This window comes from Ixodes scapularis, unplaced genomic scaffold, assembly GCF_016920785.2.
Source record: "Ixodes scapularis isolate PalLabHiFi unplaced genomic scaffold, ASM1692078v2 PGA_scaffold13__105_contigs__length_92229423, whole genome shotgun sequence".
NCBI classification, from domain to species: Eukaryota; Metazoa; Arthropoda; class Arachnida; order Ixodida; family Ixodidae; genus Ixodes; species Ixodes scapularis.
In genome coordinates, this window is record NW_024609839.1 from 72,168,697 (window position 1) to 72,221,376 (window position 52,680).

Consider the following 52,680-nt stretch of genomic DNA (forward strand, 5'->3'; position numbering starts at 1 on the left):
TAACTTGAACATACTCGAGCACAGCTCGACTCTGATTGGCTGGCACTCGTGTCCAATCAGCGAAGAGATGAGCGCAACGTCAGCGCTCGCCTGGCAGTCGGTATTTCGTTTTCCGCTTCAGTCGTGCGAACCGGGAATGGTTACCCTTAGCGAAAACTAATACGTTTGAAATATACCACATTCTAATTTGAGTGTATTTGAAATACAATTCATAATTGTAATTACACGAAAAATATACCGAAAATATAAACTTCTTTTTTTGTTACTTAGTACTAAAATATACTTCCAAAAATCATTTTAAAATACCTTTACTTAAACTACATTTGAAGTTCCCTTCATGCGTTTTGAAATATGTAAATACTAAATTAATAGGCACAAAATACCTTTCACATATATTTCTTGAAATATTTATTTAATTCATGCAAAATATACTCCAACCCTAAAAAAAATGGAGCAATCAAGAATACGTGCAGAATACTCTTAAAATACCTGAAAATCGTAAATACTGTTGTGTTATACTCTAAGTACCTTTTGACTGCAATACTTTGGTAGTTTGGCTTAAACTACCAAAATATTTAAAAGCTCCCCTTCTGAAGTTCACTTAAAGCAGATATGGAGTACACTGAAGCGCCTAAATACATTTGATTAGTTTGGCAATTGAATTGCGCAGCATCGCACTGATAAATCAGCCCAGTTTATATTATTGTTTCCTTTTTTCTATCAAGAACACACCTGATCAGTTCCTTGCACACCAATCACAAACGGGGTTCGGGAACTACAACCACAACATCTGCTGATGCTGGAAAGCTTCAGCAGGTGCCGTGAACAGATACGTTTGGCGTGGTTTTGTTAGCACAATGTTAGTTCACTGAACGTGTATACTCACCATTGTACGTGATGTGAACAGTGACTTTAATACAGTGACATTAACTACCATATTAAATAGTCAACTACTAAAAGAAAAGGCAAAACAACTACTGTAAAATATTTATTTTTCGCGGGCTCAACATTTCGCGATTTAGGTCAAAGTTGGAGTTCTGGAATAATTCGCAAATTCTAATTTTCGCGACGCGCTGGGATCGCAATATAGATTTTAATGTTTTTACATTTTGCCGGAATTGTTCACGGGACCTATTTTTCGGAATTGTAGGCGATTCGCCAACTTTGCGAGAATTAGGTCCTCACGAAAATAAAGTCGTTTACAGTATTTTAAAGTGAAGAAACTGCCTTGATTCGCTTCGCCCTGAGTGGTGCTACGCAGAGAAGCAATAACATGTATCTTATGAGCCGTTTGTGTGGATATTGTTTTAGGGACCGTGCCGAATTGTTATTAGTTGTACCAATGCCTTTTAGTAAGAGATATCGTCCACGAACTTCAAAACACTGTTTCCCCCTTGACAGACTCCCGAGGAGAAGATCGAATACTTGTAACCTTAATAAGCGCAGAGGTGGTCACCGAAAAAATTATTACCTTCAATATGTAGGCTATATAAGGCTCTAGAGCAGTCAACGGGACTGTGAATGAGCTCTTCAGTGCGTCATGGTGTTTGTGTTTGTGTTCGTTTCTAATGTGGCTTTGTGAGATGTATTTAGTAGTGCCTTCAAATACCACCGTAACACCATTTGCTGACAAAATCGAAAATAAAAAAAAATTGTGTAACCTGTTTTTAATCTACAAATAGCATCTTGAGTGTGAAGGAATAATATTTTTGGTATATCTAAAATATTTTTTGATTCATATTTATAATGTATTTTGAATACATTACGCGCGTATTTCGAATGCGGCCAAAATAATACAGAATAAATACAAAATGAATATTCGTACTAAATATATTTCAACTTCGTTTGAAGTACGGCCTCTTTTTGCTAAGGGTAGGTACCAACCATATGACACATTCTGTGTTAGAAATTATTATAGCATGTTCTAAGCAACTCCACTGTCAGTATTTGTTGAGAGTGTGCTCTACATGCATAACCGCCAACGGTTGCAACGGCGGAATTTTTCTTTGCCAAACTGGATAGCGAACAGATTTTGTGAAATAATTTATTAACAGCTTCGCCTCTGAATGGCTGTTATTATATCTGTTAATTGAAGGCCTATAGTTTGTAGCAGAGCGTTAGGGACAGCTAAGTTGCCGTCGGTTGTATGGGCCATGTGGGGGAGCCATGCTTTAGGCTCTTACAGCCTTTCGCTGTGAGGAGCCAGCCGTGTCCAATTTTTTTACTCCCAACGTGGAATTATGTACGTTTTGGTCGTTTTTTTTTTTCGGTTCTGACAAACAACATCTAACGTGAACAATTTTGTAGCAAACATTAATTTGATTATGGCCGAACTTCGCAATCTTTCTTATATGTATAGGTTGCCTCCTCGTGTGGCTGCCTAATGTTTACTCCGTGTTTTGGCGGTTTAACACTGAACAAGCTGCGCCATGCCAGTCTACGACCGCATGCGAATTTTAAGTTGATTATCAATAAATATATTATTCCACTTAGGATGTTTTATTCCATTATAAACGATGGTTTTCTTGCGGGATAATATATGTGAGCCCATACACTGCTTCCGTTGTTTTCTAAACTAAACTATTTTTTTATTATTATTATTATTATTATACAGACGTTACTTTGCCAGGAGATTTTTTTTTTTTCCGTGGATGATATATTTTAGAATGCATATATTTTTCTAAGGCTGCTCGAAGAGCTAAAGAAATCGCTCGTCGTGTTTTAACTTTTTAATGTTTACTGTATAACAGCTCTTCCTTAAAAATTTCAAAAACTATACATCTACAAAAAAATGGCGTCCCATAGAGTGCACGTATAAAGCTCACTCACCATGATACTTCGTTACGTAAGTTCAGAAACCTGGGCATCACGAGCTAAGGTGAAACAATATATTAAAGATAATAATTAATCTTATTTTTTATTAACCTAATGGGAACCTCGAACTTAACTAAACTTTCAGGTGCGTAGAAACATTTGAAGCATATATTCTTCGTGTTTCTTATAATAGAATCTTTTCTAAAGCCTCAAACTGAAATCTCAAGTACCCCTCCAAACATTCTGAATACACATACTGCTTGACGGCTGTCTTTTGGAAGACATGAATTGTTATCTAGGCGAGACGGGTGAAGAATTCTTGATATAACGAGATATAAACTATAAAAAAATAAAGCTGGTCGTAAAAGAATTCTGAGAGGCTCTTCGACTTGTTCATATTTTTCACCCTAGAAACTTCTTTTAAACACTCCCTAACAGGGTTTTTTGTGAAAATATTTAAAGGGCCGGGTTCTTTTAAACTTCTTCTTTTATGCGGTCTTCATCACCCAGTTGCCCTTTTAACGCGCCTGATAACGATAGTGCTTGAGGTAAACCCGTTATTCACGAGCTGGAAGAGATTTTGGGGCCGTCGAAGAACCTTTCAAGAACGGAATTTTTTTAGACTGTACTCAGTGACGGCAGGGTGCATCTTTCGAACGCCCGGCCTTCAGGGCGCACTCTATGCCTTCCACCGTGCTTTGGTCGCACGCGCGCACTCGAGCTGCACGAGACGACGAAGCATTGTCGAAGGCGGAAACCTCGCTCTGGACGCGGGACAACTAATCAACTCCCCCATGCAGTTCTCGCCTTTTCAGTGACTATACAAAGCGTAAGTTCGTCTTCTTCTTGCGCAGGGGTTCCGGTGACGTCAGAATACCGAGCTCTGATTGGCTCCGATTGGAAGGATTGTGGGTAGACCTTAATGCCGCTAGCATTGAAGTCTACCCACTGTCTTTGCAATCGGAGCCAATCAGAGCTTGGCCTTCTGACGTCCCTGGAGCCCTTGCGGAAGATGCAGACGAACTTGCGTTTCGCATTCGCACCTTTCAGCGATGGTGGTACCACTGTGTCACAATCGAGATTCCTAGCTCCTGGATTAACGGCTTTCGAATTGAGGTGGCTTGCTTACTCCTTCCCTGTGTGGAGTATCAGGTACGGCTTTTATATCGCTGGTATTTCACAAAATTAAAATTACTTGCGCGTCGCAGACCCAACCTCGTACCGCTCTTCTACGACAATCATCCAGATGACATCCATTTTTATAGGAAACAGAGCGCCCCCTATAGGCCTTGAACGTTGCAAGGTGTTGAAACTCGTGAGAAAGTGCACGCAGTATTGCTGAGGAGAGTGAACTACAGGGGGCGCTCTTTCCAGTTTGTTTTCCCCGGAAGCTCGGTGCTTACCCAAAGCAAGGCCTGCGTATTTAGTTATTTCCGTAATGTAAAAAAGTTTTGATAATAAGCGTAGTGACGTTGTCGGGACGCGACAAGCCGGATCTCTCGTTGAAGCAGTGGTCAGAGGATACTTTTGTGGTAGGTGTCGCTACCATTACTTTTCTTCTCAAGTGATAAAGTAATCTATTTAAATGCTTTTTAAGCAAGAGTTATAGTAATTGTAATGAATTACTTTTTTTATTAAAGTATACAAGATGACAGGTACTGGTCCCATGCACCGTTGCATGCTGCGTTGGTCACGCAGGCTGGAGTGGCTACAAAATAGCCCGTACTGGGGCGACGTGAGAACACGAACCCCAGCCGAACACTGATGCAGTGTTGGCCTACGGCGGCCGAGCGCTGTGTCATTGCTGTTGTCCCCAACAGTGTAGTTCTAAAGTTAGCTGCTTGGGGCACAGCAGTCGAATTTCCTCCACAAACCAGAGTGTCGAACCGGAACCGAACCGAACCGAAAACCGGAACCGAACCGTTATTTTTCGCCGAACCGGAACTGAACCGAGCCGAAATCTTCGCCGCCACCTTGAAACTGAACCTGAACTGAACCGGGAAAAAATATAACGGTAAACGGTTCGAAACGGTTCACGGTAATTGTTTTGTTATTACAAAATGAGTGTTCGAGAAGTAAAATTTGGCAGCTGTACTTCTATGTAGTGATCAGATTGTCATATACTGAATTTTAATGTATAAAAACTGTAGGTTTTCGAGTTGCTTTTGTATTGGCACTGCGATTAATCATATGTAACGTAGTTACGTGACATCACGGTGTCTAGATTTGCTGTCAAATGTCACGTCACGTGGCCTTGCGACGTAGTCGTGTGACTCACCGCGTCAAGTTGACTTAAATATAGTACGTCATTATAGTTCGTTGCAGCTCAAGAAGATACGATGAGCGAAAGGAAGGCCGGGTAGGAGGAAGCAGGCGGAACGCTGGAAAGAGGAGGAGGTTTCCCCCTCCCCTCTCCAGCGTTCCGTCTACATCTTCCTCCCCGGCCTTCCTTTGCCTCGCCCTAACCTCTTGAGTTGCAACGGACTATACATGTATTAGCGTTGTTGACACCGTGACGTCACATGCCATCACGACTTCACACCGCGAGTCACGTCACATCGTGACGTACTCAATTGTCATGAGCCCGAGTCGAGTGCTCGGGTTCTTGACAATCAGCATTGCCAAGCATTCGTGTTGGCTCGTGTTCAACCAAAGATGAGAATAGCCGAACTCTAACACTGGTGGTGTACAATTAGCGTCAGATCACATCGCCACTCGTTCTAATAGCGAGTTGAGGAGGGGAAAGCTATTTCTTTCCTTCATTTTTTCTGCGTCTGCCACAGAGCGAAGAGAAAACCTTATGGGTATTTTTGCAAGCTATCAATGTCGGGAGTTAGCTCTTAGTGGTATTTACTCAAAATACCAAAATTCTTGCATGAACCATTTTACATGTACACATCATTGAGGCCGCCAAACATGTTTTCGTTGTTGCTAAACTGTCTCATGGGAGTTGTCCCCGAGAGTAGAATGATTGGAAGGACTAAATGTGGCTTACTAATCTGACGATAAGTAAAGCTACAAGCGTGTACGGCTGGGATGCCTGAAAAGAAATATTCTAGTGGCCTTAGAGGCAGCCGCTCAAATTCTCGCAGTTTTGTTTAAACTTCACAGTTTTTGGGTGCAAAAACAAAAGAAATGGAGGATTACTGTTAACAAATGACACAAATATAATTGTCGAATTGGCACCCCTAAACGGAAGAGGGAGGCCCTCAGAAATAAAAAGTATTCTCTGGCGGATCATTGTAAAATGAAAAGGGAGGGGGGGGGGGGGGGGGGGGGGGGGGTTGAAAATGCACTGTGTTGTAAAGGTTTCTCTGCCCCGCATCTTGGGCGCAGACCAGATGGCATGATCCCACAAAGCTACTTCGTTTGCAAAATTGCTCCTACGAGAAAGCGCGTTTTCGTGGTGACGCTCGTGCTGTTCCTCACGACGCTGCACCAAGCAAGAATATTTTTTTTTCTGAATACATGAGTTACACCGAGCGCGAACCTTCTGTAGCGTGCATTGTGCACCACGGGATTTGAATTTCTCAGCAGGAAGAAATTTCTGACCACTAGCGTATAGTGCGAAGGATGTCACGTGAAAACCATGTTAAACAGTTCAGTTTTCTGGTTAAATGTGATGTTCTCAACCATAGCCTCCTCTATGCTGACTAAGCCTGGCAGATCGCCACGAGACGTGGCCGCCGAAAGTGAAAAGGTAGCGCGGCAGACAATGAATGAGAGGAGAGGCATGTAAAGGGCGCCCCGCTGCGGCGAGATGCCGAAACACACTTGTCCCGAGCGATGGAGTGGCAGTCTCGCGATGATATGCGGCAGCCTAATAAAATCTTAGATCGCGCATGACTGATAAAACACAGAGTTGTACAATGAGGCCCCAAAAGAGTGCAGGTAAAATCTAATATAAATTTAGCTTCCCGAGAATGCATTCGCGAAGTTTCGAGCTCGTGCATTCCGATCTCCAAATGTGATTTAAATTAGAAATAGATTGTCTGTCCTTTGCGATCTTTATGTGTAATTAGGAACATCATTGCACGCATCTCTATCGGAGAAATACGGAGGATAACCAACCAAGTCCTGAACAGTTAGGAGTCCGACGTTTCAAAACCGGTTCGGTATTTTCATCAGGGGCAACTATTTGCACGTGGAGAACTGCACCTTTTTTCCCATCAATGGTGTGTCGTTTGCTTCCTTCACTTTTAATGCGAAAGCATTAACTGTCCCATCAACCGAACCGACGTCATCAGCTTTGAAGCCACGCCAAACGGCGCCTTTCCCCGTCCCAATGTCGCGTGTAGCAGAAATCTGATGGATAGGCTCCCATCAGCTAGCGCGTGTCATCAAGGAACGAGGCTCCCATTGGCTCTCGTGTGGCGTAGTTCCAAAAACGCCACCAGACAAGCCCTCTTTATGGCGGCGCAGCGCACGCAGCGGCCCGGCCGCCGGTAAGAGGTGCGGCGGTGCGAGCTTGGCCACACAGCCCACTCAGGCAAACTACGAGGAGGTATCCGAAGGAAGGGGGGTGCTGCCGAACACAATGAGCTTAAACACGAAATCGCAAATATATGATTGTGCTACTTTAAAAAAATACGTGGACAGGCCGAGCTCAGCGCGGCGAGGCCACTTCACGACAGCGCGCGCTCGCGCATCGGCCAACGAAACGGGGCAGTCCAGGCCACTACGCCGCTGACCAATTAAGGGAGAACGACATTCATTATTTCGCCTTCACAACTCATAAGAAATTCTTAGGTGTCCTCGGACTTTTTTGTTCTTCAAGTACCCTAGTCCGTTGACATACCCCGATGGTTAAGTGGCTGTCGACTATTGAGCCCGACCTATTGAAACGTCGGGCTCCTAAAATGTTTAGGCCTTCGTTGGTGAAGGTCTGTATTTCTCAAATTTTTGACCCGATCAGACGGAGTTCTGCCAAACGTCTTTACGTTTAAAACCTTCATTTCTATACATATATTTTTGCAGTAAGGCGTCCCTGCATGGAATTATTTAGAATAATACCATTTATTATCTCTCTGTCTGCACATTTCGTGTATTTGTTTTCAGATCTCTAATGTGAGCACACAGACCTTTCTGACGTAGTCCGCGACCAAGTGTTTCACAGTGCCGGACAGCGAACAAAGAGGCGCCTTCCGCAGACTTAACAGATGGAGTATTCTCGAGTATAATTCTCCCGTGTCGGTCTCAAGCGGTTATGTGAACTTCATACCGTCAAATTGATTGATGACAATAAAAAATTGTTATTGCTGCCTGAAGACTTGACAACATAAATAAAGGGGCGATCACCATAAATATATGGATCTTAAGTTAATGCACCACCAAATTATCTGAAATAGGCTTTGCAAATCTTTTCCGGTCCTCGATAAGCACGTGCGTCTGTACGTGCTTTGGGAGAACCTTAAACAGATGTTTTATTTTGAAGCTGCTTTAAATAGCATATGTGTTCCTGACGCATATTTAACTTCTCATACAAATAGAAGTCTGTTGCTTGTTTTATGTGATGAACAAGAATTTCATGTGTCTGTGGGCTGGACAAAAACAAAGTACACAGGGGCGCGTGGCGGAACCATGATGGCTGTAATGTCGAGCAGGGTATCAAATACTACTTTGTTCTATTTAACAAAAATATAAAAATAGAAAGGGTGATTATTTGTAAATTGAATTGACCGACATCCCGTCAAGAACAAACCTCAAACGCCAAGCTATGGAGAAAATGTTCGCTTCGGTACGCGCTATTTTAGGCCAGATCCGATCTGAGTACAAAGGTGATTATTTTCTGCGTGATTATTCGCCTGCATCACTGTGCTGAGTGTAAACAATATTGGTCAGGAAAGCAAGGGTTGTGATTGCCGCTCAGTGTTTCTATAAAAGCTAGACTGAAAGGGTTTGTCCTTTCAGTTTTGAAAATATTATTGCTTTTACCTCAGTTGCGTCCTCATTGTAAAACGTAATTCGTAAACTATATTTATGGATATATATGGCGCGGACGGGCACAATTCATGATTTTATGCACTGTATTTATTTCTTAGGTTCCAGACCACAGCAGGATTCGACTTTTAATACTGTGACGCAAAGTTGTAGCATTCACGGGTATCTTAGGCGACCTACCAAACTGATAACCTATAGACTCAGGTAAAATATATGCGACTGAGGTAAAAAAATGTAGACGTTGAGTCATATATGTTAATCTAGCTTTCTTTTATTGTTTCATCAAAATTAAATCACGCCATTTGTTTTTGTACCTGAAAATAAAAGTGGACTCTAGGATTGATAAAAAGCTATAAAGACACTCGTTTCACTGTTGAAATAGTGCCTATTGCCAAAGCAACGCAAAAAAATATATTCTCAGTCTTGAGGTTCAAACCGGTTCGAACCGGTTTGAACCGTTATTTTTTGCTCCCTGGAAATTAACCGGAACTGAACCGAAAGCAGTGAACCGGAACCGAACCGATAAAATTTTCGTTTCGACACAGCGTTTTTCACTAACAATGCTTTTGGGAAAAGATAACAAATCGACCCTTTACGAAGGAAATATGAAAATCATTTCGCCCGCGACATTTCGAATGTTCTGGCACTCTCGCGACAGCCCTGCCATCTCTGCCTAACATTGCCAACCTCGGACACGAGCGTGAAGAATTTGTGAATGTCTCCGGTAGGTGTCGACTTCTTTCGTCCGCAAGCAGCCACCCAAAACGACCTCGGGTTGCACTGACATCACATCGCATACTCTTAACCACCACGTAAGAGGAGGAGAGGGAAGCTGCTTTTGGAAGTATTTTGAATGACGGGTTAATCTTCTATAATATTCTGGGAGGAGCATAGCGACACCTGTGCAAATCCCGGAGGCACAAAAAAGGGTCCTGATAAGAAGTGAGCTCCTTCTTGCCATCGTCTCTGGTGGTCATCGGAGCACTCTTTGAATGACGTAACGTGCAACCCATGTATAGACAACTTCAGTAATCACATATAAATCCATAAACTCTGTACATTAATATTATACGTAATTTTTTTAAATGATCCCATACATGGTTTGTTGTAATATATATATATATATATCATTTTTTACTGACGCACAATCTCTTTGTTAGCTTAGTCTATACGGCACTGGCTGCATTTCTCGCCACCCTTCTTTGTAAGTATAGTGATTTCCGTGCTGACAGTGACCATACAGTACTTACACGTGAATTTTCAGATTAAAAAAAGTTTTCAGCTCATTCTGTATGTGCTTGGAACACTGTCAGCTTTTCAGTCCTCAATCTTTCGAATCCCCTGAGCCCTTCAGCCCTTTTGACGTCTACCTTTCGGTTATTAATATATAAATTCTTTGGCAGCTTAGTCAACACACCTTTTAGTCAGGAATGCGGTGAATCAGGGAAGACGGGAAGCAGTGGCATGCTGGTCTAGTCCCCAAGCAGTTAAAATGGTGTTGGGGTAACTCAAATGTTCGAACCGAGTGCATGCATGTGCCCTTGGTCTGTGGCGATAATTATCCGCCGTATCAACACTCATGTCAGACGGGAAGGCTTCTATTTCTGCGTACGTGACTGTTTCACAGAGGCTTGAGTGTTCATCGATATGGCAGATTCTACATGCGCTCATATTAAAGTACACTTGAGTGCATTGTTTTGGCACTTGGCAGGGCCCCGTTTGTGCACCACTGTCTTTGCCAGTTTACCTCTACTTGTGCATCGCGTATCGGGGTCGTTTCAAGAATTTAAATGCACAAATTGTCACATTTCGGAATATAAAAAATACTAGGCTCACATGACAATTACCTTTTTTTCTTGTTTATAAATTAGCAATAGAGGCTGTTTAATAATTAAACAGCCTCTATTGCATAACTGCTTTACGATAGTGTTCGCACACATCGTGGCGTCGAGATTTCTAACTCCGACTAAATATTACGTCTTAAAATTACCTTACCCGCCATATTGGTAATATCACTATGCTCTCGCGACAGCACCGCCGTTTCTACATGGCGATGCCAACCTCCGGGACGAGCGTGATTTCATTGTGAGGGTGTCCGGTAGGTGTCGACTTCATTCATCTGGAAAGAAGAGAGACTCTCGCTGTCGCCGGTGGTACATCAGCAAGAGAAATATTAGAAGATGTGTCAGTGGACAGGCAGAAGCGATCTTTTGACCATGTTGCCTTCTAGAGGAAGACGACCATTTGGTAGTTTCATGGCTGATTCACTTGCGATTCCGCCGTCCCAACAGCGCTTTTTCGGCAAAAATATGCGTTATGAAGGCTGCGTATTTCGCGTGCATGACCGAGAAGAAACGCATATGCGTGCGTCTAGAAGTTTCGTGTTTATTCTTACCCCGAGGGTAAAAGATAAGGAGGCCGGAATGGCCTTGCCTAGTCAGTCTCGCCCTCGCTAACTCCCGTACATTCTAGGTCAAATGTTGGAGATGACGCGTGTAGTAGAGAGGGAGCCGAGCGCGGCGTTGCGGACTCATTCACCGATTCACTCTCGCGATGGCCAGCTGTCATGCCGACTCACCGACGCTCTCTGCTGCCGCCGTCGACGCTAGAAGCTGCTTTCTTGATGTATGTCCTTCTCTTTTTCTTTTTTTGTTTCTGGCACAAGTTCGCCAACTGAACATTTATTTTCAGTTTACTATTCGTAATCTCGTCGCCTTCATCCGTGACATTTTTTTTTGAGGCGCGAGATAACCCCCATGCAGCGTACCCCGCGAGGGCCCGCAGTGCCAGCCCACTCTTTTTGCGACAAGAGACTTTTAAAAGAAGAAACCGGCACACGAGCGAGCCGCCGCGCTCAAGGCAAGTCCCCCGAGTTTGGTCCCCTGCCAGCCAAGAGCAAGACCACGCCGCCGACGAGACCACCCATGAGCACCCCATCCGTCGCCGTGTGTACGCCCGCGTCCTTCTACGATGAGCGTCTTTAAAGACGTCGAGGACTGGCTACAGCACTACGAGCAAGTGGCCCAGCACAACCGATGGACGGAAGAACAGCGCCTGCAAAATCTATACTTCGCGCTCGAAGGAAGTGCCAGGCACTGGTTTGAAAATCACGAAACCTTCTTAATCTCGTGGACCAGCTGCAAGGATGCGCTGAAAACGACGTTCACCTGCCAACATCGACGCGAGAGGGCCGAAGACTTTTCTTGAATGTGAACGCATGGCTCCAAAAAAACCGTTACGAGCTTCATTGAAAATGTCTTGAGCCTGAGCTCCCGTGCCGACCCTCAGCCAATGGACGAAACGAAACTGCAAATCCCATCGCCTCCGAAATTTTTCCCGCGATCTGTGCCTTGTCTAGTGAGCCTAGTCAGTTCTCTATACCTCCGGATTCGGTGCTTAGAACCAAACTAGAAACGGAAGCAGAATCACCTCAAATCACGTTGTCAAGTGTCAGCCTTAAGCTTACATCTTTATTGTTCCCATCATCTAAATAGAAAAAGGTAAGTGATCACTGTTAATTCGGAATTTTTATTCGCTGCTCCGATTTTAGCAGTCAAGCATTTTTCATTGCAATGTCTAGGGTCTGAGCAAAGAGCCGCATGTAGTAAGGCTTGAATGGTGTACGATACAGCTCTATCAACATATCCGCGAGATCGACCCCTCCCATATGTGCCTTGTATTCGAAGATGATACGGCGGCTTGTTATGGCTACTTTGGACTTTTCCTCTTTCGAGTATCTTTTCACCAATCCAAGAGGCTGAACGCCCACAAAGTTGCTGCACAAAGTTACAACTTTGTTATCAACACACTTTATCATGGTCACTCCAGAGTTCTTGTCAGTCTGCTGGTCTGGAGTCCCACGTCCTTTCTTGATTACTGTTTTGTCATCATCCTCGAGGAGGCCTTTTCGAGTTCTCGCGTTCCGTATAGTGCCTAATGACTTTATCTGGAACTTCTGCTCAAGATCCCTTACCAGCTCTACACTCTCAAACGTAGTTGTAGAAAAAAACAACTGTGCTTTGCGGTTGATGAACACTTTTGCATAGGTCTAGCTACAACGACTTTTCCTCCAACTTCGGAAGTCTCTTCTTCGCTTGTGAAGTTAGACTTGCAGAAAGTCTACTTCCGAGCATAGGGAGATATGTCATAAACCATGCCAGATACCCCTGCCCGCAAAAAAAAAAAAAAAGTTCGAAGACCCACTTATATTGTTTTGGCTGAACATACGGGCGAAAGTTACCAGCACGGGTACCTTTGTGTGGTACCATCATCTCGTCAATGGATTCTTTCGTCTCATCCTTGACTTTAAGCAGCAAACTCATAGAAAAGCTGCCTCACTTTCAAAAATTTGTCATCTGGGTCTTCCTTTACACGAAGTGGATCGTCCTGCGGAAATTTTCGAAGCGGTTGAGGGGCATGACATCTGCAACCAAAGGGTACCAAGCTTCTCTGACCAATATTCCCTGTGGGCTGGCCTCATCACTAATCCCATGATGAGTAAAATGCCAACGGACTGCTGTGTCTCATCCACTGTTTTGTTCACAGACGCCCCAGCCTGACGCAAAGAATAGAGGTTTGTCTCGTAAACAATCATCGCCAGCAGCTTTTCATCAATGAATTCTTGAAAATATTTCATTGGGTTTTTGACATCATCAGTGGCCATAACCACGGGTTCCACAGGCTCCACGAAACACCGATCTTCCTTTCGTCACTCGAAAACTTGCGGCGGTGACTTTGGCTTCTTTCTTGACGTTGACAGAACTAGACAGGCGTGCATTCCGCCTTCAGTTTCGTTATCGCTGGGAACTTCTGTTTTTAGGCCCTTCGTCGGCAAGTACTCCTCGTCCCCGTCACTCACTTCACTATCACTAGATCCCGCATCGGACACTGTTCCACTTTCCGGAATCAAAACCGCACAGTAACAATCGCGACCCCGTGTCTGGTAGAAAGATCCCGATGGAATTTCCATCGGGGAGCAGTAAAATATGGAACCTAACAGAAAAGGGCACCACGTCAAATTCTATTAGTAAACAGGTCAACATAGGGATGTACTAAACCGCTTACAACAGGATGCTTCCTCCCGACAATTGCAGTTGATTCCTCATGCCTAGGTAAGTAAGATTCAGAGTAAACGCCCGTTCCTAAACTATCGCCCAATCTATTTACCTGGCTGAACATTTATTGGCTTAAAACTACCAGAAAATTGCCAAATCTAAGCACGGAAGTGAATACCACTGAAATAAAAGGGCTAGTATGCGACTTGTCTCTTACACGATACCTGTATCTACTGTGTACTTTTTTCCTCGACTTTCATACGTTTCAGGGTAAAATACGTCTGCGCTATGGAATACAGTACTTCTAAAATGCAAAATTAACATATTTCAGAGCAAAGTAATCCTTACCTTTCAAACAGCGAACCGAAGTGCGTAGCACGGTGAAGACGGAAACGCCTAAACGGTATTAGCGCACACATAGAGAAGAGAGAGAAGGTAGAGGAAAGAGGTGCTACTCACAACTATATTTACAGAGATGAAGAGAAGGAAGAACATAAAAAAAATTCATCACCCCCATTAAAGATTAAGAAAAAAAAGAAGAAACATGAAAAATAAATAGGGTGTTCCCTCGCGGACACACGCTTCAAACACCGGGTCATTTGTTTAAATACCAGATCCGTTGTTGTCCGTCACGTTGCCATCATGCAGGGTGTTTTGCTTCAATCTTGGCTCGGGCGGGCTCTTCATTGTCAAAAATGACGACAAGCACCTCATCCCTAATCGGCTGTCGCGTTGTCATCTCGCCTGAAGTTTCGCGGCATCCGTGGTTCATGCTGGTTCTTCATTTTCTGTGTTAAAAAGTATATTTCCTTGTTTGTTAATGCAACTGAATCAACACTGAAGCATTCCTTATCTGCAGATAGGGTGTGGTAGGCTTCCAGCACCTCCCGTGTCAGTTTGTCTTTGTGCCTCCCTAGGATGCTTCTTTCCCCGAATAACGGACTGCATTGGCACTCATTACAATGTGTCCCAAGATGTCCTCCTTCTGTGGTTCTCAGAGAGTAATCATGTTCGCGTAGTTCATCGTTGAGGCATCTGCCCGTTTGACTGACGTAGTTCTTTAAACACGAGAGTGGTATATTATAAACCACGCCTGAAGTGCTCGGAAGAAAAGGCTTGGCGTGTTTCTCAGTACACCTGTGTTTTGTGGCACCTTCAGCTAGCGAGTTTACTCGTGTGGCAAGAGCTACTTCGGTCAAATGGGCAGTACGCGAACATGATTACTCTCTGCCGCTCGGAGAGCGATGAGCGATGGTTGTGGAATCACGGCTGCCGGATTGGCGTCTATCGCCGCTTCAATGAGACAGGAACGCGTCGCACTGAAACGAGCAAACGTGCAAGCCAGCAGGTAAGAAAGGACGCACGTGTGAAATGCCCAGTTCTCGGCAGCAGGCAGCGCGCCGTCAGGGAGCGCTCCGGTGTTATCTGTGTGACGTCACTTCCGTGACCAAGTTTTCTTGACATCGGCCTCCCAACTTTGCACCTCCTTGCAAGCACGGAGAACGGTCAAACATGCTACCAAATGAAACATTTTACACCGGCCTTTGCAAATATGTTCATCGGTGGTGTGTGTCGTTTCTTTTGAGCTTTGTGTAGTTTTCGACATCTAATGTCGTGCAAAACGCCGTTCTGCTGCATCCTAAGAAATCGCATGAAAGCACTACACATGAGTTCTACACTTTTTTTTTTTACTTTAGCAGAAAAATTGATGAAGATAAGAAAAGGAAAGAGAGGGAAGTCACCAATGACCAGCAGCGGGGCTTCGTGAAGGGAGTAGGCTACTTCATTTCTTATCTCGCAACAAACCAAAGAAATCACGATACGTTCGTCCGACGCATTATGACTCACAAGACAGCTTATTCAGATTAAAATTTTACATGAAATCATTTTGAATTTAAAACGCTAGCGCGTTTTTTTTTTATTCATAAAAAAAAGTTATACATACATTTTTTTAGCTGTTCATACGGGTAGATATTAATTGAAACCACATCAGATTTCACGAATACCTGGATATCGCAACTGCTATTCTTCCAAGATTCCGACAATGCCACTGAACCCTACGGCTGCACATATTTTGTTGATATATCAAATGTCTCAATAAACAACACTGTTTTCATTTCGACTAGATGGCACTTCTGCTCGAACGCTGTTTGGTGCCTTACGCTTAATGCTGCCATTCCTTGGAATGAACCGAAGACGTTGTGACTTTGGTATGCAAAATCCTTCGGTGTCGTAGTTGAGATCGATCGTCGTGCCATCCTCCGGAAGAACCGTGAACTTTTGAAGCAACCTCGTTAGGTAGAGGAAGACCTCTAAATTGGCAAGGTTCTCTGCAGGGCACATTCTTTTTCCTAAAAAAAAAATAACGGTTAGAGTTATTTAAGTTAAAATGAAATTGCGAGACGGAGTGTGTTGCGCCTAAGTCTAGGTCACATAATTGCATTTGAGCACGATCGACTTTGTTACACACACTTGTGGCAGCCTACAATGGGAGAAAACGCTTCCGCCATCTATCGGAGAGCCCTGAAACACTTCCGATGCGCGTATATTTTACGTATCATATTTTCCTCTTGTGCCTGAAATAATATTGAAAATGCTTCGAGGGACAACATCTCATAGATAAAGTGTAGATGTAATACCGCAAATTCTGTAAAAGCCATCAGTCTTGTTATACGTAGATCGCAAAATGTTCCATGCTGCCTATAGATGGCACCACTGTGCTAGCCTCTTCTCTAGTCGTAAGCCGTTACAAGTGGATGAAACGCGGTGAATCAAACTCATACGCACATGTCTCAACCTGCCTTTAATACATTACCTATCACTGACATTGAAAAATGAAATGTTCATGAACAGGCGGCATGGGGAGTGAACAGTTTCTGCTCCTTTTGTAACGCTCTGCTTCTTTAATTACGGCACCCCGAATGCGTCTCTGACTGGTGAGTTTACCGAGTCTAAAAAAAGCGGTCCATCGATTTCCGGTTGGTGACGCTATAGAAGTGTCACGCTGGCGCCGGTCGCGATCCTGGCGGTGTCCCAGCAGCGGTGGTGGGTATGGCAGCAGCCTGTTCCGCTGGGGGTCGCTCTTCAGCTGGACAGTCCACGGAAGCTTCGACAGCCAGCAGGAGTTGAGACGCCGCGACGACAGCGACACTCGCGTTCTCTGGTGCTTTTTTTTTTTTTTGTTGTTTTCTTGCTAACTTCTACGCCCAACCGCCACGATTCCGGCATCCCACAGCACGACACGTCGACCTTTATGACGTCGTTTGTTGCCGTTTTGGGACCCATTACGATGCACGGGCGGAATAAGACACTAAACACACCAGTCGGAAACACTTTCCAAACACAGTACTTCAATGGCTGTTTCTGTTGTTAGATATCCGTAAATGTCTGGCCGAAGCAATGTCGGCCTTCTTACTTGATTTTTATACTTATCCTTGGCGATTACTCTGTCACTTCCTAAGGGAACAAACTGTTTTACTGAAAAGTTCGCTATTTCCGCCATGAGTCCTGACGTGTATATGTGTGGTTAGAATATTGTTGTGGTACACTAAGAAACAATTTTATTTTACAACTGATAAACGTTTCGACATGTCTAGTCTCCCTTCTAAGCCGCGCGAGACATGCGCAGTTCTGCCATGATTCGTATGTATTCAGAAGACCCTTATTTTGATGTCCATACCGGCATCGCGTTCCATCGTGGACAAACTGCGGAACTAGAAATATATTTAAGTTTATTGTTAAAATATTTTAAGAACACTCGCAAAGGTAAATCAACAACGCCGAGCAATGAAAAGATTTGCAGTATTCTGCGAAACGACGCTGGCTGACCTTTTTGAAGCCGCCGTAATGAGTTGAAACCAATCTAAATAGTTGATTGATGGATGCACTGTATATACATGCATGTACGTATATTCTTGTGACAAATCGTTCAACCTTGCCGTGAGCGATGCTTAGTCCGGCTAGTTATTTCTCAATTATTTTAATGCTGGTGGCCATGATTTAGATTTTTTTCTTTACTCTGTCAGTTGCCGCAGTTTACAACGCCTTGCATAGTCGAGATACGTACCCACTGAAAAGGGCACCAGCCAGTCTGGTTTGTCGATGAGCTTCGATCCGTCCTTACTGAGGAACCTCTCTGGTCGAAACTTCTCGGGCGCCTCCCAGAGGTCGGGGTCCATGTGGACTGCCCAGAGATTAGCCATCACCACCGTGCCGGAAGGGATCAGGTAACCCTGGACAATGACGTCTTCATCCGCTCTGTTGTGAGAATAGTAGTATAGTCGAGAGAAAGCTAGGAACGTTGACTTGTCATTGTTAATTTATGCTTATGAATAAATATTATTTACAGCGCGCCATATCTTAGTGTTTTTTGTCCGTGCTTACATGTAGCTCAATGGAACGTGACGTCATGGTGACACGTGACCTGATAATACGCAACGTGACCCTCGTGCAAACATGACGTTACGTCACATCGCGACGTCAGGTGGCACCAGCACGTGACATCGCAACGTCAAGTCACGGGGCAACATGCGACACTAACGCCAGGTGACACGGTTCCGACACGTGACGCTGCCACGTCATGTAGCGCTGCGACTTCAGGTCACACCTTAAAGCCACGGTGTCAAGTCATGGTGTTACCTTGCGGGTCACACTAACAGGAGAGCGCCGCGACTCGAGAACGCGTGACACAAGAGCGCGTTACACGAAACCGCGCAACCAGTTAAGCGCGCATCAGGAGGAGTGCACGTGCGCTTTGTGGAAAGTTGCGAGGGTGGTATTCGCAATGCCGTGGTCACACTGCTCATACATCATGCACATGACAGTCTGCAAACACGAGTCACGGCAACATCCGTGGTTCGAATGCCGCGTGCCAGGTTTCTCTTTGAACTCGTTGCCATTTAGCATTCGAAGCAGGAATCTCGTGGTGACTCGGAATCGAATCTGCATGCAGACTGCCTTTTGTATGATATATAAGCAAAGCGACCTCGGCTCATCTATGCAGCCACCTGAAGCCGGGGTCACACTGCTTAGACATCATTGAAAAGACGGTCTGCAAACACGAGTGAACGCAATAACCGTGGTTCGAACGACGAGTGTCACGTGTTCTTGAACTCACTGCCATGCGGCATTCAAAGTACGGATCTCGCGGTGGCTCGTGTTATAAGCAATGTGACACCGGCTTAAGAGGTCCATGTTATTCAATAACAAATGCAGCATTCAGGAGGTCGTGTGCTGCCGGCTCAATGCAGTTGGTAAAACAAGTTTGTTCGTGTTTCCTTTTTCATAAACTGTTTTTAGAAACTATGAATATGAATATATCTTGTCTAATCAAAATAAAATATCGACTTATGTTTGTATCAGTCAAATTTTATTCGAGAGTATTAGTTAGCTATTGATTGCAGGCAAGAACTTGAAAATGCCTCTAAAGTAACCCAAAGTATGGCCATAACCAAATTTTGATGCTAAGTACAGGCGAATAGACCAATATGGCTATAACCCAACTGACTGACTTTGTCAGGACACGATCAAGGGGTGGCGACATAACACCTGGTCAAAATTATGCCGTACCAAGTGGTTCCAGGCAGCAAAACGCACTGAGATTAATCTTAGAGGCTGTCGTTGGATAAAGCCATCTGTCCAATGCATCCTACAATTTCGTCCTGCATGTAACTGCTGTTGCCAGTTAAAAAAAAAAGCATTGATTGGGATATTACAACTTATCCATTTGCTCCAATAGCGCTGTCGTGACTCGTGTTAAATTGGTTGAGCTCTCTTTTATGCGCGCTCTAATTGCACTCTCGCGTCGCTGCACTCTCATGTCGCGCGCTCTCGCGTCGCGCGCTCTCCCGTCGGCGATATCGCGTCGTGAGGAGAGGTAAGGTAGACTTTATTTTGTCCAAAACTGCTAAATCCCCGCGTCAAGCGAGTCTCTCTTAGAGAGAGACTCTGACGAAGCGATCCCCTCGGTCGACAGACGAGACGCGATGTTCCCGGCGGCATCCCAGGCCGGCTGGGCTAGAATCTTCTGAGTCTTGGGGTCAGGATCTTGCAGGAAGGATTCCCATGCGCCTGGTTGCCTGGCTTACTTGATAAAGTCTTGATTCTTCGAATGAAAAAACAGCTCCGGGCATGGTGGAATGTGGCGATCTCGCCCCAGTTTCTGCAAGACGGGTCGTAGGCATCTGGATACCACGAGTGTAACTGCGCCGGGTTGAGGAAGGGCTCCGTCTGGATTTGACAGAGAATGGGGGATTCTGTCTTTCTGAGAGTGTTGTGAGCCTCTGGGTAGGCTCGGCATTCTGCTCGGTAGTGGTCAAGCACCCCCTTAAAGGTGTAGGCTCCACGAGGCGAAGGTCGAGTGCTTACTTGGTGTGCTAGCCCGGTATGTAAGAGCGCGGGCTGCGCTGTGAACACTCTCGTTGCCTGGGAGTGACGCATGGGCTGAAGAACACAGTATGTGGACTGGGTGGTTGATCAGGCGGTGACCAGTGGTGACCTTGAGGGCTTTGTCAGAGATATGGCCACGCATGTACTGGCAGATGGCCACCTGGGAGTCACTGACGATCACTTTCGTGGTGCTGAGGGTGAGGGCCAAGGCAATGGTTGCTTCCTCGGCCTCCGCACTGCTGCTGGTATACCTGCTGCTAGCCGTCAAGATTTGGCCGGAGCGATTCGTAACTCCAAGGGTCATTCGACCCGTGTCAGCTGAGGCTGTGTCGACATAGGTCACCTTGAAGTCGTCGTAGCCTTGCTGTAGAGTGTTCTCCAGAGCCTCGACTCTGGCCATGGGACTGCCTGTGTCGTGCAGTGGATGCATGTGACGAGGTAGAGGCGCAATGTGTAGCTGCTCGCCTAGCCCCTTTGGAACCCAGCCTCGCGTTCTGTGTCCTGTTAGGTGGTAGTTGATGCCCAAAGATGTGAGGATGGTTCTCCACGCTGTGGTCAGAGATAGCCTTTCGTAGTGGGTTATCCTCTTCGCCTCAGTTATCTCCGAGAGGGTGTTGTGAAGCCCAAGCTTCTCGAGTCGCTTGGTCTCTGTTAAAGGTCGTAGATGAAGCGCTTTCTTGTATACGCAGCAGATGATACGATCAATGGCACCCTTCTCCGTGAGTGTCAAGTCCAGGAACGGTGCGATGTAGGCAACCTGCTTATCACGAAGGCTTTGATAAGGCGAATGACGTTCCGCTTCTTCATCCCGTATTGTTATCCAGCGATTCTTGCTATGAGTCATCCTACTTTCTATGCGTGGTTATGAAGGACTCCGATGATGTATGTGTTCTTGCCATCTTCTTGCAACCACCTACCGAGTATCCGAAGTCGCTGGACCCGAGGGATGTCTTTGCCTCCGATCCGCAGAATGATGATTGAGGGAGTTTTCACTGTGGTGCTGACCATTTGTTGCAACTCCGACTTTTCCTGAGAGCAGGCTAGTCCGCGCTCCTTAGCGTAGGCTTCCACGACGCGTACAGCTTCTTGCAGCGAGTCTTTAATGGCGCCATTGCTTCCTCCTGCTATCGACAGAGTGACATCGTTTGCGTAGATACTGTGATGAAGCTTCAGGATGCCTTGTAGTTTCGTCGGTAAATCCTTCATGGCGATATTGAAGAGCAACGGGGAGAGCACTGCTCCTTGCGGTTTGCCAACTCCGCCCAGAGTTTGCAGGCCAGATTGGAACCCGCCGATCGAGACCTGCGCCTGCCTACTTGATAGGAAGTTCTGTATGGTATTTGAAGATTTGCTCAACCACATCAATGAAGTTTAGTTTAAGGAGGATGGCTGCGTGGCTGACATTGTCGAACACTTTCGAGATGTCCAGCCCGAGTATGGCTCTGGTGTCCCTCTTGGGTGCATATTCCCGTGCCACAATATGATGATACAGTCGTAGCATCACGTCTTGAGTCTAGAGCTTAGGTCTGAACCCGATTATGGTGTCCGCGAAGACTCTGTTGGCTTCTGCGTACCTGTTAAGGCGATTGAGTACGACAAGCTCCAAGACTTTCCCGAGACACGGTGTGAGCGAAATCGGGCGCGGGGCGTCCAGTTGTAGTTCTTTCCCAGGCTTGGGTATAAACAGCATCTTCGCAGTCTTCAAGGCTTCTGGGATTTCTCCTTTTCACCAGCAGACGTTGAAGTATGATGTTAGCCGGTCAATATCTCTGTCGTCCAAGTGGCGCAGTAGCTTGATGGAGACTTCAAGTCCTGGGGCGGAGCCGGTGTTGAGCTCTCGGATCGCAGCCATGACCTCGGAGGGTCGGAACTCTTCATCTAGCGTAAGGTTTGGCTGGCACGTGTATTCCATCGGAGGTGTTGGCAGAGCTCGTCTCATATAATTGTTCTATATTGCTTGGACAAACTCTTTTCCACCTCCCTTGAAGGAGTTCAGGATGCACCCCATCTGATTTCGGACTGTGGTTCGGCTTTGTCCGGGGTCGAGGAGATGTCGAAGGATGTTGCACGTCTTTGGAGTGTTGGGAGGTTTCTCGAACTCGTTGCAGGTGTCTTTCCACTGCTGAGTTGTGAGATTGGTGGTGTGACTCTCGATGGTCTTGTACAATCTTGCGATTCGTTTGCGTAGCCGACGAGTTCCTTTCTGTCGCCTTAAGCGTGCTTCAAGGTTTGTCTTCCTTTACCATAGGTGCAGGAGCCGACTGTCCACGGCGGTCAGATTTGCTTCCTCGGGAATGTTTGTTGTGGCTGGGCTTCAACTTCTTTGATGCCTGCGGTCCATTGGTCCAGTTCCTTGATCTCTTCGTCTCGGTCCACTTCGTCCAGCTTCTTTCTGCGAGTGTCCCACTCGACTACTCGCAGAGGTCTTCCTTTGGGCTTCGTGCGGCCGCGTCTCAGGAGAATGTTGAGGAAGTAGTCGTCACTGCCCAGAGTTTTCAGAATGTTGGTCCATTCTGCGTCCAAGCAGCGACTGAGCGTGAGGTCTGGTGATCTGTCTTTGCATCCGCCCGTGTCTTTCCAAGTTGGCTGCGTCGGGTATGTGAGTAGGTCCAGTCCCAGGGTGGCAATGTCCTGCCAAAGCTTCCGATCCTTGGCACTATCTTGCGAATAGCTTCATGACATGTGTGGTGCGTTAAAGTCACCAGCGATGAGCAGAGCCTTTCCCTTGGCCGTGTCTATGGCGCCGCGCAGGAGCTGGTTAAACGAGTGGTGTGTCTTCGGAGGACTGTATACATTGAAGATGAACGTGGTGCAATGGCCCTTCTTGGCCGCCAATATCTCGATGCAGGTGTACTCAATGTCTTTAATGCCGGTTGGATGAAGTTTTGCTGGTAGGTTGCGTCGCACCAGCATGGTGACTCGTACGACCCACGATGAGTTGGTGTGATTAAAGGATTGTTATCCCGGAATGGGGATTGCCTTCCACGTTTCTTGTATGACTAAAGCGTCAGGTCTGCGTTCTGGTGGTAGGAATCGTTGGTACTCGTGAAGGTGTCCGCTTTTCGGAGGAAAGCTTCGACAGCTCCACTGCCACACAATGCAACCTTTACTTGTCTTGACCATTGTTGCGTTGTGGGAGTCTGTCCAGGATGGTCTTCAAGTAGTGCTTTACTTCGCGCATCTCGCGTTCTACCTGTTCTATGCGTGTGTCTATGTCTTGGTTGGTCGTGTCCTGTTACATGGCCACTCCTTCATCCTTCGTGGTTGCGCCCGATGGGATAGAAGTGAGCGCTGTCATGTTGCGGGGGACTGATTTCCTCTTGGGAGTTCGTCCTGCTTCGTTTCTCTGCAAGTCGAGTTGCTACTGTACAGCGTTATACCGAACTTCGGTCTCCTTCCTACGTCTTTCGGATTCTGCAGTTTGTAGTAGAATTCGTGCTACTGTTTCCTGAGAGTTCTCTACCACAACCTTGAACTCTGCTAGCTTGGTGGAAGTCTCTTCTGCAGTGCGGGAGGTTGGCTTGGTCTTGGGGTGACCGGCTACGACCTCGCTCCACTTGAGCGCTTCGAAAAAATAAAAAGTCCACAAATTGTTTTCGTACCAATAACGATGAAAAACGTATACGTCTGAGATCTCAATAAAAACTAAGGTTGCTTTAATATTCAGTGGTTTAGCTAGGAATCATATTATTAAAACGCCTGAAAATCTAGATTTTTGTGAATAGGTAAAGTATTTTAGAAATTTTACAAGCTGCTGCGTGAATATTGCGCAATTAAGCCACACCTTATGAAATTATTAAATCAATTTTGATACAGAATGACCGAACGTCATACCAGTATTTATACATGAAATCAAGTTGAAATCGAGATTTTTATGAATTCCACTAGTAGAACAACTGTGAACTTTTTGTAAGATCTAGACAAAACGATTGTACATTCGTTTTTTCGGGCAGTAGTTAGAATACCTTCTATATATAGCTGTTTAGTCGAGCACAGTAAAATTTGTATCGACAAGAGACCGGACACCTTAAACTTGCGGACCTTTTTGAGAATCTTATAGCAATACAATATATCATTTTTCTGGCGTTCGCGTCTAGTAGCTGCGGCACAGAATTTCCGAATTCGCCGTTGTTTGAGCACATACCCCGAGCACGCATTGCTTACGAGTACTTCGTCAGCGCTCGTTGAAAACTTCGATCCGTTCACCCGCCTTGTGCTAACAAACGGCAACCGGCAATGTTACTTGAAGAAAGTTTGAACGGGATACACTTAAGAATTCCCTTGTCGTAATATTTTCTTTTCAACTGGAAACTGACTTTATTATTTTGATAACATTGCAATTATGATTCTGGTTGGCCGTAAAAGAGCCTCAAACTCACTCCCTCGGAATTCCCATCAGAACGACAGTCCTCCATCGGTACATCTCCCAAACGGTGGCCGTGGTATAGGGCATGTCATGGCGGTCCGACCAAGCCACGGTCCTGCTACACCCAGTCACTCTGTCGATTTCATCCTGCACTTTTCGTTGCACAGTGTCCGCCTTGTCAGCCATGTTTAGAAGACTCCAGAGGACGGTCATGTGCGTCGTCTGAGATCCGGCAGCAAAAAGCGCGATGGCGTTCCCGATCAGGTTGGGCACTGCATCGGGTGGCGCGCAAGCGGTGTGGTAAGGAAAAAAAATCTTACTACGTTCGAGAACAGGACACTTCAAAAAGCGCCAAAGCTCGCCAAATATATCGCACCAAGTCTTCCAACTACTAAACCAACACCCATATTTTTTTTTTCTTTTTGATATTGTTAAACAAAAAGCGAGGTTCTTGGACCTGTACGAAACGAAGGAGAGAATATTATATTTTAGATATGAATGGGAATGTTGCGCTAAAAATGTATAGCCTTCCTTTTTGTCAAGTGTTATATTTGTGATGCGCCCTGCTGTAATCTGCATAAATTCAAAAAGATTGTCAGGTATTTTTATAAAAAAAAAATGTTGCGGCCACCCCAACAAATGTTTTATAAGTACAAAAATTACAAAATACATTCGGAGAACTTCGGGCGAGTCTGCTCTTCCATACAGTACACGGTAAAACTGGATCACGAAAAAAGCTCGGCATTCATTATTGTCAGCATTTGCACTATAATAATTTTGAAATAAAAATGTCCAAAATAAATTACGATTACTCATAATTAATAACGCAAGTTTTTGCACCCAATTTCTGGTAACGATGGCTGTGCAGCTTGTCGCACGAGCTATATTGAAAAAAAGAAATCAAGAAATAGAATGTTGAAACGATTTTCACTTCTTTATAAAGAATTTGTCTCATATTTGCGTTTTCTGTTTCCTCAAACGCATTTTTTAATTGCGAGTTGATTTTGAAGATTGATCATTGTTGACCTTACGGCAAATTGCTAATACGCGTTTAATGTTGTGCCTATATTTGTGTTTATTGATTACATAAAACAACGTAATGAATATTTAAAAATTATATAAATGCGAAATGATATAGTTCGCGTTGTGCCTCATAATAAGCACTATATATTTCGATGGGAAACAATATGGTGCTCAAGACTAAGACGTGAGCCCATATTTACGCGTAAAAGAGAAATACTTTAGAAAAAACTAACAGAAAACGAAGAGTTGTACAGAAGGCCATACTAAAAAAATTGCATAAATATAAATGATAAAGAAAAGATTTTTTTTATACTTGTGTTCTGTGCGATCTGAGCCGTGGGGTTGCACTCAGATGTCCCTTGAGCATATTTCTTCAAGTCAAAACTAAATTCCGAAAAGAAATGTCGGCGGAATAAAAAATGCGTGTCGCCAAATCTTACCGTTAAAGCTCGTATGTAGATCCTCCTTGTGTTCAGAAATGAGCCGCAAATACCCGTCGATGAAGTTGTTCTCTAGTAATTCTCGATGAATATCCTCTAAGGCCTGCTCGTGGCTGTTAAGAATATAATGGAAACTGTGTTAATTATTCAACATAGTTTAAAACAAGGACAGGTTCTGGTTTATTCTCAGGGTTTTAATTTCAGAAAGGTTATGATATTGTTACGCCGGAGTCACACTGCTCAGACGTCATACAAAGAATATTCTGCAATCACGAGTGACCGCAATGTCCGTGGTTCGAATGCAGCGTGCCAAGTTTTCTCCTTGAACCCATTGTCGTGTGGCATTCGAAGCACGAATCTCGCGTTGACTCGCGTTCGAATCTGTATGCAGACTGTCTCGTGTATGGTCAGTGTATCAGCAGTGTGAACTCCGGTTTTATAGGCGACAGAAAGGTTACAAAAAACGTTTTTCTAGATCGGTTCCAAAACATTGGGAAAACAAAATAAACACGATTAACGTGATGCGGGCTCAAATATGAGCTGCGCTTGCACAATCGCGTCATGTTCTTAACCGTCTTCCATATCACCTCATAGTTTACGTCTTTATGTGTTAAGTGTAACTTCGCGGCGCAGTATACCTCAGAATGTCAAACCAACTAGCCCAAATCCAAGCATTATTAGTCTTCAAGTATGAAACCTGTAACTTTCGTATTTACTACCGGCGGTGGGGCGTTTGCCAACACGCCCCTCTCAGTAATTATAACAATTGTCAGCCAATAAGAAGGAGCCAGTGGCGCTCACCACTACGGTATTTGGCTGTTCGGTGATGGTGCCTGCCTTTTCCAGTCGGGTGCTGCTGGGATACCGTAAGCTGCATCGTGACGCTGTAATTTCACGAGCTAAAAGCTATCCTTCATGTCACCTTGAATCTAGACCACAGCCGAGGTAGGGACCCTATGGAAGCAATCAAGCCACGCCAAAAGTGCGTTGAAATGGCGCTCGTATTTCTCTGGGGTTAACTATCGCCGGCAAAACTAGTAGTTCACAAAAAAAGTGCGAGGAGGCTGCGCATTCACATTGCCGGATTAGTTTTATTGATCATAGCGAACCAGAAAACACAAAGGAGCGCCGTAACAATCCACTTTCGCGCTGTTTTGTCCGGCTCAGAGATGGAAAAAATGGCATTACTCTCATGAAATTACATATATTAATTTACTTTTTGTGGTAATGAGTAATGTAGTTACGGTAATTAAATTACTTTTTGTGGCAGTGAGTAATCTAATTACGGTAATGAAATTACTTTTTGTGGTAATGTGTAATGTTAATATTTTTTCTTTTCTAGGCTGGTAATTTAGTAATGTAATCAATTGCTTTCACATAAAATTACTCATTTCGTTTGAAATTACTTTGCCCCTTATGAAAAAGCTTTTTTGCAAACTTAAAAAAAAATATTGCGTTGTGAAATGTTGAGAAAGACACAGAGTATATAAAAGACGGCCATGTGAGCGTAAAGCCTCGCACGAAGAATTCGACAGACACACAAAGGCGGCTGGAAACGGGAAGTTTTCGTGTAAAAACATCGCTGCAAGGCCACGGCTCGCGAACCCCAGGCAAGTCAGACTGAAGGCGTGAGGTCATCGCGACGATTACTATGCTTCGTTCATTCGTAAGACGTGTGACTGTTCCACCGAGCACGTCGCTTCCACTGCACTGTCAGGTTAGGGGTGAATGGCTTATACTCTACAAGGCAAAGCGCACATCGCACATGAGTTCAACACATTTTAAAACCTGAGAGGACAGGACAGACAGATCCGCAAAGGTCTTTCTTTTTCGTCAAGCAAAATCCAAACCGGTAGCTTTGACCATCATGAAAAACAAACGACAGGAATCCCCAAATGCCTTGTCTGCGCCTCAGACCATTTCGTGTGAATCCTTGGCCTTGTTAAATAAAGGTACTTTTTCTTGTCTTAAAAAACTGGAATCGAGTAAAGCAAGTGCCCCTCTCGGTATGCCTCTCTTTTTTTCCTTTGGGAATTTATTCGGGAATGAGCCCGTTTCTTGGGAAAGTACGCATTTTAAGAAGCTCGCGCCATCCCTTTCCTCCACTGGCGACGCTTCTGCCTAGCAAACATCCAGCCTAGGCGCCCGAATCCAGCCCCCTTGTGGGACAACGCGCAATAACTTGGAGTCCTCGGAGGCTTGGAAGCAATACTCCTCGAGACGAATGACCGGGAATGCCTCAGCTAGTGCACTTTGGGGAGTAGGATTAGATTGCGTCCGTGTCGGAAAGGAAACGTTTCACATGACGACTTCTTTTAAGATCGAGCTCCCATCGCCCCAGTTGACTTACTGACACGAACTGTAACTTCTTCAATATAAGGAAAACGGAAACATATTGCCCTTTACCTGATGACCTTCACAGCAAAACAGGTAAGTTGACCGTTTTTGTCACATACAAATAAGATGCTATGCATCATGTTTAAGACTTTTGCCATGTTCGCCAGCGAAACGACTGTCCAGTATGTTTCAATTTGAGGCCCATAAGGCAGTTGCGATTTAAACAGAAAGATTTGAGTTTTGGTAAGTATGTTGTAAATGAAATGAGCACAAATGACTGTCGTAATGTATCGAGAGCTTACTTTGAAGTAATATCATTACATTCCCTCTGCGGTAATTTGTATCGTGATTGCATTATATTTTTATGCAGTTTTCAGGAAAGTATGAGTAATGTAATTTAATTTCGTATCCGAGGTAATTTTACCATCTCTGGATTGGCTCCTTCGGGTCGTAGCCTCGGCTGCGGTAGGATTTATGGTGAATTCACGTGGTACGTTCAGCGCGCTCTAGAGCGCTCTTTTGAGAGCACGCCAGAATCGAGTGGTAGAAAAAGAGCGCGGCGACGTGATCGCGTGGTTCATTCCCTGGGCTTCCCTCTTTTCGAGAGCACTCCCTGGCGTTCTTGAGGCAAGGAAGCTCTCGGAATGAACCACGCGATCACGTCACCGCGCTCTATTTCCATTGCCTGGTTCTGGCGCTTTTGAAAGAGCGCACAAGAGCGCACTGAAAGCACCACGCGAATTCCCCGTTAAAGTGAAACGGAGCGTTAGGTTCACCGTGCCAGGGGATCTAATCTGTACACTCGGCGAAAACTTCGGCGAGGAATCCGGCAACCGTGATTGGCCGGCGTCGCGCTTGACCTTGGCGCTGGCCAATCATAGCCGCCGGATTTCTCGCCGACGTTTTCGCCAAGTGTCCAGATTAGAGCCCCAGATAAGAGCTCCAGATCGGTAGCTCTGAGGTAAGGCACCAGCTGAGGCAAAGCGCGTTTGAATCCCGGGCCGAGCTGTCCACAGTCTGGCGGAGGCCTATATTACGGATAAGCTGGCGTGTTACCGAGCTTTCGGTTACACATCAAGAAGATACCCACGTGGTTCAAATGAACAGTTCTTCATTAGGGCGTGTCACATACATCATTAGGCCGCGTGAACTCCCAAATTTGAAATGTCGGGAATCGTTGCCCTTGTCTTCGTGACTATGATACTAGACCCAGAGAGTCAGAACTCTTGTTTGTTTTCTTTTTGGTACATTATGTCCGCGGGAAACAAATCATCTATACGTACCATATGAACTGCTTCATCTTCCCAACAAGCTCTTTCAAGGCGCCGAATCTAGTCAAGTACAAGGTGGTAAGCGTTCTCAAGGTCCTGGGCACAAAGGCTATGAGCGCACCAGCGGCAAGACACCTCATGCTCTCTCCGAGTATGCCATCCAGCATCTTTCTCTTGGGGTCGTCGAACTCGTACCGGTGTCCGAACACTAGAGCAGAAGCGTTATTCGACACGCTGGGAAACAGGTATTGTTCGACGGGAATCGGCCGCCCGTTGGTCTCCGAAATCTTTTCGGCGAGGTACTCGATCTCCGCCTGCCAACAGGAAGGGAGGAAATTTCATTACCACAACTATGGCGGCTTTAGAGGAAAATAAACTTTCAGCCTGCGTTAAGGTCTGCTTACAGTAAACACATTTTGTGGCGTGCACGGCAAAAAAAACGAAAATCGGGCACGATTTTTTAAGAACTATGTTTTATTCGGCGAGGGCATCATCCACACTGCCGTGCGCGAAACAGCACGGCTTTTCTTCTCGCCTCCTCACTGCCTTCTCCTCCCCTCTCTTGTTTTCGGGAGGTTTTTAGACTGTCAGCAGCAGCGAAGGCCTTGACTAACAGTCAGCAGAGCGTGAGTGGCTACCTCTTGGGAATTACCTCAAGAACACTTTTCAAACACGCAAGCGAAGGGTGCCGATTCCCCCGACAAAAATGCTCCTAAAGTGGACTGGAAGTGAAGAAAAAAATTAGACGTTTACAGGTTTCTGTAACGCCCAACTAGAGCTACTGCGGCTCTTGAGGAGGAGGAGGGGAGGGTATGCCCCTCTTCATTCTCCGCCAAATTTAGCGGGGAAATTTTACCCTGATGACGTCACACGTGTCGTCATACGTGACGTCACGAGTGCAAATTTAGCAAGAATATATTTTCCGCCAAATTTAGCGGAAGATTCTCCCCGCTAGGTTTAGCGGGAACATTGGCAATGTTAGATGCGTGTGACGTCACGTCATACGTCACGTGTTGTTCTATAATGATGTCACACGTGACGTCACATGTGACGTCATTAAGGGTAACTTCACGTTACACCCGTGACCCTCGTGAGGGTAACCCTCGTAACCCTCGTGAGGGTAACATTCGTGACCCTCGTTAGGGTAACTTTCGTAACAATCACGAAGGTAACCCTCGTGACGTCACACGTGACGTCATGTGTGACGTCATTATGGGGAACGTCCCATAATGTAACGCACGGTTACGCCGATGGCGACGCCGACGGCGACGGCGACGCCGCTCAAGCCAGAAATGGGCGCCTAAGAGCTGCGCTCTCAAAAACTTCCCCTTGCATCCTGCAAATGCCGTGCGCGGCCCAAGCCGTGTCCCGCAGTGACAGCCTTTTAAAAAGAAGGCACTCTTGTTTTTATTGCATGATTGTCTCTGAAAGCCCCACTTTTGCTGACACTTCCCCGGCCTGGGTTTAAGCATGCGTCGAGAGTGCGGGATCTCCTCTTAAAGGCTCTGTTATACTCCGACGTAACGCGCGCGCAAGCGAACGCTGGCTGAAGTCGACTACGTTACGTCAATCACGCCGCGCGCGTCAAAAATTTGCCTACTTTATACTCCGGCGGCTCCCGCGGCGCGCGTCGGTGGGCCGCCGGCGCGGCGCATGCGCAGGCTCTTACTACGAGGGCACGTTCCCTGCGAGAGTGCGCCACTTCCGGTTCCTTTTCGTTTCGAATAGCAGACGAAAATCCTCGCGCTTCTTGAGCGCCAAGATCGAGCGATGGCGTGGACGTACCTTGCACGACGAAAACTCGCGCTTGCACTGTTAGTACACCGCCTGCGCCGCAAGCGTAGGTGGTCAATGTACATACGGTACATCTTTGACAAGCGCGCGGTCTACGGTACTCAAGCTTCCTCGTGTTGTAGACACACAAGTGAGGACGAATTCCCTCGATCAGCTTTTCGACCGACCGAGTCCGATTCTTCAAACATGACTCCACACGGAGCGGTGCTCCCGTCGTCTGCTATTGTTCGTATTCGCCGCGCTTCCCGCGCGAGGGTTGCCGGGAGCCAGCGCGATGCTTCCTGGTCCGGCGTCGCTGGCGGCCGGCGCGGAATACGGCATGCTCCATTTTGGCGTCGAGGCGGTCAGGCTGCGTCGAACGCCGCCGGTCGCGTCGGTTACGCCCATAGAGGTATTATAATGTACGCTAGAGGTTCAAGTGGCGCTTGTGTGCTGCTGCAAATTGAAGCAGACAAAAACCGGTCAAAAATTGACTTTCGGTAATGAATTTCTATGGGAAAAAGCGAGTGCATTTTCTCGCTGCGCTCGATTATAAGAGCAAGTATCACGAATATTTCGTATGTACTGGCACATTGGAACATTTCTCAGTCACGCAGACAAAATAATTGGTCAGTTACGGCGTTTTTATGTGAAATTCGTGGCATGAAAAGCGGTGCTAAAACCGCTTCGTACATGTATTTATGTGCACTGTCGGACACTGTTAGCGCGAACACGGCATCGGCACTTTCCACCATGGGGGATATACGTGTCAAACGAACGAAGGACATGTGGAAAACCAAGAGAGACGGCAAGAACTATGCAGTAACACTAGATAAGTAACTCCATGCGCATGCAGGCGATCAAAATAAATTGAAAGCCACGTAATATAGTCCGATTTGTAATAAATAAGTACTGCTTTATTCTTTCTGCTCATAAATATGTGCAAAGATGCATGTTCTGGGTTCCAATCATCAACCGCACGCTCCAAATCTTTGCAAATAGGGAGAAGTCAGCGAACAGATGCCCGATAAAAACTGCCCGACATAGGAAATAATAAAAAGGCACACCTTTCGTAGTCCACGTCCTTTATTTCTCACATTCAAATGTTTTTTAACCGTCGTAAAGAAGCACGAAGGAGTCATTTTCATAGACTGACAGGACGGGCATATTAGCAATATATAAGCGCCACCGCAATGCTAGCGAACCTTCAACACACTCTACATTCCTTTCGATCGTTAGTTAGCTCAGAATCGTCGCTCGTTTTTACATACCTGCCATGGAACATAGGTTTGGGCCTGAAATATAGCGAAGCTTAACATCGTTCAGTAGTAAAGAAAAATGCTGTAACTAAAGCAATTACACTTTTACAACATTAATAAATGTACATGCTATCCGGTACCACCGAAATGATAAAAGTTATTCATGTTATTTTCCGGCGAGGAGACAAATTTCACACGCGTTTTCCCATAGGAATGCACAGGAGCACCGCAAAAGTAGACTGGTTGCTGTCTGCTTCAATTTGCCTCCCGGAAGTCGCATAGACACTAGCGCCAGTTGAACCTCTAGCGTACATTATAATAACTCTATGGTTACGCCACGACGCCGAAGTATAAAGCGTCAGGTTTCCGCCGACGTGATGTCGCTGTGACGCGCTCGCACGCCCGCACGCGTTACGTCGGAGTATAACAGAGCCTTAGGTTGTTGGAGGAACTTCGCCAAAAAATGAGAACCCAACTACCCAGAACACGAAAGACGATATAATATGGTGTAAGAAGACCACCCAATCAATATTTTGCTACTGTGTCACGTATGTTTTTAATAAAGTCCAAAAACGCAACTGCTTGAAACCGAAACCGAAACTGGACTGGGGAGGCAGAAGAATTATAGGGGAGGAGGAGGATATCGAAAACCGCGTGACTGTGCAACTTTTTTTTTTCTATCAATGCATTTTCAGGTTTTTAGACGCCGCGAAAAAAATGGCTATAATATTTTTCTCTCATTTCTAGGATTGGGTTTGTGCCTTCGATGATCAACGATTTTGATTATCTTTGATGGGTGTGGTCTAAACCACAGAAAACGGCACGTGACCACGGAAAAGAGAGTGAGCGCGACTCAAACCGGCCAGTTATCTATCGGAGGTTTTCGTGCGAAAAAAAAAAAAAAAAACGAATTTTGAGCCGCAGTTTGTGTTCTGGGTAATTGGGTTCTCATATGCCATGTACAAAAAAAGAAAAAAAAACAACCTTGGCGAGCATAAATATCCTGTCAGTGTCCCTTTATGTATATCTAGGGTTACGTGTTTTCGGATCAATCGGATAAATTCCGAAAAACACTCGCCGGTAGAATTTTCGACAATTCGGATTTATCCGAAAAACTATAAATTTCTAAGTCAGAATGTCACAAAACAAAATTCCTAGAAAGAGTATTTTATCCATAAAGGCTATCAAAGTACAAAGTTCGTCGTCCTAAAAAAAAAAGAAAAATTAAAGGCCGATTCAGCTGTTATTCTTTTTTATTTTGAACTATACACCAACTCATGTGTGCAAACAAACTGGAGCGCCCCTAGCGGACGCCACCGACGCCGCGCATGCGCGATGGGGGTGTGGACAAGAAGCTCGCCGTCGTCCAGAAACAAACCATTGTAATGGGATGTTTTCGGCGTCGGTGTGAGTCCCCAAACTCTTTTTCGCGTTGGAATTGTTGATTCTACGTCTTCCTGGCAGTGTCTGACTACTTGAGCGGCCTCAACGAAATTAACGAGGCTCGTTACACCGCAAAACTCGACGTGAATAATGTGACATGCGGCGATTCATTCCGCGTGGATACCGCAGAACGGACGCTAAGGCCTGATTCGCATGATGAGATTTCGCTTTCAAATTTCAGTCGCGTCGTCACTGGGGCTGCAAAAGCCTGAACCGTTGCTGAGATAGACGACGACGATACTGAAAATCGCAAGCAGAATCGGGCGAAACAAGTGAATCAGGCATAACAAGTCGGTGATGGCCACTGGTAACAATGATCAGCATCTCCTTGCATCATGGGCGTACCGACCGGGGGGGGGGGGGGGGGGGGGGCCTTGCCCCCCAGTTCTAAGAGTGGGGGGGCAAGGCATATGTTTTGCACCCCCCCCCCCCCCCCCCGCCCCCTGAAACAGCCGCCACTGGGCAGGGCAAACACTGACCGGCGGCGCTCAAGAGATATCAAGGGCACCACCGCCCGGCCCCGGTGTGTGTGTGTGTGGGGGGGGGGGGGGGGGTTGGTTTGCCCCCCCACTCAAAGACAAGCTGGTACGCCACTGCCTTGCATCTACTTTTTACATCGAGCCAGCTTACAAACCTCAAAACTTAAGTCTTTTGAGGCCTGCACTCACTTTTTATCGCAAGCACCGGGCCGACATTTGGTCTACGGGCCGGTGTCGTCTAAAAGAGCAGACGACAGGCCGAAACGTTTGAAAGATCAGAAGACAGTTCGAACGATCAGGCGGCCGCTTGAGCTTAAAGACGCACTAAACGTAGTCCGCAGGTGGTCCGTACAACTTGACGGTTTTCCGGCGTTCATGTTGGGTCAAAACAAATATATCTGATGACCGCAAGCATCCTTGAATTCAACCCAAAGTTCTTCCCGCCCAAGCAATCGTGGTCCCACAGCGTCTGGTTTTCCCTTTTCACGGCACACATCCCATTCTCGGACGAACCGAGCACATGAAAACTGACCTACAAACCTTTCTCGACTTTTTTTGGAACAGCCCCAGCCGTGGCGTTTTGACGAGAATGCACCTTTTAGAGCGCAGCTCTTAGGCGCCCGTTTCGGGCTTGAGCGGCGTCGCCGTCGGCGTAACCGCGCGGTGCATTATGGGCAAATTTGCCCGCTAAATTTAGCGGAAAAATTTCCCCGCTAAATATAGAGGAAATATTCACCCCGCTGAATGTAACGGAAAACTTTTCCCGCTAAATCTAGCGGAAAAATTTCTCTGGGGGTCACGTGACCCCCAGGTCATGTGAGCCCCCTTCAAGGTCACGTGACCCCCCGAGGTCACGTGACACCTCCCGAGGTCAAGTGACACCTCCCGAGGTCACGTGACACCTCCCAGGTCACGTGACCCCCTCCCCGAGGTCACGTAGGGGTCACGTGACCTCGAGGGGGGAGGGGTCACGTGAGCCCCCCCCGACGTCACGTGACCCCCCCCCCTCCCGAAAACACGTAAACCTCAGTACCCTTCCCTCCTCCTCCTCAAGAACTGCACTCTAATTCGGCATTACGGGGAGTTGTAATCGGCATTCACTTTTTGTCTGGTACCTTTCAAAACAACACACGAATACACCTCTCAAATGGGGACATCCGCCCACAGCCCCAGACCGGAAGTGCGCCCGACACGCCACCCCCGCGCCTTGAGGTAACAGAGTTGAGTTCGCGTATAGACAAGTGGGAGGTTTCCATTTATCTCGTCAAGGATCGTTCAGTACAATGAGCCAATGTACTTATGAACCACGACAAAGGCAACTGTTCCGGTTTCCAGTTTCGACCGTACTATTTGTGCTTCTTAGAGCGAAGACGGGCTGTTTTTTTATCACAGTGAAAGATGTGCACCTGTAGACTTTATAGGATGCGGAGAAAAGCTGAGCGTTTTATGCATCCAAAATTTCGGCTATTCTAAAGTACCAACGTTTATTCAAGTAACGCCAGTTTTCAAGATTTGTCGTGGGACCGTTAGTGCTGGCCATCGCAGGGCGCAAATGCCAAATGCAGCTGAAAAATGTCTTTGGATACCGGTCATATTTTCATGGAGTTAGCGAACGTCCGAATATTATTTATTTTTATTTTGAAAAAATGAAAGCCGTTTACAACTCCCTGTAACGCCGAATTAGAGCGCAGCTTTTGAGGAGGAGGGAAGGGTACTGAGGGGAAGGTATACCCCTGCTCCCTCCTCTTCAACTCCTCATCCTGCCTGCTACTCCTCCCTCCGAGCGACGGCGCAGACGCCGTCAGCGTCGGCGTAACCGTGAGGTCACGTGACTCTCGTGACGTCAGGTGACCCTCGTGACCTCGCGGGGGTCAGGTGACCTCGCGGTTAGGCCGACGGCGAAGGCGACGGCGACGCCGCTCGAGCCAGGAACGGGCGCCTAAGAGCTGCGCTCTGAAATAAGAACATTGTGAAATTAAACTTCGAATTTTGAGAAATTGGGCATCGAACAAAAGTAGACTCCGACAGACCCCGCATATCCAGCGTAAAATGAACTCCGATAAAAAAAACCTCCGAATTTCACAAAACTGAAACTCTGAAAACATGAAATCCTAGATATATCCCTGTCACGCAGCGTTTTAACGTCAAGTATAAAACGCAAAAATACCTTGTCTTTTACTAGATAATCTAACGCTCGCATTATTTCATATTATATGGGAATTATACTCTTTTTAACAGCACATATAGAAATTGAGATAGGTTGGGAATTTAACTCCTAACACGCCGGGTCACTCACAAAAATTAGTTGTGTTTCGATCACACAAAACTAACGTAAACGCAGCTCACCTGAACCTGCGCTTCCATGTCTCTTTGACCATACGCTGGCGAGTTGATCGCCTGCACGCAGTACTTTCTGTTGTCAATCCAAGATTTACCATTTAGAGTCGTAAGCCCTGAAAAAAAAAAGTCGCTTCACTTAAAGACTGGCCAACAAAAAGGTTTTCCGCAGGGTACAAAAATTCTCCTCGCCACCCTTCACGTTTCCTCCCCTCCCGCTGCTATCTTGACGTTGGTGGATTTCTTTTGTTGATACCACTTGTGGGCTGGATAAGCCGGGATGAGATCCCGGCTTATGTGTCGTTATTTATTATTCTTTCGGAGGGGCTGCAATGGTAAGCGAGCATTTATCCGGCGAGGTCCCAAATTTTTAAGTGGCTTAGAAATAAGAACACCAACAAATGCGTAGGCAGTTTGTTTAAAATGACGCAGTAAGTTATAAGTACAAAACAATCGTAGCTTTCTACATCAGAACGTGACTCAGTAGAAGTACGGAACTATAACCATAAGTATTAAATTTCTGGTTAAAATATGGAAGGAATATTGCGAAAAAGAAAGGGACTCCACCTGCGACAAATGTATGTAGAATATTCAACACAAAATTTGATACTACAACAAGCACAAGCAAGCTAGCAGACACAACACTCTAAAAAAAAAAAGAGTGTAATTGGGTACACCCATAGGGAGTGTAAGTGCTTGTCACAAATCCTTTGGGGGAATATTTGTACACTCCGAAGGTGGGTGTATGTGTACACCCGTTGGAATGGTGCACATGTACACCTTATTCTACACTAATCTCACTCGAAGGGAACACAGGTGCACCTTATTCAATGGTGTACAGCTACACCTCTTTCTACACCCAATGAAATGATAGGAAACACAGATGCACCCCACTCGAAGGTGTACCACTGCACCGCTTAATAAAGCCGCCTCACTCAAAGGGAACACAGATATACGCCCCGCTCAGTAGTGTACAATTACTGCCCTTTTTACACCTGCTGCCCTCAAAGGGAACACAGGAGCAACCCGTTCAAAGGTGTACTGTTGCGCCTCTTTCTACACACATTGAATTCGAAGGGAACACAAATGCACCCAATTCAAAGGTGCACTGTCACACCACTTTATGCACCCGCTTCATAACTAACTTCCTAAACCTATTTAAGATGTCAAAGAAACCTGTATGCGCCCCGGTGATTGCAAAGGGGCAGGTAAAAGGACACGCGGGGTTGTTTTCTAATCTCCTAGAAGTTTGACTTTTGGTTCTCCTGAATAATACCACAAAGGATTGCATTATTTAATAAACAGCATAATTAACCCGTGTCGGCAGGTAAGGTCACGTGTAAGGTGTCATGAACACCTTCTTTTTGTTACGCAGAGCAGTTCACATCTAGATTTTTCTTTATTATTGCTTATGACTAACTTTGCCGGTGCATCTCTCCATCCTCGTTTGAATGATTGCAAACTCCTTGGTAATCTCGGAAAAGGAAATGAAAAATTGAGTTAAGCGTATACGCACCTGACACTCCGGCTTGCTCAAGAACAGCGTTCGATTTTCTCGCCAACAGTTGTTTCTTCGAAAAACCTTCTCGGATGCTTTGGTAGCTGTTGAGTACAACCACGTTGACAGCTCCGAGACGGACACTGCGAAATATGTCACGAAAATAAGAGAAAAAAATTATAACCATGACCAGATGACAATTATGTGATGGTACATGGATGGTTTCCGTACTTCATAGTCAAGCCTTGTCTTCGCGTATTCGCCCTTTTTTGTTTGGCAACAATCTCAGTGGCGGCATCCACAGGGTAGTACCGGCACACTTCCGGATTACGTATTTTTGCTAATTTTTTACTCATAATTCTTTTATCATAAGAGTGAAATAAGCAATATACAGACAGAATACAAAGAAGGATGCGTCTTTCAGCTTTCAATGGCTCCACTCTATAGGGGAAAAAAAGCGATATGTGGGGGCAGCGTACGCCCACCGGTTTCCAGGCGCTCCTTGTAGGGCATCGTTTCACTTTCTTGCATGCTGCCCATAAAAAAGTCTATTTCCTTATCAGGATGCGGGTTACTGGACTCCCGTAAGGTCGTCTTTTGTGGGTGCTGATCGTTTGAAAGCATGTTCCATTAATTAGTCCAAGCTTCTGTCGTTGCACCTAGAGTCACTGTATGGGTTCCCAGAGTAACAAAACTCCGAAGGTTCGTTCTGGAACCGCGGTGCGGCACTGAAACCAAAATCATGGCGCCGCCATCTTGGGTCCACGCGTCAACGGGGGTACGAAGGCAATAGTAATATGGAGCGTGTTGAAGGAGCTGGTTCATTCCGCGATACGCGGAATGAACGAGCTGTATTCGGCACTCACCTCACAAAGCTTGCTTGTTGCAGTGGGCTCGAAATCTTTCCTTTTTATTACCACCAGACAAGCCCTCTTCTTCCGTCTTGCAGTTGCGTTCTTCCCAAACGGGATTCGGAAGACCATCTTCCCATCCTCCGACCTGCTGCTGCACCCAAAAGCGCAACAAGCAGGCATTGCGCCACTAAACACACAACCTCCTCGTTTTTAACGACGATAACCGCGTGGAAAAGACGGCGCGTAAAGGCGCGTTCGATGAGCAGTTGTTTGCTGGACCCAAGATGGTGGCGATTAGAGCCGTTTGAAGCGCTGATGCAGGTGAGTCTAGCGGTGCTTGTGCCACGTGATCGCTACTGTCCAATGCTGCCAAATGCTGCTCACCAAGACAAAACATGATCGGCTAGAGTGAGTATGTTGTCGGCAAAACGCAAAAAGAAAAGGAATGCGTTACTCTGGGAACCCATACAGTGGCTCTAGTAGCACCCTAAGACCCTTAGCTTTAGGTCCCCGTGGTTGGTCAGGAAGGATGAAAAACAGTCACGCTTTCAGAAACGGCAAGTGAGAGTGACAGACGAAGTTTCCTGAAAGCCCTTTGCCAATGACTTCCGAGCACGTGTGTTTCCTTAAGTAAAGATGGGTGCACTCCCGCCTTGTCTACGAACCGCGATCGAGTGTTTGGGTGTATTTTCGACGGTTCGTTCGCTTTCATGGGCGTCAATCTGTTGCTAAAGTCGCTGACAACTGTTCAGCGGACAAGTATTTACACAGGCGGTGTAATTTAAACCGCAATCTAGCCCCAATGTTACTGTAGTTTGCAGTTTAGTAAGATGGGGCGGGAAATATTGTTATGAGACTACGCCCTTTAAAGAATGCTTCGCGGCGATGCGCTTAGGTTGGACATTATACGATAATTTTTTTGTCATTATTAAATCTAATTTAGGGGGATAGGAAAGCGAAAATTTAGCGCCTATTTCTTTGTGCAAACGTGGTCTCTTTTATGACAGCAGTTCACAAATACCTGTCTCTCGTCCGTAAACACAAGAAAATTAATTTCAAAGCGAATAAAAATTGGGGCTCCAATCCACGCTGGGAAGGTGGTTGGTCAGCGAAGCTGTGGTGTCACCTGCAACGATCGCCTACTGCACTATACGAAATGCCGCCACCGGTCGCAGCACGCCGCCGCTGGTCGAATTGCCGTTTCTTTTCCCTTCGCCGCTCCTCTTCACGCTGCTCCTTGGGAGTCCTAACTATGCGTGGCCTATTCATCGCGGTGCTGCAGCAACAATCAAATCAGTTGCTATCCTCCGTTTCATATTACGTTTAAGCGCAGCGGATGCTACGAGTCATCGGAGCCAATCGGAGGCCACGTGTGTGTCACGTGACCTTAGAGAGGGGGCACAGCGACACGCGGAAAGCGTATCACGGGCCACGTCGACAAAACGGGATTGGCTAAGATAGCTCGTAGCATCCGCTGCGCCCGGACGTAAGGTGAAATGGGTTATAGACGGGTTCCTCTTTTATATATGAAAGGCTAGTGACGTCGCTCCCCACGTCGCAAGCTGCCGTCGCGGCTGTAGATTGGGCAACAGTAATCTTCACCGGGAACGTATACGGTGAGCGCTACGTGCTTCGCATTGTTTTCAAGAGGTCCTTATCATTCAATATATGGGTCGGATGCTTGTTTTGTGCTTATTCTTTATTGAAACGAATGTTGTGCTGTATTTTGTATGCGTGGTGATTGTACTTTTAGCTTCATTCTTATGAAGTCTTTTTTTCCGTGATAATGCCGATACGAAAACACACGCGGGAAGAAGGAACCTGCTTCGCATTGTTCGCAGGCGCCGTTATCATCCATTATGCGGTTTGCACTTCACACGAGGGCTTCGAATGACGTCAACCCCTTTCGAAGCAGCTGCAAACCTAATCTTTACTGAAACGCTTCGGAGGGTGTTCCTATATGGTCACACGCGCCTTATCATCCGTCATGTGGTCTTGATGCTTGTTCTGCGGTTTTCTTTATTGAAACGGACACCGAGCTGTATGCTGTATGCCTGATTATAAAGGAGATATGCTGTTTTGCCTTCAGTAGTTCGCCGGGGTTTTTTTACTTACAACGCCAACGACACGAAAATTTCTTTGGCTGGTTGAGGTTACAGCTTCGCTGCAAAAACGATTGCCCAATACCGCCTGGTAGTTGGGGGGGACAAGCTTCGTTGGAATGTTTGACGTCACAGGCCCATCAGTTGCAGTGCCACGGAGCGGCGTGTCATATGAAGGCACACGTGAACGAGCGGCACATGGCACACGTTTCAGTTCTAGCACACGATACCTCGGGTATTCCCACTTGGCGGGATTGTAACGCGCTGACGATAAAGCTGGCGCCACCAAGTGGTTGCGATCGTGAGTACCGTATACCCTGGACCATTTATGGGTACTTGACGTTGCGAGCGTGACGTCACGGTAAATACCCAGAGACGCATCGCGACTCTTCGATGGCCGATTTTGGAGCTCTCGCCCAGCTCGTTATGGAATTCGTCGGTTGGAACGGAAAATATAGTCATTTGCTGAAGAATGCAAACGTGTGATTATCATTCAGGGATATTATGGATCATATTTCCCCCATTTCAAAGTGTTTCGGGGATATATCAAGTTTTGATTTTGTGCTCCTTTAAAGGGACGCTAAAGTGATTTCTGATATCATTTTTCGGCAGGAACTCAATCTACGTAGCCTAAGCATCCTATAATACCCAAAACTACATTCACGCGTCGCCTTTTTCGCTTTTCAAAAAGCAACCAAACGCCGCGACAAGCCCTTTTTAATGCGAAGGCATTAACTGTCCCATGAACTGGAGCCGGCGGCATCTATACACCTTTCCAAAAAAACGCTCCTAGGCCGCCGCCATGTTGCTAATGCTGATACGGCTGGTGCGACTCTCGCGCGCTCTATCAGCTCGACATTTTCTGCCACTCTCTGGGACTGTGAAAATCCGCTCAGCGCGATTCGCTACATATGTTCTAGATATGTTCTCACACCTTCCACTGTGAGAAATAGGGCTAGTAAGTGCCTGCCATTCAAGCTTTTCCGCTCAACATTCACGGGAAACGAAGGAGAGGAAGGACGTCGAGCGGCCCTCTGCGCGATTTTGCGAACAATGAGAATTGTTCTCCCCCCTCCCAGAGATCATCCGCGCAGAGTCCTCTCCAAAAATAGTTGTCCGGGTCGGGGTGGGAAACGGGTCAGTCGCGTTCGTTCCTTTGCCTTGGTGCTGTAGTGAAAAAGAGAAGCTCTCCCCAAAAAGTGCCCCAAAACAAAGTCAACTTGGATTCCGTTCAATCGTAAAGATATGGCTATCGTCGACTGTGACTGCGTTATCTGATAGCTTTCTCAAGTAAATTCTTTTCCGATAGCTCTGCATCGTGTGGCACGTGCAATATATTGTTCGAATGTTAAAACTTTCTAAATTGTATGTCCGTGTCCTGTCCATCGGTGAACACGTTATTTGTGAGCGTGAAAAATGCATGCCTTTCGGCTATTTTCTGTTGTAAATTATTTTCGACAACTAAGCGCTTTGTCGTTTGACATGCGGCTAATCGGGCGGCGCCATCTAAACTTATTCTAGAAAAAAAAAAAAAACGACAACTAACATTCCAGTCGGATGCGTTCTGTCGCGCGCGTACCCAACTAAAATACTTTCCAGTTTTTTTTTTTCTTTTTTCTTCTTTTTTTCTAAATGTGGTACAATGCTTTCTCAATGTTTTCGGAAAATTTTCTGTCAAAATATAGCGCGAAAAGACTAGAATTTAGCCGCCAGCAGCGTTCGAACTACGCCTACGCAGGCTGCGCCTATTGAAATCACAGTCCTCTCGGTTAAAGTTTGCAGGAACGACGATTAGGATCTACCCTCAAACTCAGTGACTGGGCTCGAAAACGGTTTGTTGCCTCTGCGGTCGAGTGTTTCTGGGAAAGGTGTATATCCGCGTAAAAACGGCACCTAAAAACCCGTAGCCGCAAAAAAAAAATGCACCCGAAATGGTTGCGACGCGTCTTATCAAATGCTTTGTCACCGTCAAAGGTCAATAGCGGACGCGCCTCGGAAAAACAACAAAAACAAAGAAAAGCACAGCAATGCAGATGCCTCGTCTCTGAAGCCGGCGGATACTACCCAGGTCAAAACGGACGCGCTTCAGAAATAAAACACAAAGAAAAGCACAGCGATCCAATGCTTCTTCACGGAAGCCGTCGTGAAGCCGGCAAGGTTCGTCGCGCCTGCGCAGTGGGGAGGCGGGATGTCACCACCGCAGCGCCGTGTACGATAGAAGACGTTGCGCGCTGCTTCTAGAAATGCGCAGCGTGTAGGAATGAATTCCTACAAGTAAGCAGTCTTAAGCGTATCTGCCGACTTTTTTTTTATTTTTATTAGATATGTCAGAAAAAAGTGCGTGTCACGGTGTTTTGTCGCGTTTCAAGGGCGAAAAAGCCTACGCGTGATTATAATTTAGGGTTTTCTGCTATAGTTAGAGTGGATAGGTATAGCTCGCGCTATAGGAAAAGGATCTTAAAAATCCACTTTAATGCCCCTCTAAGCTATTTGCCGGCCATGCCTTAACGACATAAGCAAAATATTTTGCACACACAAAAAAAGTGTACGAGGCATTTGATCTTGAAACGCATCTTTGCTTCTCAATCATACGACGGGATATCAAAATGTCCCATCCGTACTCTTCCGGTAGTATAAGCTCGACGAAAATTCTCACCTGAAGACTGGTCCGTATTTGCGAGAAAGGTCTCTGAAGAAGATGTGGTGCTTTTTTCGTAGAAAAGGAAGGTAGCCCACCAGTGGAAGCCCCCAGGGCCCCGGCGGCGACAACACAGCCGCTCGCTTGTGTTTCCGGGTTTTCCGCACCCAGAGAGCTACCGCCACCAAAATTACCCCGCTGACCAGTGTCGTGAAAATAGCTGCAGTATCTTGTTCCTGTAAAAACATCCGCGTACTTTTTTTTTTCTTTTTTTTAGGACGGGGGGGGGGGGGGGGGGGGTTTACTACCGTTGCCATATTCTTTTTAACGAGAATAATTGCAAGGGGTTTCTGAGAAACAAGAATCGTGTTTACAATTCGGGTAAATTAACTGAGCATCGTAAAAAGCTCAAACTCCGTGAGAATCTGACGCTAACGGTTTAGATAGAACGCGAAAGTATGAGGACATGGTACGTCAGCTGGACCAAAAGCTAATTGAGAAAAACGAAATCTCTAAATGAGCCGGCATCCAGCTAAGCTTACTATCTTCAAAATAACAAATAACACTGTGGGCGAATGTAGTATCTATTTCAGTGAAATAATAACGTGTCAGCAAGAACGAAAATAATATCCTCTATTGTGTTTAGAAGTTTTTTTAACTGAAAATGTACTTTCTTTTACTAAATTTGCCTTGGGCTAAATTTACTTTTTGATTACGTGTAAGAAGTATATAAATTAATTCGGGAAAATAAATTAAACTAAGGTTGTACCAGTCGATAGCACACGTATAGGCCTAGAGGTATATAGTAAGTCATTAGCAAAATGTATATTGAATGCTAAGATACAAGGCTCCAGACATGTCACCAAAACGTCAAAGATGAGATATTTTGACTTCTTTTATTTCTGGCATTAAATGTGCTAAAGCGGTTTAGTTTAACGAAAGAAAATGTAATCGGTCGTATATTTACAAGAAAAGGCACTAGGAGTGTTTTGTTCATTGGTAAAATGGGGCTATAATATATAATTTTTTGAGGAAAATGAAAATACCCACCCCGACACGCGTGTTCGATTTTAAATGCGATCACCCTACTAATTGTTATCACAAATATATTAGACTATACAGACACACGTTAATCTGTTCACGTCTTATCATATATATATATATATATATATATATATATATATATATATATATATATATATATATATATATATATATATATATATATATATATATATATATATATATATATATATAAATCCCGGTGAACTACCGGCGAACCTTGTGGTTGGAGAGTTTGACCGGGTGTATCCGGGAGTCTGGTTATAATGGGTGGGGTTCGCAGTGATGCTTGTATGGACGTTTGCAGACTCTTCGGCTTGGCGGCGACGGCATACGCGCATAACGTGTCCTGGTATGCCACAGTAATAGCAGGTAGGGCGGTTGTAGAGCTGTGGGCGAGTAGCTTGCTGGTGTGGTTGAGTGTATCCAAAGGGTTGTACGTATGGCATGGTTACAGCAGGATAATGAGGTCCGAGCATTGGAGGTGAAGCTGCAATTTCTGCGTAGGTCGGCAGCATGGGCTGTGCCGGTGCTGTAAGCGGCGAGGATATAGGCACGGTAGACGCAATCTCGTTCTGGACGAGGGACCGGAGTGCCGATTGTGTTGGTGTAGTTGACGGCTGTGTGAGTTGGAGAGCTTGCGAAACCTCCTCGTGAACAATCTGCTGGATGAGCTGGCGCAAACTGTTGATGTTGATATATGTTGATGGCCCCGATATACTGCTCACCTCAGGAAGACGTTGTACTGTAGCGGCTGAGGCCAAGCGTTGGGTTTTTAGTTCTTGGAACTGCTGACAGATTTCCACAATCTTGCTAACGGTGGTTGGATTACTCACGAGGATAACTTGGAAAACATCCTCGGCGATTCCCTTTAAAAGATGACGGACCTTTTCGGGTTCCGTCATGTTGATATCAACTCGGCGGCAAAGATCCAGCACGTCTTCGATGTAGGACGTGAAGTTTTCCGTTGGCTGCTGGGCCCGCGAGGACAGCTTTCGCTCGGCCACAATCTGTCGCATTGTAGGTCTTCCGAAAACTTCCTTAAGGCGGGTAGCGAATGTCGCCCAGCTGTCAAATTCTTGCTCGTGGTTGAGGTACCACAGTTTTGCAACATCGGATAGGTAGAAAACCGCGGTGGTCAGCTTAGTGACATCGCTCCAGTGATTGTATCGACTGGCGCGGTCGTAAGCGTCAATCCAGTCGTCCACGTCGGCGTCCCCGATTCCGGAGAATAAGGGAGGCTCACGTTGGCGAGCGGTGAGTACCGATGGGGCCGTGGTGTCGGCTTGGGTGGCCGTGGAAGTTGTGGTGGTATTCATTCCGACAGAGGAATGCGGCATTGGTGTTGTCGATGTGAGGGCTCGGCTTCTCAGCTCCACGGCTGACGTCGAGGTAGGTGGGAAAGCCCGCACCTCCACCACTTGTAGCGTACAGGGAAGACCAGGCGGTGCGAGTCAGGACAGGTCCGCTTTTACTACCGTCTGCCCAGCCTCTTAGCCGAGAATCAAAAAAAGGCGCGCGATCGTTGTCTTCTTCACCGGTCCCATTGCACAGCGTCGTCTTCGCTACAATATATATATATATATATATATAATGACAAAGGGCAGTGTATTTCGTAAAGCGAGGACTATTTCAAAATTTTTGCAAAATGGAGGTGGATTTAAAAAAAAAAACACCTTTTATTTAAGAGATTTTTTCTGTAGCTAGGCATTGAAGTGATTTACAAGCTAATATAAATATGAATTGTAATATTTTGTTTATATGGCAGCCATAAAAGCTTAAAATCTGATTTGGTTTGACTGTTTGGCTGTAATCAACTTACTCGCAAAAATGCACTAACTCAATATTTGCGCCTCTTGTTTGTTTTTTAATACATACCTGTGAACAGGCTTATTCTCTGATAAACAATTTACACAGGATTGCTTATAGGAAATATATTTTAGGAAATTCTCCAATATGCCGTTTTTGCACGCTATTTGTCAAAGTTTACCGGCACTTCCGTGTGACCTATTTGAGCTGTTTTAATATGTTTAGTGTTTTCAGTTGTTGTGTAGTGTTGTTGTAATGTTGTGTGTGAAAGAGAAAGGGCAGTATTTTCTCGCAAAGCAAGGACTATTTAAAAACATTTGCGAATTGGAGGTAGATTTTCTAAAAAGCCTATCTTTTATTTGGCTAATTGTTTTTCTATAGCTACCTATTGCAGTAGTTTATAAAGTAAAATAAACAGAAAATGTAATATTTTGTTTCTATGGCTGCTATAAAAGCTTACAGTTTGGTTTTTGTTCACTTGTCGCCCAGTATAATAAGGTGACTCACAAAAATACACTAACTCACAATTAACGCCTCTGAAATATTTAGTCGCTAACTCTATATTCCTTTAATAAGAGAAGATGTAAAAGGCAAATTAGGCTAATTAAGCGTCTAGGTCATTTTATATTTGATTTTTTTTTTCGTTCTCAAACCGCGTTTCTGCAACAATATTTGACGAAGTTTAGCAAGCTGTGCTGTGTGACCTAATCAATATATCTTTGTGGTCTTGCCATCACTGCAAAGATACTATTAAGCTTTTTTTTATAATTTGAATATTTTGCGCTAAACATATAACGCGGAGCATTTGCTTGAAAAACTACTACTTAGAAAAACATGCAAGTTTAAAGTCGATTTTATAAAAAAAAATAAAAAAACTTTTATATATTTTTTTTTCAAAGTTAGGTAATATAGTAGTCTGTCAGTAACTACCGACATAAATTGTAATGTATTGTTTGTATGGCCGCTATTAGGACTCGAATCTCGTGCTATTAAAGTCTTGAACGGGACTTCGCATAGACGCTCAGCTGAGCAGAAGTTTGACCTATGTAAGGTCTTCTATTTAATGTTAGTTCCTACCTGAATATCTGAGCGCAAAAGCCAGTGAAGCAACAATGTCGATCCTAACAATATTCCTTTACTTGGCACTGGGGTTAAATTGCAAGGCGTGTGAGCTTCGCCCTATGTATTGACGGAGAAGATACGTAACATCTACACTCCCGGACAAACTTAAGTCAAGAGGGACAAATCGAAGTAACCCGGCATGAATACCTGAAAATAGAAATGGAACCTATACACATGACTTACACATTTGAAGATTTACACTCCACGAAATGCTCGTTATTTTACGAAAGAGTCCGTACGCGCACAAAATAAACCGTACTTCCTAAGCGTCAGATACTAAATCGTACATATTTATATGCACTGCATATCTGTTTGACATAAGAAAATATGACAATTACATGTCAAGTTCGGTATTTCAAACTCAAAGCCGAAAGCAAAAGGCCTTAGAGGAATTGTGTAACGATCTGCATTCCCCCGTATTGGGAGGAAGTAAGCGCAGGTGCCGTCAATTGTGGATATGGACTTCTGAGTAACTTTTTTGAAGCGCACTACTCCAAATTTCATTAATGTTTATGGTTGAATATTGAGGTAACTGCTAACGATAAATAGAAAACCTTACATAGGCCAAAATTCTGCTCATCAGAGCGCCTGTGCGAAGTCCCGTTAAAAACGCTCATAGCATGAGATTCGAGTCCTAATTGCGGCCATACAAACAATATATTACAATTTCTGTTGGTAGTTTCTGATAGACTACTTTATTAACTAACTGTGAATAAAAAATAAAAAGGTGTTTTTTTTTTTAGAAAATCGATTCCAAGCTTGCCAGTTTTTCGAAATTTTCGTTTTTCAGGCACATGTAGCGCATTATATGCTTATCGCAAAATTTTGAAATTATGCTCAAAAGAAAGAGCTTAATTAAAGCTTTACGGTTGTATAAGATCATAACAATATGTTGATTAGTTCACACAGCACAGCTTGCTGAACTTCGTCAAATATCGTCGCAGAGAGGCGGTCTGACAAATAAAAAAAAAACACTAAGAATGGTATGACCTAGACGCTTAATTAGCATTAAAAAGCCCACGTATAGATTGGTCTCAAAAAGTTATATTGGGGTAGCGTAAAAAGTAAAAAAAAAAGGAATGGAGTGAAAAATGGCGCCCCCGTTAAGCTGGAAAAACTTCAGTTTCCACCTTGACCGCTTCAACGGTCCATACCATGAGAACAAAAATTCCGACGAAATTGCCGTTTGCGTCTTCTTTTATTATAGGAATTGCCCCGAACCATATTTTTACGTCAAAATTAAAAATTCGACCCTAAATTCGTGCCTGAGTTGAGATGAAATCAACCACAAACACACACGCACACGCACGCGCACGCACGCACGCACGCACTCACGCCAGGCACAGATATATATATATATATATATATATATATATATATATATATTAAACGACTTAATTTTCGCAAAGTTTGCAAATCGCCTTCAATTCGAGAAAGATAGGTCTCGCGAACGATTCCGTCCAAATGGAAACACATTGCAATGTATATTGACATTCCACCGCGTCGCGAAATTTATAACCCGCAAATTATTCCAAAACTTTAGCTTTGACCTAAATCGCAAAACACAGAGCCCTCGAAAAATAAGTTGCTTACAGTAGATGTGTATATTGCCGCGCGCAGGGGTCACGGACTTCTAGAACTTTCTCGTTTATTCTTGTTCCGGACATAACTTCTATCGTTTATCCCCGCTTATGTTGTTCTAGAAAGTGCGTGTTCATTCTCGCCCCGAGCGCGCTACGCTCGAACCTTCTCCGCCGAATCTTCGAGATAGTGACTCACTCTAGATAAGACGCCGCTCGCGACCTTGTCGAGTCAGTCTAGCCCCAGCGCTCGATCCTGCGGTTTCGCCGACTTCGACGCCTGCGACGCTCTGTTATTATCTTTTGTACTCTTTTATTTTTTTGGCACAAGTTCGCCACATTAAACGTTTATTTCTTTCTGTTTATCTATTGTTTTTAGTCACCACCCGTGACATACTGGTGGAGGTGCGGGGTATTCCATTCTATGCCCGTCAATCGTACCCCTCCAAAGACATCCCGGCCAAGCGACGTTCTCAGCCCCGGAAGGCTACCCTTCGCCGAAGACGCCGAAGCCCGAAGAAGCCGCCGCACCAGAGGTCAGTCCCCTGAATTTGGTCTGCTGCCGGACAAGCCCAGGCCAAAGAAGACGACGATGGCCAACCCGTCGCAGACCCCGGCCGCTCCTGCCTTCATCTACCTGCCCGTCGCACCCCGGACCCCGACGCCTTTCCACGGGGACGCCCACGAAGACGTCGAGGACTGGCTACAACAATACGAGCGAGTGGCCCAGCACAACCAATGGACGGACGAACAGCGCCTGCAGAATCTTTACTTCGCGCTCGAAGGAACGGCCCGGCACTGGTTCGAAAATCGCGAAACTTCCCTGACCTCGTGGACCGCCTGCAAGGATGCGCTGAGACGGACATTCACCAACCAGTATCGACGGGAGAGGGCCGAGGACCTTCTTCGAATGAGGACCCAGGGCGCAAACGAGACGATCACCAGTTTTGTTGAGGATGTTCTGCGCCTGGTCGCTCGCGCCGACCCTCAAGCCACCGAAGAAAAGAAGCTGCAGATCCTGATGCGAGGCGTAAAGGATGACATTTTCGGTGGTCTTGTCCGCAACCCTCCAGCCACCGTCGAAGATTTCGTCAGGGAAGCTACGAGCATGGAACGTGCCCTCCTCGCAAGAGCCAGCCATTACCATCGGCACTCGAGCATCGCTGCTTCTTCTGCATTGGGCCACGACATCAGCCCTAGCCTCCCCGGCATACGCGACATCATCCGTGAACTTGTCCGGGAAGAGCTCCGCAAGATGCTCCCCGCTGCAGATAGCCCGTCTTCTCTAAGACTCGCCGAGGTTGTCCGAGAGGAGCTTCACCGAGCCGTCCAGCCTGAAATTTCCACCAACACGACGACGCCAGAGGAACCAACGCTGAGCTACGCCGCCATGGCCCGACGACCGCCGCAAGCTAACCGCCAGACAACGGCACCACCCCGACGAGACCCGATGCCACAGTATCCTCGACGTCAGGAAGGACAGGCCCAGTACATCCGTCCGGAGCAACCCTCGACGAGGAAGACCGACGTGTGGCGGACGGCCGACAGGCGACCGCTGTGCTACCACTGCGGTGAGGCCGACCACGTCTATCGAAGGTGCCCCTATCGTCAAATGGGCCTACGAGGGTTTGCGCCAAACGACCCTCGCCCAAGGTACGGTGAACGCCCTCGTGACATTGAAGAATACCTCCGACGACCCCTGTCCCCGGTGCCGACTCGACCCCGAGGTTCCCGTTCGCCTTCGCCACGACGTGCGCTCTCGCCCTTCCGCCGCTCTCGTCGGGACAGCCTATCCCCCCTATCTCGTCGGGAAAACTAAGTGCGGCAACGCCTGGAGGTGGCGTTGCCGAAGACGACCAGAGTAAAGAGCCTCCAAAAGCGCCGGAGCGCTCCCACTCCCCCGACGCCACGCATCGCAACGAAGCCACTGCATCGGTGTCCAACAACCTAAATGTTGTTATCGACGGCTACGACGCATCGGCACTCGTGGACACCGGAGCAGACTACTCAGTCATGAGTGGGAAGCTCTCTCGCCGCCTGCGAAAAGTTACGACGCCCTGGGGAGGACCACAAATTCGAACCGCCGGAGGACACCTTATCACGCCTGTCGGAAGTTGCACTGCTCGCGTCGAAATTCACGGCGAAACGTGCCCTGTGAAATTCGTCGTTCTACAAGACTGTTCCAGAGATGTCATTCTCGGCATGGACTTTCTGTGCGAATACGGCGCTGTCATCGATTTGGGTGAGAACAGATTGACGCTGAGGAAGCCTGTTCCGCCTTCAGAGAAACCCCAAAGAGCGTCACCCGCCGTCCGAGTAGCCGCCGACCACGTGAACCTGCCTCCGCGATCAAGTGTTGTCGTACCCGTCGTGGCCGATACAGCTTCCTGCGGCGAAGTTCTTCTCGAAGGAAGCCTCCAATTGCTCCTGGGAAGAGGAATAGGCGTCGCAAGGGGTGTAGCTGAACTTCAGGATGGGCGGACTGTGGCCCTCGTGACGAACTTCCGAAACGAAACGCAACACCTCACGAAAGGTGCAGCCGTGGGCCACGTCGAGGAACTCCGAAACCCCGCCGAAATCACCGCGATTACTGACGAATCCTCGCCGCCTCAGCCAGACAGTGCGTTGCCAGCGCAGCTCGACATTGACTCAAAGCTTCCGGGCCTGAAACGACGGCAGCTGCTTAACCTCGTCGCCGAATACCGCGACTGTTTTGCGACGTCGTCGAAGGTACGCCAAACCGCCGTTGCGAAGCACCGCATCGTTACCGAGGATGACGCACGCCCTGTGCATCGATCGCCGTACCGAGTCTCCGTTAAAGAAAGGGAGGTAATCCAGGAGCAAGTTCAAGAGATGCTGAGAGACGACATAATCCAACCTTCAAATAGTCCGTGGGCCTCGCCAGTCGTGCTGGTTAAGAAGAAGGACGGAACGCTAAGGTTCTGCGTGGACTACCGGCAGCTGAACGCGGTGACGAAGAAAGATGTCTACCCACTCCCCCGCATCGACGACACCCTTGACCGGCTGCGCCACTCTCGATATTTCTCATCGATGGACCTGAAGAGCGGTTACTGGCAGATCGAAGTCGACGA

The 52,680-nt window shown here is 46.1% G+C and overlaps 1 protein-coding gene across 1 annotated transcript; it reads right to left on the reverse strand.

Moving 5' to 3' along the window:
- Nucleotides 1-15,902: 15,902 nt before the first annotated feature.
- On the reverse strand, nucleotides 15,903-44,263 carry LOC115316570 (cytochrome P450 2J4). Its single transcript, XM_042289672.1, has 8 exons — nucleotides 44,034-44,263; nucleotides 38,440-38,564; nucleotides 36,933-37,039; nucleotides 29,645-29,946; nucleotides 26,025-26,137; nucleotides 24,575-24,833; nucleotides 17,875-18,065; nucleotides 15,903-16,159 (listed from the first exon to the last, which is right to left on the reverse strand). Exons 1-8 carry the CDS (start codon nucleotides 44,261-44,263, stop codon nucleotides 15,903-15,905), a joined length of 1,584 nt encoding a protein of 527 aa, XP_042145606.1.
- Nucleotides 44,264-52,680: the final 8,417 nt, after the last annotated feature.

Bases quoted from the DNA above. Each gene is read 5' to 3' on its own strand.
- LOC115316570 (XM_042289672.1), bottom strand. From the start codon at position 44,263: ATGTTTTTACAGGAACAAGATACTGCAGCTATTTTCACGACACTGGTC. The intron at 37,040-38,439 runs GTGCGTATACGC...TTTTTTTTTCAG, and splicing joins TGAGCAAGCCGGAGTGTCAG to GGCTTACGACTCTAAATGGT. The intron at 24,834-26,024 runs GTAAGATTTGGC...CACCCGATGCAG, and splicing joins TCTACATACGAGCTTTAACG to TGCCCAACCTGATCGGGAAC.